Consider the following 72,089-nt stretch of genomic DNA (forward strand, 5'->3'; position numbering starts at 1 on the left):
TTCTTCCTAGGTTTTTGCCTTTCTAGGGAGTTTTTCCTAGGGAGTTTTTCCTAGCCACCGTGCTTCTTTCACCTGCATTGCTTGCTGTTTGGGGTTTTAGGCTGGGTTTCTGTATAGCACTTTGAGATATCAGCTGATGTACGAAGGGCTATATAAATAAATTTGATTTGATTTGATTTTGATTTGTGTGTGTGTGTGTGTGTGTGTGTGTGTGTGTGTGTGTGTGAGAGAGACAGACAGAGAGAGAGACAGAAAGAGAAAAAGAGAGAGAAACAAAGACAAAGACAGAGAGTGTGGATGGTTTGTCAGAAAAGGTAAAAAAAGGATATAATTTATCTAAAGTAGCATATAGTCATGCGTGCATACATTTTACATATGGGTGGTCCCGGGAATCGAACCCACTACCCTGGCATAACAAAGAAGAAAAAACATCCAAGCCGAAACTGACACCATAATGCAAAGGGTGAGAAACCAGCCAATCGAACGCAAACAAAAACAACACGCGCACGCATGCACACACAAATATATAACGAGAGGACACGGGCGTTTGTTGAAAGTTTCTCATGACCAGGTTGCCCCAAGCAACCCTGAATAAATACTGATTAATGATTGGATCAGAGACAGGAAGTACATTCCACACAGTTACCCACTGATCACAGCCGCCTCAACCTCAAAACACACACATACTGTCACGCCCTGACCATAGAGATCCTTATTATTCTCTATGTTTGGTTAGGTCAGGGTGTGACTCGGGTGGGGAAGTCTATGTTTTCTGTTTCTTTGTTGTTGGGCCAATGTGGTTCCCAATCAGAGGCAGCTGTCTATCGTTGTCTCTGATTGGGAATCATACTTACACAGCCTGTTTTCCACCTGTTTTTGTGGGAGGTTGTTTTCAGTTTAGCATCTGAGCCTGACAAAACTGTGCGCTTTCGTTTTGTTGCTTTTGGTTATTCTTGTTTGAGTGTTTCTTGAAATAAAGTATCATGAACACTTACCACACTGCACCTTGGTCCACTTCTCCTTCTAACAACGGGCGTTACACATACACACACTCTCTATACCTCCTTCTTCCCCCCATCTCTCTCTATCCTTCCCTCTCACTCCGTCGCTCTCTTTTCCTCTCCCTATCCGGAGGCTGGCTATCGCCTCTGGTTTTGGCTCCTGGTTCTGTGTTTGGTTAATGCTGAAGTGAAACCGTAAACACACACACCAACACAAATGAGATTAAGTGTCACAGTATCGATCTCAAAAAATCCCTCACTCAACCGGTTACTGGGTGTTCTAGGTACTGAAGCCTTTTACAACTTCATCATAACATTCTAGTACGTATGTGTGTGAAGTATTTAGGTCAAGAGGGTGACTGTACATTTCCTACCATCTCCAATGAATCAGTTTCTGGTGTAGCAGACGACTTTCATCACATTACACATAACCTTGCCCATGCGACCCTTGTTTAGTGGTGTAGTTTGAAGCATGTGCTAATTTATCCCCTGCATCCCTCTTTCTCTCCTTCTCTCTTACCATTTCTCTCCTCAGGTGTATTGTCCCTGTCAGACCAGGTGAGCTGGATGCCTCCACACAGATGTCAGTGAGTTTGTATATTATGCAAGTCATATTCATGAAAGCAGCTGTGTCCGGGACATACAGTACATGTATACAGCACGTCTGCCATGTATTTCTCCTCTCCTATGGCCCAGCTCTACTAGTAAACATCTTGTTCATCTATAATACAGGGAAGCAGTGAACAACCATCCAGTAACAGGATCGGAGGTCACTGAACTACAGCAACTGTCAGAGTCAAGACAGGATGAATAGAACACAGATGAACTGTATTCGTCCTCTCACACAGAGGTCAACAACAGGAGTATGTACAGCTTAGCTCACACAGAAACACACTCAGCCTATGAGAAAGAGGAAGCCCAGATACATGTAAAATCACTTCAACATGCGGTTGGCTCTAGTTTTCTCTGCATATCAACTGTCAGTTCTTCCATTAAAGTGTCACTCCAGATTCTCACGAGCAGTGTCTGTATATTCAGTATCTATCTCTGCAAACAGAGAAACAGAAACACACACTCGGCAACTCTACATTCATGTAATAGATAATGCAGTAGGGCAGGGGTAGAGAGTTCTCGCCCCTGGAGACCTACTGGGTGCAGGCTTTTGCTCCCTGCTCTAACACACCCATGTGTGTGTGTGAGTGTTTGTGTCCGTGTGTGTGTGTGTGTGTGTGCATGTTTTAAGACAGCATTACTGCCCTCAACACTATTTTCAAGTTCAGTTCACCAGGATACAAAGAATCCATTGTTTTAGAGAAAGGGAGAGAGAGAGGGAGGAGGGGAGAGAGAATGAAAGAGAGAGAGAAGAGTGACAGAAGAACTTTCCAAAACATTTAGTTCTGGAATGTTGGTGGAAGGTGCCACATAGCTCCAAATATTTGTTGTTTCCGCTGTCAAGGCAACGGAGCGGACAAGGGTTTTAATAAAGAAATGCTACAATGACATGAGAGAGATGGAAAGATAGAGAGGTAGAGAGGGTGGTGCAAGATGAAGAGAAAGAACCCGACAGGCAGATAGTGAGGGATAGAAAGATAAAGAGATGGAGAAGAGAAGGCGGCAACAAGAGGGAGAAAAATAAATCAAGATAGTGAAAGAGAGAGGTAGAGAGAGAGGGGGAGGGAAACAGATTTGCTTTTTCAGTTTCGTTGCATTGTGAAACACACTCTTCCACACACAGTGACAGCTCTCCTCAGGTAGACACAACTTAGAGAGGTGAACAGAACAAACTGCTGTCACTCAACTATGCTGCTTCCTCTGCCTCGCCTCTTCACACACACACACACACACACACACACACACACACACAAACACACGCACATACACACACACACACGCACAGAAAACAGCCTGTAATATCTGGTGTACTTCTGGCATGCTGTGTGTGGGGGGGTGAGCAGGTTGCTTTGGCTGGTCTCTCTGGGTCTACACACACACACACACACTCATATATATACACACACAGTCATATACATACAAACATTTACATTTACGTCATTTAGCAGACGCTCTTATCCAGAGCGACTTACAAACACACTCATATACATACATACAAACACACACACACACATATACATACAAACACACTCATATACACACACATTCAGGGCCAAGTGCTCTTCAAAGAGATGGTACTAAATCCCCCCCCCCCCTCAAGACCTCTCAGCATTGATCTGTGATCAGGTTTCATTGCTGCCATGCCGAATGGGGATGGGGGGGGGGGTTATCTCTATCTACAGTAGCTACACAGATGGAGCTACCCAGTCTTTATTACACAAGGCTCCAGATAACAGCCAATGCGAGCTTATGCTAACAGCTTCATGAATAATTGACAGTCTAAGTAAATGGAAGCCTCTCTCTCTCTCCGCTGAGGGCTAACGACTTGGACTAGCTCTGATCACTCAATAACTAACACAGGGAGGGGGGTCTCGCTGAGTGCTCAAAGAGATGTCCTGGTCACAAAGTATGATTCCTCTAAGATTGTATTGTAGTGTGTTACTCTGTCCCAAATCACTGAGACGTTCCAGTCCTTTACAGCTGTGGCAGTATGTCATATAGAAACCCTGTGACGGTCCACAAAAACACTCTCCCTCCGATCCAGACAAAACAGCCTCAGCTCTCTTTCTCTCCCCCTTCTTTTCTCCCTCTCCCCCTCCCCCTCTCTCTCTACAGACTCTTCTGCGCTCCTCTCAGACGACACAAAACTCCTGGTCAGCTTAAAACAAGAGCGGAGTCCTGCTGTCACGCTCTCACGCTCTCATTTTCTCTCCCTCCCTGCACCCTTACTTCTCCCCTGTTAATCCCAACCCCCTCCCTCCCTGCACCCTTACTTCTCCCCTGTTAATCCCAACCCCCTCCCTCCCTGCACCCTTACTTCTCCCCTGTTAATCCCAACCCCCTCCCTCCCTGCACCCTTACTTCTCCCCTGTTAATCCCAACCCCCTCCCTCCCTGCACCCTTACTTCTCCCCTGTTAATCCCAACCCCCTCCCTCCCTGCACCCTTACTTCTCCCCTGTTAATCTCAACCCCCTCCCTCACTGCACCCTTACTTCTCCCCTGTTAATCCCAACCCCCTCCCTCCCTGCACCCTTACTTCTCCCCTGTTAATCTCAACCCCCTCCCTCCCTGCACCCTTACTTCTCCCCTGTTAATCTCAACCCCCTCCCTCCCTGCACCCTTACTTCTCCCCTGTTAATCCCAACCCCCTCCCTCCCTGCACCCTTACTTCTCCCCTGTTAATCCCAACCCCCTCCCTCCCTGCACCCTTACTTCTCCCCTGTTAATCCCAACCCCCTCCCTCCCTGACCATTTTTTATTGCCTCTGAAGAGTCATTCTAGCATAACAACAGAATATAAACACAAGCAGACAACCCCCCACCCCACCCAACACACACACACACACACACTGGGGGGGTTAGAGCGTCGGCCATCTTGTTTCCCACCTGTACAAACACAGAGCTCCATCTGGGTCCAGGGACCAGTGGTTTAATAGCTATCGATCATTATGCCCAGCAACACACACACATGCTGGCTTGTTACAGGCTGACAGAAGCAGTGACACACACACACACACACACGCCTCTGTCTGTCACGTGTCATGATTAGCCATTGTGGCAGGTAGAGCGCTGAGGCTTTCCATACCTGCTTCAGAGCATCAAGAAGGCCTTTCACACCTCAGACAGGCTGCCAGTTCACCTGCCTTATGACTTTGGTGTGTGTGTGTATGTGTGTGCGCACGCGTGTGTGCGTTCTGTTGTGCCTCACTCAGCAGAATAGTGTAATTTAATTTACATAATGAGGCCCAGGCTCACTTTCATAGATTAAATTACCTAGAAAAACACACACAGCTATACATTATACACAGGTAGAACTTGTTCTCTCCAAGCTGCTATCGTATCGTACACTGCGTCTACACAAGCGCAGGCTGTTCCAGTGTCTTTCCATCCCGCCCTCCTTCCTGATCTGTCTGTGATGTCATACCTCAAGGTGAGTTAGTGTGCTGAGAGGGTCAGAAGAGGCGGGCCTGATCAATACCCCCCACGGTCTGGCCCATCAATTTGACCTGTGATCAGTCTGCATCGTTAACCACCATTAATTGACAGGGATAATAAAAGCCCTGTGTGTGTGTGTGTGTGTGTGTGTGTGTGTGTGTGTCTGTGTGTGTGTGTGTGTGTGTGTGTGTGTGTGTGTGTGTGTGTGTGTGTGTGTGTGTGTGTGTGTGTGTGTGTGTGTGTATATATATATATATATATATATATGTGTGGGTATTGCATTGGCGGTGCCAGAGAGACTGCTGGGAAGCGCAGACCTTTTTATGGTCAAATTAATTAAAACTGCTACTGAAGAAACTCATCAAAGCAGGAACACCAAACGCTTATTTTCTCCATCGACTGAAGGGCATTCCAGGGTTGATGAAGCATCGGCGGGCACGCGGTGTGTGTGCTTGCGCGTATATGTATGTGGGTAGATGGGTGTGTGTGTCCTGTGTGTAACTAGGCAGGGAATTGTTCATTTCTCTCTCACACAAACACCTGAGTGAGGACAACAATGGCTGTGAATCAGTTCCGGGTCATGGCAGGTCACAGTAAAGTTGAAGTGACACAGTCACAGCTACAACAGCAGCACGGTAGAGGTATTATCAGCCTTAACTTTCACTTAATATACCACCACAAAAAGTCTCCACACCATACACACCTGATTAAGAACATACATTCCCAGTACATACACACACACACACACACACACACACACACACACACACACACACACACACACACACACACACACACACACACACACATACACGAGTACACACACCAATGGCTGGGGCCTGTACAATGAGAAAGAGCTAGAGAACGAGCCAGGTGTGACAGAGGAGAACTCTTGTGTGGAGGTCATTAGGAAAGGAAAGAGAAAGGGGATACCTAGTCAGTTGAAACACTGCATGCATTCAACCAAAATGTGTCTTCTGCCTTTAACCCAACCCCTCTGATTTAGAGAGGTGCGGGTGGCTGCCTTAATTGACATCCACATCATCAGCACCCAGGAAGCAGTTGTTGTTGGAGTTAACTGCTTTGCTCAAGGGCAGAATAGCAGATTTTTTCACTTGGCCAGCTCGGGGATTCGAACCAAAAAACTTCTGTTATTGTCCAGACGCTCTAAACACTAGGCCACCGCCATGACAGGTAGAAAATATAGTTGATGACAGAAAGACAACTCACCATGTCATCTTTCCTCTTTCCTGTCCTCCAGGCTAAATATATTTCCTTCCCCCTATCTCCTTACCTCCTCTTACTTTCCCTTACATCTCCTTAGCCCTTTCTCCCTCTCCCTCTCCTTCTCCTTCTCCCTCTCTCTCTCTCTCTCTCTCTCTCTCTCTCTCTCTCTCTCTCTCTCTCTCTCTCTCTCTCTCTCTCTCTCTCTCTCTCTCTCTCTCTCTCTCTCTCCTCTCCTCTCTCTCTCTCTCTCTCTCTCTCTGTGTAGTTGGGAGTTCAAATCTCTTCAAAACTACATCAACATTACTGGGACTAGGCCTGCCCAAGTCAGTATTCGATGTCCATCCATGTCTGAGGATGTCAGGAGATGATGTGGAAACCAGCCACTAGGGGCAACAGTGAGTGCTGTTACTTTCAAGTAGGTTTCAGTAAGCATCTGCCTCTGGTTCCAAAGCTTGCATGTTCGAATCCAGCGATAGAAAGCTGTTTTTGATTACTTTTGATACCTATCCCAAACCTTAACCCGGTACTGACTCTCAACACGGGGCCCCACAAGGGTATGTCCTCAGTCCCCTCCTGTACACCCACGACTGCGTGGCCTTACACAGTTCCATCTTCATCATCAAGTTCGCTGATGAAACGACAGTAGTAGGCCTGATTACCAACAATGACGAGACAGCCTACAGGGACGAGGTAGGCACTCTGATGGTATGGTGCCAAGTAAACAACCTCTCCCTCAGCAAAACATAGGAGCTGATTGTGGACTTCAGGAGAAATCCGTCTGGGCACGCCCCCATCCTCATCAACGGGGCCGCTGTGGAGACGATCAAAAACTTCAAGTTCCTCTGCGTACACATCTCCGAGCAGCTGAAATGGTCAAACCACACGGACATCGTGGTCAAGAAGGCACGACAGTGATTCACTCTTCAACCTCAGGATGCTGATGAAATTCGGCCTGTCCCAGAGGGCCCTCGCAGTGTTCCACAGGAGCACCATTAAGAACATACTGTCGGGCTGCATCACAGCCTGGTAGAGCAACTCCACAGCCGCTGACCACAAGGCACTACAGAGGGTGGTACAGTGCATTCGGAAAGTATTCAGACCCCTTTGCTTTTTACACATGGTCTGAATATAATAATTATAATTTCCTTCTCCCGGCTGCGTGTTCCAATCCACATCTCACTCACAAGGCTCTCTCAATTAATTAGCCAATGCCTGTCACGTTGTCACGACTTCCGCCAAAGTTGGTGCCTCTCCTTGTTCGGGCGGCGTTCGGCGGTCGACGTCACCGACTTTCTAGCCTCCACCGATCTACATTTCTTTTTCCATTTGTTTTGTCTGAATTGTTCACACCTGGTTCCCATTACGTTTTAATTATTTCCCTATTTAACCCTCTGGAGCCATCATGGTTTTGTGCGTGTTTATTGTTGTCAGTTGTCTCGATTATGTGATTCTGGATTTTCGTTCTCCTTGTTGGAAGATTGATTTTGAGTAAAGTTACAATTAGTATTCATCTCTGTGTCCTGCACCTGACTCCGCCTTACCCACATCACCTAGACTTTGGCACACGTGATGAGGTGTGGGACTATGATTTGAAAAAGTCTACAAAAAGAGGCATGTGCTGTTTCTTGCCTTACTGCACACAAGCTGCGGATCATTCACATGTGATAATATATCATTCACAAGTGATAGGTGATAATATTAGCCTATCAGGCTATTCTTGATTTAATTTAGTCTTTACATATACTAAATAATATATGTGTGAAATTAGTTTTGATTTAGAATGGGCCATTATCACGCACCTGTCTCGGAACAGAGAAAGGGAAAAAAAAGACATGTCATCTATGCACTTAATTAGCAAATAGAGGACGCTTTTCCCATGTGTGAGTGAGAGCTGGTTAATTTTCATGCCTGCCAGGTGGGCTATACTCCTGTTGTAAAGCGAAGCAATGTGCTTAATATTAGGAAAGTTGATAAATAAATATAGTAGGCCTAGCCTATAGAAAGATGTTGGGATCCTCCTCTTTCTAATAGAGGCCATCAAAACTCTGTTCTCTCACGCAATTGCATAGCCAATAAGTGTTTGATTAGATTTTCGATTACATTTGCATTGATGTCAGAGTGATTACAGGGACAATAGAGTGCTAAGTCCCAGGCAGTTAGCAAGTTTGGTAGGCTACTAATGACCATCGGCCGCATCAGCGCTTGGAGAAGCCTAGTTACTGTGACTAAAGAGTCACGTTGAATTTGACTGCGTTCATGACTCGTGACTGCTGGTGTGGCGGTAATACGGTCACCGTAACAGCTCTAGGTGGACATTGACTGCCCTCCAGGAAACAAACAACATGAGGTGTGCAGGAAAGCCAAGAAGATAACCAGGGACCCTCGCCACCCGAGCCATGGCCTGTTCTCCCCGCTTCCATCGCCAAGACGTGTTCAGTACAGGAGCATCATGGCCAAGAGCTACCTGATGAGAAACATGGATGTTCGAATTCTGACGTGAGACTGTGAGAGCTTGTTGGCCCAGCAGGCACTTCCACACATGTGCACTTCCACACACACACAAACTCACACAAAGGCTTTCCCTGTGTGAAGCAGTTGTTGTTTCAGCTGTTGTAGAGTAAAAAGCGCATCTGTAGATTGTGTGTCGGACTGGCCTTGCAATGGATAAGTCTGTGTGTGTGCGTGTGTGCGTGTGTGGGTGCGTGCGTGCGTGCGTGTGTGTGTGTGTGTTTAACTATATTTGTGGGGAGCAGAAGACCCACAAATAATAGTAATCAAACAAATATTTTACCAACAGGGGACATTTTGTTAGTACCCACAAGGTCAAATGCTATTTCTAGGGGATTTAGGGTTAAGGTTAGAATTAGTGTTAGAATTAGGTATAGGGGTAGGAGCTAGGGTTAGTGTTAGGAGCTAGGGTTAGTTTAGGGTTAGGATCAGGGTTAAGATTTGGTTTTGGGGTTAAGGTTAGGTTTAGGGAAAATGGGATTTTGAATGGGACTGAATTTTGTGTCCCCACAAGGTTAGTTGTACAAGACTCTCTCTCGTGTGTGTGTGTGTGTGTGTGTGTGTGTGTGTGTGTGTGTGTGTGTGTGTGTGTGTGTGTGTGTGTGTGTGTGTGTGTGTGTGTGTGTGTGTGTGTGTGTGTGTGTGCATGTGTGTGTATAATTTTGACACTCAGCTAAAGAAAATAGTTCAGTGTGTCAGAAAGGCACAATCTCTCTCTCTCCCTCCCTCTCTCTCTCTCTCTCTCTCTCTCTCTCACTAAGAGCAGAGCTGGTGTCAAAGGTGAGTTAAAAGTGAGGGTAAAGTAGTAGTTCTGGGGCCTCCCGAGTGGCGCAGCGGTGTAAGGCACTGCATCGCAGTGCTAGAAGCGTCACTACAGATCCAGGATCGATCCCGGGCTGTGTCGCAGCCGGCCGCGACTGGGAGACCCATGAAGCAGCGCACAATTGGGAGAACGTGTTCCGGGTTAGGGGAGGGTTTGGCTGGCTGGGATGTCCTTGTCCCATCGCAATCTAGCGACTCCTTGTGGCGGCCGGGCGCATGCACGCTGGCTTCGGTTGCCAGCTGTACGGTGTTTCCTCCGACACATTGGTATGGCTGGCTTCCGGGTTAAGCAAGCAGTGTGTCAAGAAGCAGTACGGCTTGTCGGAGTCGTGTTTTGGAGGACGCATGGCTCTCGACCTTCGCCTCTCCCGAGTCCGTACGGGAGTTGCAGCGATGAGACAAGACTGTAACTACCAATTGGATATAACTAAAAAGGGGTGAAAAAAAATATGTATGTTAAAATAAAAAAGTAGTAGTTCTGTTTTCAGGTAAACAACCTCAGTGACTCCAATATAAAGTGTTTGCAGCTCCACTAACACAGAGAGATCAAACGTGAGCCACTTTAATACTTTCACACACACCGCATGTGAGCAAGAAAGTTCTTATATACTGTAGGTTATTCATCTCACAATCACATCCTTCTCCATATGTGTTATAGTGTGTATGATGTGCGAGTGAAAAAGTGTGTGAATATAAGTCAGGTTCATGTCCAGTCCATTCGGAAAGTATTTTTCACATTTTCTTACGTTACAGCCTTACTCTAAAATTAATTAAATTGGGGTTTTTCCTCATCAATCTACACACAATACCCCATAATGATGAAGAAAAAACTGTTTTTTAGAAATTGAACAAATGTATTAAAAAATAAAAACTGAAATATCACATTTACATTCAGACCCTTTAGTCAGAACTTTGTTGAAGCACCTTTGGCAGCGATTACAGCCTCGTGTCTTCTTGGGTATGACGCTACAAGCTTGGCACACCTCTATTTGGGGAGTGTCTCCCATTCTTCTCTGCAGATCCTCTCAAGCTCTATCAGGTTGGATGGGGAGCATTGCTGCACAGCTATTTTCATGTCTACCCAGAGATGTCCGACCGGGTTTAAGTCCGGGCTCTGGCTGGGCTACTTAAGGACATTCAGAGACTTGTCCCGAAGCCCCTCCTGCATTGTCTTGGCTGTGTGCATAGGGTAGTTGTTCTGTTGGAAGGTGAACCTTCACACGAGTCTGAGGTCCTGCGTGCTCTGGAGCAGGTTTTCATCAAGGATCTTTCTGTACTTTGCTCCGTTCATGTTTCCCTCGATCCTGACTAGTCTTCCAGTCTCTGCCGCTGAAGAACATCCCCACAGCATGATGCTGCAACCACCATGCTTCACCATAGGGATGGTGTCAGGTTTCCTCCGTGATGCTTGGAATTCAGGCCAAAGAGTTCAATCTTGGTTTCATCAGACCAGAGAATCTTGTTTCTCATGATCTGATGGTCCGTAAGGTGCCTTTTGGCAAACTCCAAGCGGGCAGTCTTTTACTGAGGAGTGGCTTCCGTCTGGTCACTTTACCATAAAGACCTGATTTGTGGAGTACTGCAGAGATGGTTGTCCTTCTGGAAGATTCTCCCATCTCCACAGAGGAACTCTGGAGCTCTGTCAAAGAGACCATCGAGGTCATCTCCCTGACCAAGGCCCTTTCCCCTGATTGCTCAGTTTGCCAGCTCTAGGAAGAGTCTTGGTGGTTCCAAGCTTCTTCTACTTAAGAATGATGGGACCTTCAATGCTGCAGAAATGTTTTGGTACCCTTCCCCAGGTCTGTGTCTCGACACAATCCTGTCTCGGAGCTCAAGGGACAATTCCTTCGACCTCATGTCTTGGTTATTACTCTGACATGAACTGTCAACTGTCTGACCCTATATAGACAGGTGTGTGCCTTTACAAACCATATCCGATCAATTGAATTTACCACATGTGGACTCCAATCAAGTTATAGAAACATCTCAAGGATGATCAATGGAAACAGGATGTACTTGAGAACAATTTTGAGTCTCATAGGAAAAAGTCTGAATACTTATGTAAACAAGGTATTTCTGTTTTCTATTTTTAATACATTTGCACCCAAAAAATAGATTGATGAGAAAAAAATATGTAATACATTTTAGAATAAGGCTGTAACGTAACAAAATGTGGAAAAAGTCAAGGGGTCTGAATATTTTCTGAATGCACTGTATATTCCTCTCTGTTCCTCATTACGTGTGTGTTCTGTGCTCCACGCAGCAAATGAGCACCGGAAGATAACAACTTTACTCACTTGTGTGAGTGTGGGGAACACAATAGAGTTGAACCAAACTAGACCTCTTTCCATCACAGAGGAAATCCTGCCTGCAGGGGCACTGATCAGAGGTGAAGCCACAGCAGGGCTGGGCAGAGGCCCTGCCAGATTGAACACTGGCCCACCCATTCAGGCTGGCTTAAAAGTCATGCTTATCTAACATCTCATTCCAAAATCATGGGCATTAAAATGGAGTTGGCCCCCCCTTTGCTGCTATAACAGCCTCCACACATCTGGGAAGGCGTTCCACTAGATATTGGAACATTGTTGCGAGGACTTGCTTCCATTCAGCCACAAGAGCATTAGTAAGGTCGGGAACTGATGTTGAGCAAATAGGCCTGGCTCTCAGTCATCATTCCAATTCATCCAAAAGGTGTTTGATGGGGTTGAAGTCAGGGCTCTGTGCAGGCCAGTCAAGATCTTCCACATCGATCTCGACAAACCATTTCTGTATGGACCTCAATTTGTGCACGGGGCATTGTCATGCTGAAACAGGAACGGGCCTTCCCCAAACTGTTGCCACAAAGTTGGAAGCACAGAATCGTCTAGAATGTCATTGTATGCTTTAGCGTTAAGCTTTCCCATCACTGGAACTAAGGGGCCTAGCCCGAACCATGAAAACCATCCCAGACCATTTTTCCTCTTCCACCAAACTTTACAGTTGGCACTATGCATTGGGCAAGGTAGCGTTCTCCTGACATCTGGCAAACCCAGATTTGTCCATCGGACTGCCAGATGGTGAAGCGTGATTCCTCACTCCAGAGAATAGGTTTCCACTGCTCCAGAGTCCAATGGCTGCAAGCATTACACCACTGCAGCCGACGCTTAGCATGGTGAATGGTGATCTTAGGCTTGCGTGCAGCAGCTCGGCCATGGAAATCCATTTCATGAAGCTCCCGACGAACAGTTCTTGTGCTGACGTTGCTTCCAGAGGCAGTTTGGAACGTGGTAGTGAGTGTTGCAACCGAGGACAGATTATTTTTACGCTCTACGCTTGGCGGTCCTGTTCTATGAGTTTCTATTGCCTACCACTTCGCAGCTGAGCCGTTGTTGCTCCTAGATGTTTCCACTTCATAATAAGAGTGGCAGAAATTGTACGAACTGACTTGTTAGGAAAGGTGGCACCCTATGACGGTGCCACGTTGAAAGTCACTGAGCACTTCAGTAAGGCCATTCTACAGCCAATGTTTGTCTATGGAGATTGCATGGCTGTGTGCTTGATTTTTTACACCTGTCAGCAACGGGTGTGACTGAAATAGCAGAATCCACTAATTTGAAGGGGTGTCCACATACTCTTGTATATATAGTTATTATGTATAATGTGTAGGAGCCATTTTGGCCTGTTTATGAGTTGTGTATATGTTGTCTGTCAAGAGTTATTTATACATATAATTTTGTACACTTGAGGGCACTATATGTTAGGGTCATGGGTCACTGTGTGAATATAGAGTTGAAGTCGGAAGTTTACATACACTTAGGTTGGAATCATTAAAACTCGTTTTTCAACCATTCCACAAATTTCTTGTTAATAAACTATAGTTTTGGCAAGTCGGTTAGGACATCTACTTTGTGCATGACACAAGTCATTTTTCCCAAAATTGTTTACAGACAGATTATTTCACTTATAATTCACTGTATCACTATTCCAGTGGGTCCGAAGTTTACATACACTAAGTTCACTGTGCCTTTAAACAGCTTTGAAAATTAGAGAAAATTATGTCATAGCTTCTGATAGGCTAATTGACATCCTTTGAGTCAATTGGAGGTGTACCTGTGGATGTATTTCAAGGCCTACCTTCAAACTCCGTGCCTCTTTGCTTGACATCATGGGAAAATCAAAAGAAATCAGCCAAGACCTCAGAAAAATTGTAGACCTCCACAAGTCTGGTTCATCCTTGGGAGCAATTTCCAAATGCCTGAAGGTGCCACGTTCATCTGTACAAACAATATTATGCAAGTATAAACACCATGGGACCACGCAGCCGTCATACTGCTCAGGAAGGAGACGCTTTCTGTCTCCTAGAGATGAACGTACTTTGGTGCGAAAAGTGCAAATCAATCCCAGAACAACAGCAAAGGACCTTGTGAAGATGCTGGAGGAAACAGGTACAAAAGTATCTATATCCACAGTAAAACGAGTCTTATTTCGACATAACTTGAAAGGCCACTCAGCAAGGAAGAAGCCACTGCTCCAAAACCGCCATAAAAAAAAACAGACTACGGTTTGCAACTGCACATGGGGACAAAGATCGTACTTTTTGGAGAAATGTCCTCTGGTCTGATGAAACAAATATAGAACTGTTTGGCCATAATGACCATTATTATGTTTGGAGGAAAAAGGGGAATGCTTGCAAGCCGAAGAACACCATCCTAACCATGAAGAACGGGGGTGTCAGCATCATGTTGTGGGTGTGCTTTGCTGCAGGAGGGACAGTGCACTTCACAAAATAGATGGCGTCATGAGGAAGGAAAATTATGTGGATATATTGAAGCAACATCTCAAGACCGTCAGGAAGTTAAAACTTGGTTGCAAATGGGTCTTCCAAATGGACAATGACCCCAAGCATACTTCCAAAGTTGTGGCAAAATGGCTTAAGGACAACAAAGTCAAGGTATTGGAGTGGGCATCACAAAGACCTGACCTCAATCCTATAGAAAATTTATGGGCAGAATTGAAAAAGTGTGTGCGAGCCAGGAGGCCTACAAACCGGACTCAGTTACACTAGCTCTGTCAGGAGGAATGGGCCAAAATTCACCCAACTTATTGTGGGAAGCTTGTGGAAGGCTACCAGAAATGTTTGACCCAAGTTAAACAATTTAAAGGCAATCCTACCAAATACAAATTGAGTGTATGTAAACTTCTGACCCACTGGGAATGTGATGAAAGAAATTAAAAATTAAAAAAATAATTATCTCTACAGTTTTTCTGACATTTCACATTCTTAAAATAAAGTGGTGATCCTAACTGACCTAAGTCAAGGAATTTTTACTTGGAGTAAATGTCAGGATTTGTGAAAAACTGAGTTTAGATGTATTTGGTTAAGCTGTACGTAAACTTCCGACTTCAACTGTAGGTAGCACAGGTGACCAGGAAGGGTTAGCACAGGTGAGAGGAAAGCACATACAGTTGTTACCGTATCACAGATATAGCTTATAGAATGCATCTCTCTGCACCTATTGTATAGGAATATGTGTTTTGGAGCTATATACATTTTATATGCGCAGTAAATGGGAACTTCACCCCAAAAGAGTAACGCTTGGAAAGCTGATTTTTGTGGACGTGTTACAGACAGCTCTCTCATGTCCCAGTGGCAGTTCATAGGGAATCGCCACTACATAATGATTTCATGTTTTCAAGCCTGAATGCCTATACAGTAGTGTTTGCATATTCAAAGTGAGATAATCATTTCATACCCGCCTTACATTTCAAAATATAGGCCTAAAGTCTTTCTATTGTATTGTGCGTCGCTGTTCTGGCACTGTCAGAAGAGGACTGGCCACTCCTCAGAGCCTGGTTTCTCTCTAGGTTTCTTCCTAGATTCCTGCCTTTCTAGGGAGTTTTTCTTTGCCACCGTGCTTCTACATCTGCATTGCTTGCTGGGGGTTTTAGGATGGGTTGCTGTATAGCACTTTGTGACATTAGCTGATGTAAAAAGTACTTTAGAAATACATTTCATTGATTGATTGATTTTCATTTGGCAAAAAGTATGCACTTTTGGGCTTCCTCATCATCATTGGTGATCACTCTTACTATCGTTGTGTTTCAGTCGTGCACGGCCACGCAGTCGTGGGGGCAAAGGGAGTACAGGAGGGGACTAAGCACACAACCCTGATGGGCCCCTGTGTTGATGGTCAGGGGCCCAGTTGCAGAGGGAGGTGTTCAGTCCCAGGGTCCTGAGCTTAGTGATGAGCTTAGAGGGGTCTTTGGTGTTGAATACTGAGCTGTAATCAATGAATAGCATTCTTACTAGGGGTGAAACGGTACGTGTATTTGTATTGAACTGTTTGGTACAGGGTCCACGGTGCACGGTTCGGTACGTACTGCGAACCGAACAATACATTAATTCTATATTATAGCTAGGGGAAATAATATATATATATATTTTTTTTTAAATGTATTGCATAAACCAATGGCGTATAAATTAACGTGGGAAAAATATCCATACAGTAATAAAGTTGTCTTTAAAAATAAAAATAAAGTTGTTTTGTCTCGTAGCTGTATGCAGCTAGGCTGGACAATAGAACGAGTCAAAATTCCCCCAAGACTGAAAAACAGCAAAAGAACGTTGTCTAAGCTGGAACACTAGCGTGAGCCCATAGCAAATTAATGGAATCTAACGTTCGCAGAGCCTGTTTTGACTGGAGTGATGCTTAGAAATCCATTTCGCCTAAATGGCATTAAAAATGTATCCCTTTTTATTTTACCAGTACAATCTGTTCATCGGACAAAACTGGAAAAAAACTACTTGTGTAGAAAGTAAACATCCGCACCTCGATGGTGTCAACTGTGCTTATGTCTGCGTAATGAGAAAGTAGGGAAAAAATGAAAACTTCTTACACAAGAGCACCGCTTTGGATCCCCGGTTCAAGTCCGTTCTGCACCTGGATGCTGCTGCTCGTCTGAGAGTCTACAATGAAGTCACAGCAGAGATTGTGACCAATATACAACAGGTATTGTATTTATTTTGTTAATGTGACATTTATTATTTCATTAATTAGTTATTTAACAATTAATTATAAAGTAATAATTGTAGTGTTTGATATATATTTCTAACAACAAATCATATTTTTACAGCCACTTCAGAGATAGTAATTTTCATCTAATTTAATTCTGCAGGGTCAAGCCACAGATACCACTGGAGCCAACTCCTCTCCAGAGACGGCAGACGACAGGGGTTCTCCTCCAGAAAAGAAGTTTGCCCTTGCTGAGGTTTTTGTTGAGTTGTTCACGACCCAGGAGTAGGGAACCAAGTCAAAGGTCATAGAGGAGGAGGTGACCTCATACAGGGAAGTGAACTGTATTCCCCTGGATGCTGATCCATTTACATGGTGGAAGACCAAAGAGTTAATATACCCTCATGTTGCCATGTTAGCAAGGCGCTACCTGGCTGTGCCTGGGACCTCTGTCCCTAGCAAGAGGGTTTTCTCCACAGCGGCTGGCAGTGTCACAGCAAGACGATCTGTGCTCACTTCAAATAATGTGGATAGACTAATCTTATTGAAGAAAAACTTGAAAATCTGATAATTTGTAAAAAGAAAAAAAAATTCAAGTAACCAGTCTCAAGTGGTCCTATTTTGTTTAAGGCACTGCTATGTGACTTAATTTTGATATATGCTGCTGGACTATGCACTCTTGTTGAAGTTCTGGTTTAAATGACTATTTTATTTCATGTTATAAGGTAGGCACTGCTGTTTTTTGTTGTCCCTTTGTTTCCATATGCTCCTGGGAATTCAAGCTACCCATGTTTACTATTATAATAAATGGAAAATCTAAATACAAATTACATATTTTTCAGGCATTTATTTTGTTGATGTATCGAAACCGTACCGAACCGTGACACCACTGTACCGTATCGAACCGTGAGTTTTGTGAACCGTTTCACCCCTTATTCTTACATAGGTATTTATTTTTTCCTGGTCAGTGAGGGCAGTGTAAAGTGCAATAGAGGTTGTGTCATCTGTGAATCTTTTGGAGTGGTGTGCGAATTAGTGTGGGTCCAGGGTGTCTGGGATGATGGTGTCTGGGATGATGGTGTTGATATGAGCCATGATCAGCCTTTCAAAGCATTTCATGGCTATAGATGTGAGTGCTACAGGGCGATAGTCATTTAGGCTACCTTGGCGTTCTTGGGCATGGGGACTATGGTGGTCTGCTTGAAACAAATTGGTATTACAGACCGGGTCAGGGATAGGTTGAAAATGTCAGTGAAGACACTTGCCAGCTGGTCAGTGCACGCTCTGAGTACACGTCCTGGTTAACCATCTGGCCCCGCGCCCATGCGAATGTTATCCTGTTTAAAGGTCTTACTCACATCAGCTATGGAGAGCGAGATCACACAGTCATCTGGAACAGCTGGTGCTCTCATTCATGGTTCATTGTTGTTTGCCTTGAAGTGAACATAGAAGGCATTTAGCTCTTCTGGTAGTATGCTGAGGCAAAAAATGAAAGCCCTGCATCTGTGGCCAGGGAGTTAATTGGGCCAGAGGTGCTCTACTGGGTTTGGCTAATGCCAGCTCAACTGTGGGTGTCCGTAAAACTATATAAATCCCACACTGTAAAGGTGCTATCTAGAACCTAAAAGGGTTCTTCGACTGTCCCCATAGGAGAACCCTTTGAAGAACCCTTTTTGGTTCCAGTTAGATTCCTTTTGAGTTCCATGTAGAACCCTTTACACAGAGGGTTCTACATGGATTCTACCTGGAACCAAAAGGGGTTCTACCTGGAACATAAAAAGGGTTCTCCTATGGGGACAGTCGAATAATCTTTTTGGAACCCTTTTTTCTAAGAGTGCACTCACTTTGTCCCCCAGTCTCTGTTGTTCACCTTGTCCCCAGTCTCTGTTATGAGGACGAGGGACTGACTGAGAATGCCTTGTTATTTATGAATGAGGATGTGTAGAGTGCCAAATCGGACAATGTTATAATTATTTCATGGAATTTAATTCACAAGCAGAGCAACTATGAATGGAATGGATTTGTTTTAAGGACATAGCAGATGGATGAATGAGGATGTTTTGTTACACATTAAATAAAATGGGAAGGTAGTCTGTACTTTGCCAATAGGACCTCCTTAAGGCCCACCTTATCATTAATTCATATGTTTTAATTCAGAAGACCACTCATGAATAGATGAAAGAAGGAAACAAGATACATTTTTCAGAGAACTTCAGTGAAGCATTGAAGCATTTCAAACACAAGCATCTAAGCAACACTGGGTTTGTCTCTAGACTCTTCCTGGAGCAAGGGTTAAATGAAAGAGAAAGACAGAGACAGAGAAAGAATGAGTAAATGAAAGAGAGAGACCAGCCCAGTCCCACTTTTCACGCATCTCAAAGACTTTCTCCATGGTTTACCATCATCCTCGTCATCAACAAAAACACTGCGACCGGGTGAAAAAAAATATGCACTTAAAAATATGCACTTAATTAGTTTAGTTCTATCTGCCCTAGCAGTCAGGGTTTAACCATTATTTACTGGTATATTAAATGGAATATTCAAACACAGACATGCACAGACACACAGTAACAGACACACACGACAGTCCCTTATCTCATTATTTACAGGCATATTAGATACGGAATCCACTTATTAAATTCTCCTAAATAATGTTAGGTCATTACCCGAGAGCTTTAAACCCATTCCCATTCTTGCTGTAACGCTATACAACATCCTAACCAGGTGTGTGTCTGTGTGTATATACAGTTAAAGTCAGAAGTTTACATACACTTAGGTTGAAGTCATTAAAACTTGTTTTTCAACCACTCCACAAATTTCTTGTTAACAAACTATAATTTTGTCAAGTCGGTTAGGACATCTACTTTGCGCATGACACAAGTAATTTTGAAAGCAGTGCACTGACTTCCAGTCAACTACTGCTGACATCAAACAGTTCCATCACAGTGATCAGACGGACCATTATCACAACCAACCACAACTGATGCCACAGAGAAATAAAATGACAACACAAATCACCACATCTGAGCTTTTATGGAGCCTTAAACTAGTTGAGATCTCACTAACCCTAAACCCTCGCCAGGACCACATGACTTGGAAGGAAGGTGTTGGGACATGAATCAAACAAACTCCATCAACAATAGCTCCTCTCCTCTTCTTTCTCTCCATAAAGAAAGACAAAAACAGTAAAAGATGATACTTTATCGATCCCTGCAGGGGATGTGATTTAAGCAGACAGTATATCAGACACACTCAGTACATAAAGACAACATTAGGAGTCGTAAAGAGTCAGTCTGTTAGTGTTTTACGTCCCGGGTCATTCTCTCCAGGTCTAGCGCTAGGGGACTGATTTAAATGTTGCGCCAGGGAACTAATTTAGGTGTGGCGCACTGGAGACGGAAGGTTGTAAAGATGGTGGGGCAGATAGTGACCCAGGCATCGAGAGAGGTGTGTGTGTGTGTGTGTGTGTGTGTGTGTGTGTGTGTGTGTGTGTGTGTGTGTGTGTGTGTGTGTGTGTGTGTGTGTGTGTGTGCCACGTCAGCGAGGTGGTTGACCCTCACTATTAAAGCAGCAGTGATTTCTGTCCAGAGGTTAGGGGACAACGGACTAAACTCCACTAATTACACACACACTGACACAGAGCTAATAGAAAGTGGGACTTTAGGAGAGATAGTAGTAACGTTACTGGATAGAATATACAGTCGTGGCCAAAAGTTTAGAGAATGAAACAAATATTAATTTTCAAAAAGTCTGCTGCCTCAGTTTGTATGATGGCAATTTGCATATACTCCAGAATATTATGAAGAGTGATCAGATGAATTGCAATTAATTGCAAAGTCCTTCTTTGCCTTGCAAATTAATTGAATCCCCCAAAAAACATTTCCACTGCATTTCAGCCCTGCCACAAAAGGACCAGCTGACATCATGTCAGTGAGTCTCTCGTTAACACAGGTGTGAGTGTTGACGAGGACAAGGCCGGAGATCACTCTGTCATACTGATTGAGTTCGAATAACAGACTGGAAGCTTCAAAAGGAGGGTGGTGCTTGGAATCATTGTTCTTCCTCTGTCAACTATGGTTACCTGCAACGAAACACGTGCCGTCATCATTGCTTTGCACAAAAAAGGGCTTCACTGGCAAGGATATTGCAGCCAGTAAGATTGCACCTAAATCAAGAACTTCAAGGAGAGTGGTTCAATTGTTGTGAAGAAGGCTTCAGGGCGCTCAAGAAAGTCCAGCAAGCGCCAGGACCGTCTCCTAAAGTTGATTCAGCTGCGGGATCGGGGCACCACCAGTACAGAGCTTGCTCACGAATGGCAGCAGGCAGGTGTGAGTGCACCTGCACGTACAGTGAGGCAAAGACTTTTGGAAGATGGCCTGGTGTCAAGAAGGGCAGCAAAGAAGCCACTTCTCTCCAGGAAAAACATCAGGGACAGACTGATATTCTGCAAAAGGTTCAGGGATTGGACTGCTGAGGACTGGGGTAAAGTCATTTTCTCTGATGAATCCCCTTTCCGATTGTTTGGGGCATCCGGAAAAAAGCTTGTCCGGAGAAGACAAGGTGAGCGCTACCATCAGTCCTGTGTCATGCCAACAGTAAAGCATCCTGAGACCATTCATGTGTGGGGTTGCTTCTCAGCCAAGGGAGTGGGCTCACTCACAATTTTGCCTAAGAACACAGACATGAATAAAGAATGGTACCAACACATCCTCCGAGAGCAACTTCTCCCAACCATCCAGGAACAGTTTGGTGACAAACAATGCCTTTTCCAGCATGATGGAGCACCTTGCCATAAGGCAAAAGTGATAACTAAATGGTTTGGGGAACAAAACATCGATATTTTGTGTCCATGGCCAGGAAACTCCCCACACCTTAATCCCATTGAGCACTTGTGGTCAATCCTCAAGAGGCGGGTGGACAAACAAAAACCCACAAATCCTGACAAACTCCAAGCATTGATTATGCAAGAATGGGCTGCCATCAGTCAGGATGTGGCCCAGAAGTTAATTGACAGCATGCCAGGGTCAACACTGCAAAGGGTCAACACTGCAAATATTGACTCTTTGCATCAACTTCATGTAATTGTCAATAAAAGCCTTTGACACTTATGAAATGCTTGTAATTATACTTCAGTATTCCATAGTAACATCAAACAAAAATATCTAAATACACTGAAGCAGCAAACTTTTTGGAAATTAATATTTGTGTCATTCTCAAAACTTTTGGCCACAACTGTAGTTATTATTGGGCCTCCCGAGTGGCGCAGCGGTCGAAGGCACTGCATCGCAGTGCTAGAGGTGTCACTACAGACCCAGGTTTTATCCCAGGCTGTGTCACAACCGGCTGTGATCGGGAGTCCAATAGGGCGGCACACAATTGGCTGGGGGGGGGGTCTTTACTAGGCTCATCGCGCTCTAGCTACTCCTTGTGCCTTCAGACTGACTTCGGTCATCAGTTGAACGGCGTTTCCTCCGACAGAGTGGTGCACCTGACTTTCGGATTAAGCGGGCAAGTGTTAAGAAGCGTGGTTTGGAGGGTCATGTTTCGGAGGATCTTGAGCTCGTTGGGGATTTACAGCGATGAGATCGAAATTCTGGGTCACGTCTAATGCATTGACACTGGGCATACTTAAGGATTTTATTATTATGGATAGACTAGTTTTATTGCTATATTTGAGTGTATTATATTCATAGGATGAGTTACAGTTATCATAAAATACACTTTAAACATTTGGTCTGAAAGGGTGGTGCTGTTGGTTGTGAATGGGTAAAAAGAAAAATTAAAATGAAATCAAAAGTTGTTCATAATTTATCAGTTCATACTAAATATAGACAGAGACAAATGTCCCAGTGCCCCAGACATACAGTAACTTTAATACTGTCTATAATACTGTCCTCTGCATGTGGCACCATTGAAGAGAAGACCACCCAGACCACACGTGTGGTGTTAGAGCTGTTCTACCATGGTCATCTATGACTAACTCCTTTGGGCTGGCTACTTTATTCTGGCTAAAGAAACTGGTCTTGTTCACTTGGTGGGTCCCGAGAAAACTCCTAAAGCTTTAGGTGGGCCATACTGTTTAGCTAAAATTGTTTGAAAACCACAGGCAAATATAATCATAGTGTTTTACTGGGAGTCTAGGTAAATAGGTGTCTATGTCTGTGTTTGTGTAGACTACCCTGCCCAGGTATCCTGTTTTGACCATCTCAGCATATAACGTGGGGGATGGGGACCACCAAGAGGACCACCGTCAAGAGGCCACCACCGCACCCTACAACAGGCTACATGACAAACCAAACACACCGCCCATGCACACACACCACCCACTGTGTACCGGTGTGTGATCACGAGTGTGTCCTTGTTAAAAGTTATTTTATGTTATACCTCAAACGGGAGGTGAATTTTCCACAGGTGAATGAATGTGTGCTGTGTGCTTCTATTCTCCTTATTGGCCAAGTGTCTGTACAATGAATCAACAAAACAATGTATTTCTGTTGTCTCTTTGTAGATGACATTTAATTGCAGGGGAATTCTAACACTGAAGATTCTGTTTGGCCCTGGGCATGACATCGTACATCAGAAGGAACAGAGGCATGACAACTGACATTCAAATCCTGCCAAACCTGATGGGTATCTTTAGTATCTCGACTGAATTATGACACCTAAGACAAATGAAAAACTGAATCTCCACTTCAGGCCTCTCCTATAGAAAGCAATATGGGTGTTTTTGTATGTTGTGTTGTACAGTATGTTATGTTTGTTATATAGTATTTAAACATGTAATAAAATGTATGCACTCTACTGTAAGTCGCTCTGGATATTAGCGTCTGCTAAATGACGTAAATGTAAATGTTATACATACCATGTCATCTGCAGGTTTCCATCTTTTCATGGATCCCAGGACTTCTGGAATAAGAGTGGTGATTATTGCTGAGTATACTATCCTGATTAAAAAAGGCCTGCCCTGGGCCAATACATAAACACCCAATAGTGAATTCACTATTCTTCTCACGCTCCTAGGACAGACACACCTACACATACAGATACAGATAAAACATCTAATTTGTGATGTGGTGAATAACAAGATGTCGGTGTAGATAAATGTTTCCTTTTTTAAGGCAATTTCCTGCAATTCTACAATTTTCTCTATGGAGCTGAGAGCAATGTTGCAGTTTTAAAGCTAATTTCCTGCAATAATATACATTTTACCATGGATAACGCTGTGTTCTTACGTTCAAAAATTATAACAAAATCAATACTGCAAAATTCATTGTTTTGGGAATTTTCAAATCTCCCTGAATGTCTAGCTTTTTTGGGGGGGTTAATTTATTTTAGTTCTCAAAGATTATTAAAAGAAAATATAGGTCTATTTTCTTTTCTACATACTTTATATCTGTTTTTAGTCATTAAAGTTTACACAGAAAGCATTTTTCCATATATATATATATATATATATATATATATATATATATATATATATATATATATATATATATATATATTAAAATACATTTACGGGATGGAAAAATGCTTTCTGTGTAAACTTTATATACAATACCAGTCAAATGTTTGGACACACCTACTCATTCAAGTAGTTTTCTTTATTTTTACTATTTTCTACATTGTAGAATAATAGTGAAGTCATCAAAACTATTATATAACACATATGGAATCATGTAGTAACAAAAAAAGTGTTAAACATATAAAAATACATTTTATTTTTGAGATTCTTCAAAGTAGCCACTCTTTTCACTGATAAAAGCTTGCACTCTTGGCATTCTCTCAACCTGCTTCATGAGGTAGTCACCTGGAATGCATTTCAATTAACAGGTTTTCCTTGTTAAAAGTGAATTTGTGGAATTTCTTTCCTTCTTAATGCGTTTGAGCAAATCAGTTGTGTTGTGACAAGGTAGGGGTGGTATACAGAAGATCAGGCCTTCATGGTCGAATTGCTGCAAATAAACCACTACTAAAGGACACCAATAACAAGAAGAGACTTGCTTGGTCCAAGAAACAAGAGCAATGGACATTAGACCGGTGGAAATCTGTCCTTTGGTCTGATGAGTCCAAATTTGAGATTTTTGGTTCCAACAGCTGTGTCTTTGTGAGACGTAGAGTAAGAGTAGGTGAACCAATGATCTCCTCATGTGTGGTTCCCACCGTGAAGCATGGAAGAGGAGGTGTGATGTTGTGGGGGTGCTTGCTGGTGACACTGTCAGTGATTTATTTGGAATTCAAGGCACACTTAACCAGCATGGCTACCACAGCATTCTGCAGCGATACGCCATCCCATCTGGTTTGCACTTAGTGGGACTATCATTTGTTCTTCAACAGGACAATGACCCAACACACCTCCAGGCTGTGTAAGGGATATTTTACCAAGAATGAGAGTGATGGAGTGCTACATCAGATGACCTGGCCTCCACAATCACCCGACCTCAACCCAATTGAGATTGTTTGGGATGAGTTGGACCGCAGAGTGAAGGAAAAGCAGCCAACAAGTGCTCAGCATATGTGGGAACACCTTCAAGACTGTTGGAAAAGCATTCCAGGTTAAGCTGGTTGAGAGAATGCCAAGAGTGTGCAAAACTGTCATCTAGGCAAAGGGTGGCTACTTTGAAGAATCTAAAATCTAAAATATATTTTGATTTGTTTAACACTTTTTTGGTTACTACACGATTCCATATGTTATTTCAGTTTTGATGTCTTCACTATTATTCTTCAATGTAGAACATAGTACAAATAAAGAAAAACCCTTGAATGAGTTGGTGTCCAAACTTCTGACTGGTACGGTATATATTTATTTATTTATTTTACACCGTTCAGGTTAAGGTGGGCTGAAAAAAAAAACCCAAGGATTACAATGGCAGAAAATTCCTTGAAACCCTAACTGTAGTCATAACTCTAATCCTAGCTTCATATCCACAACAGGATTGATCCAGGATGTGGACAAGAAGTTAGGGTTGGTGTAATGGCTAGGGTTAGGGTTGAGCCAAGATGTTGAGATGAAGCGAGAGTTAGGGTTAAGGTCAGGTCTAGGAAGGGTTCAGTTTATGTAAAGGTAGGGGTTAGGGTTGTCTAAGGTGAGGTTGAGCTGGAATGTGTATTTTAAGCTATAATTAGGTTTAGGGAAATCATCCCCCCATTGTAATGGAATATATTAAATGAATCATCATGTCTGTGACGCCTATATCTAGGTACAGTATCAATATTGTGACAGTAATGTTGAAATATGTATCATTTATTTGACCGAGACGTGTGCCGATAGAAAGACGCATCAATCTCAGCTAAATCATCTGAGCGAGCGAAACAGAGCCCCTCTGTCTCAAAAGGAGTAGGGCATGTCATACTTTTTCTGGTCAGACAGAATCAGATACATGGGCTACATATAGCAAGACAGAGGGGCGCTGTTTCACTCATACATTTCAGCAGAGAGGAAGAGGCGAAGCGAGAAGGCTCACTCTGTGAGAATCTGTCCTGAATAAGGCCACTGGGTTTCCATGGTCATAATATGCAGACCTAAATTTGTCGCCAGCATTCCCGCCTTTAGGACAATGACTCGCATTGTTAGGGCGGAGACACGAGCATCTCGTCATTATATAGAGATCTCTGGTTTCAGCCACTTGCGAATTACAAAATAAAGTTGGCGTGAACAGTGCACTGCTCAGATGCTGGCATCCCCTAAAGTAAATGTATGTTTTGCCAAAATTATATAATCACTCCTGTATAAATAAATTCATTCAAAATACTTTAACAGAGAGCTTGACTTTGCCACAGATGATCATTAGCTTCTTTTTTAAAAAAAGCTGTGGATTGTTTCAAATCACAAGTGCATAGGCCTATGCGTATTTGGGAAGCAAGTAATTTGGGCAGCGCGCGTGGCAATGGGCCTAACTGATTATTGAGATGTGGCTGTCAGTGAAAAGAGTCTAAAATGAGTGAAGATAATGTGTCTTGAGTATACTTTATGTTGAGACAAGAAGGGGAGGGGTGTGTGGCGAAGATATGGCCGTCTCTCTCCAGAATGCTTGCACTCAGCTCTCCAGAATGTGCTCAGCTGTCTCCCGCCAACTCTTGCACATGCACATTGTTTTGAATAACCATCATTTAGTAGTTTTGTCAATATTGTTGAGGGGACAGGTGAACCTGACTTGATACAATGTTGGTCTTTATTATAACACCCATTAACAAAATGATTGCACACAGGAGGTCCCGTGAATTAAAACGTCCAGCCTATAGAAATCAAATGCCCGTCCAACTGATGAGTTCTGGTGCCGGCGCGGGGCTATTCATTCAATCAAACAAACAATGAAATTCATCTAGACAATTATTCAAACACATTATTTGTATGGATCATTAAACAGTAGCCAATTACCTCTGGGCTGATCATGCAAAGTTTCTGGAAGCAGAGGAAGTCTATCTAGCAGAAATTAATTTGAATCTCAATTCAAAACATAGCCTATGGGCAGTTTATTTTCTGTGGAATAATATGCTACATAATGCAGCATAGAGCTATACATTTAAATTGGATAACATGCATCTAAGAATTGAGAATACACAGTCGTCTATCCCGCCACTACCGTCTTGAAGCGGAGTGCTAAGCGGGTAACCAGATATTCAAAAACAATACGTCATCCCACAATGCACTGCGCTTCATCTCCTCACTCTATTACCTCATCCCATCAGCCACCGCGAGACTGAGAATCTTCTGGGTGGTCGTCTAGGCAACACGCCTAATCTGAAACATTAGAGAACGCCCCGCATATCGCCAGCAGCCAATGGGAGACTGCAGAGGTGACATCATGTGTATTTTTAGAGGCCGTGGCTGCAGATAAGCTTTGCCTCCACGCTGGAAGAGTCAGTATACACACAGAGAGCCAGAGAGGTGTACTGTGAGCAGGGGCGCTGTAGCAAGTTACAGCACCTAGAGCGTCTCATTCTGAGACTGTTTACAACCGTGAACAGAAGCGAAAGAAGGACTTTGAAGAATGTATACATCGTTCTGAAAATCTCGCTGCAGCTGAATATTGTATTTGTTTGCGCGGTAGGCTACAAGCAGGAGTGCAAGTTGTTACATTGGTGTAGCGGAACGCTTCTATTCCAGAGACTATTGTTTCGGCTTCGGAGGTTGTAAGGATTTCCCGACCTAGTAAGAAACTTTCTCCGAGTTTTACAACTGAAAGAAGGAGAGGGGTCAGAAACATACTTCTCTGTCAGTGTGAGTAGCCCACGAGAGAACTTTCTAACAGTTTTTGGTTTATATTCTATGTCTAGAAAGATGGAAACTACCTTCTATGATGACTCGCTCAACTCTTTCTCCCAGCATGAGAAACCGGACTACGGATACAACCCCAAAGCACTGAAACACAGCATGACACTGAACCTGGCCGACCCAACCAGCACACTCAAACCTCACCTCCGGGCTAAAGCCAGCGACATCCTCACCTCTCCTGACGTGCAGCTCCTCAAACTGGCCTCCCCAGAGTTGGAGCGGCTCATCATCCAGTCTAGCAACGGCCTGATCACCACCACACCTACCCCGACGCAGTTCCTCTGCCCGAGGAACGTAACCGATGAGCAGGAGGGCTTTGCCGAGGGATTTGTTAGAGCACTGGCGGAGCTCCATCATCAACACGTCTTGCCCAATGCACCCGGGGGCCCAGTCACATCCGCTGGGCAGACAAGCATCAACAACCCGACAATACCCCCACCTGTTTCCGCCTTGACAGTGAGCAGTGTTTATAACAACAACATAACCATGCGCTCTGAGTCGCCTGTCTACGAAGACCTGAACACGTTCACCCCGGCTATCACCACCAACTCAGCCCTGGGTTACACCACCTCAGCCCCAGCTATGAGCTTTCCGTCTGCGCCGCCACAGCTCCCCGTCTATGGGCAGCAGTCTCACCCCCACCCCAGGCTCACTGCCCTGAAAGAGGAGCCCCAGACGGTGCCTGAGATGCCTGGGGAGACCCCCCCTCTCTCTCCCATCGATATGGAGAATCAGGAGAGGATCAAAGCCGAGAGGAAGCGCATGAGGAACCGCGTCGCCGCCTCCAAGTGCAGGAAGCGGAAGCTGGAGCGCATCTCCCGGCTGGAGGACAAGGTGAAGAACCTGAAGACTCAGAACTCCGACCTGGCTTCCACAGCCAACATGCTGAGGGAACAGGTCGCCCAGCTCAAACAGAAGGTGATGAACCATGTCAACAGCGGCTGTCAACTCATGCTGACGCAGCAGCTCCAGACCTTCTGAGGAAAGGACACTTGGAGAAGAATAGAGAGAAAGATTTTGAACGAAAAAGGACAAATCGTTTATAATTAACTGTCTGGCTGTGTCTTCGTGGCATTGTGACAGGGTGAACGGGACAGTAACAGCACGAGACTGGCGGGAGGGGACCGGGGCTGGTTGCCTCTTACTAGGTGCCTCGCAGGACACTGTTGCACGGAGGAGTTGGGGCTCGGGACAGAGCAGAGCGCGCGATAAAAATCGCTGCTGAACTAGAGAGAAAGAAACAGCAACAAATTGGACAAATGGATGTTTTGGTTCGTGTTTTTAATTGACTTGAAATTTGTTGGCTTTGACTAAGATGTGCTTTTACACATTGACCTTCGGTGTAATTCTGTATTAGAAGAAAGACAAAGTGCAGTAGAGAATTTAAAACTGCCTGGCGCCAAAGGAGAGGGTGTGTACTCTAAACAGATTACAAAAAGCTGCCCAACTTCTGACTTACAATGTACTTTTTATTCTTAGTTATATTGAGTTAGAACAAACATTTCAAGAGTTGTTTTTTTCAAACGTTTTTTTAATGGAGTTCATTGTTATTATCTGTATATAAGATCAACCTGGAGTACTTACATTTACTATTTGTAATTAAAAAAATACAGTATCAGTTTGTTCGTTTTATGAGCACTTCAGAAACAAATAGATATTTAAGAAATGTAATAAACCATCTGTGAACTGAATACAGTGCTTCTTGTGTTCTCTGTGCATGCATGTGTGAGTGGGTGTGTGTGTGTGCACTAAAACACTTTCCAACATCTTGAGAGCAGCCAGTTCTCTACCTGAAGGGAGTGCCTTATTGATCCTGAGGTTATTGATTGAGTTTCATTAGTGATTGAGTCAATGGCCCTTCTAGCTCACTACAGCGCACTATTTAGAAACTGCTGTTCCGGGGTCAGATGTGTAGTCATCCCCTAATGGTTAAAATGGCACTCCAGTCTCCTTTTCACCTCATTCAACACCTAATTATACTTAACCAAAGGCACATCTCAGTAGGTGGTCAAGAAGGTAAGACATGACATTGCACAAGTAGGGGGAGGGCTTTCTTCTTTTGTTCCCTATTGCTCCTCTATTATTCCTCAAGCAAGGGGGGAGGCCGATGACATCACAGATTCCCATCAGACCAACTCATAGAATGCCCAACTTGAAGTTTGCAGTTGTGTCTAAAAAAAAAACATGATTTTGCTCAAACCATATATATTTTTTACTCTTAAGTGTGTGTACTAAACTGTATACTTGGAATATTGCTTTTCAACAGTAAAGCAAACAAAAAATTGCTGAAGGAAGTCTTTTAAGGTAAGGATTTGCGCTTCAGTATTCTGAACCTATACCTGTGGTTATAGGGTCAACCTCTACAGCAGGGATGTAGGCTAGTAGTGTATAGAATGCAAAATTAGATGCTCCACCTTACGCCTCGTGTCCACTTGAGTTTCACCATCTAACACAGATACTCTGTATGTTGTAAAGTGGCCTACATTCACAGGCCTCAAGGGCATGCTTGACACACTGCTATGGCTCAGGAAACTATAAGTAAATTATTATTGAATTACTCAATCATGATAACTTAAATTATTTATAAAGTACTTTTTAATGAATTTCAGCCAAAGTGTTCAGTAAGTTCATAGCACAGCTGAACTGTGTATTGTGTCTACTTGACTTCCTGTTGCCCCCGTCAACATGACAATTAGGTTGCTCACACAGCATCACAAACATGATCACTGTAAACAACAACACGAGAGCAATAAACAACAACAGGAAGAAACATGGTAACTAATGTAATCAAACTTGAGTAAAAGCCTATGGCTACATTGTATCCAGACATGTTATATTGAGGTGTGGGCACTGGGCAGAGTCATCACATCGTAATAACTAAGAGCATAATCATAACATTTGATGAACTATTCAGCTAGTCAAAATGAGGATTTATATGGTCAAGGACGGCCAATGAGCACCTGCTAATACATAAACTATAAAGAAAACGTGCACCTACAGCAGAATGTCTGTGATTCCCTGTAGGACTCTGAAATATTCTCTAGAGGGCGACATTATCCATGAGATGAGCAGAGTTGAAACCTCAAGCTCTCCAGGGGCCAGGCTCTAGTTTATTACTGGTGGTCAAAAAGACCATGTTCAGGAGGACAATACAGAACAAAGAAAATGATGTTTATATTACAAAAGTACTCATAGAGGAACATAATCTGATGCCCAAGAAATAAGTAGTGGTTCGCTACATAAAGATATGTTCCCTGTAATTAGAACGATATAGAAGACACAATATTGGCACAATGTACGACAAATATATTGCAAAGTAGGTCCAACTCAGATCTTAAAACCCATGTAAGAAATACAGTCACTGTTCAGAGTTTATTATGTAGTCTACTTATAAGATCAAATTGAGAAAGAACCACTGAGAACAGTCTTATGGAAGAACATTGATCCTGTATTTTAATTACATAAACAGACATAATAATTGACACAATATTCAAGTGGGTCAGAGTGTCAAACAGATTTTTATCAGTGTGCAAATCTGCTTTGATCTGAATGCCTTAACTTTGCAAAACATGACATCATACCGGAACTTATCTGACCATATAAGGACAGAGAAAGGTCGGAAGACCTACGTCATCTCACCTGAGAGTAGGCGGTTTTACCGGAAGTGGAGCTCGCTCACTAATCTTTGACAAGTGACAGACCAAAGGATTGGGCTCAGAAGCGTGCGCTATACTTGAATTAGCGTTCACTGCCCGTTGTCCTCCCAAGGTTGTTTGTTTGTTCAAAGGAAAATAAGTTAAGATGTTGCCAAAACAGTAGCTCTAATCATTGTAACACATGGTGCCATGATAGAATGCAATGTTCAGCGGAATAAAATATAGTCTGTATAGCCACTGTATAGACTCAAAGCATGTTTAAAACGATGGGCTTTATTTTTAACAAACCTAACACAATGGTAAACCTCAGCGCAGGTGGTAGCGTTATAGGTTCAGGGGTGTGTCAGAAATATTTTGCCTATCGTCACTATCACAATTATTGGTGCACTTGCTGGCGTTGGCGCGAAAGGGCTGAGTTTCGATGACTAACAAGTTGTAGGTGTCTCGAGGCTCATCCCTGGCCAATCAGAACGTGCTCCATGGCGAAATATGTGGTTGCTTCAATTTGTGTATTTTATGTATTGCCTTGGTATCAACTCCAATTCCAATGTTAGTCCTTTATAGTTTGTTAAATAGCATACAGAAACGAAATAACTTGAACCCATTTGCAGTCCACATTGGCATGTTCATGCTCAGCCATAATGCAATTTACAGTAGGCCTAGCTCCTATATCAGTGTGAATGCTATTGAAGCCATACATTACTTAGAACAAACATTGTTAATAAGCAAGATTTATTAACGATAAGTCCTAAAAAGAGAACGAAAAATTCGAATCAAATTCTAAACAAAACAACAACTTGTTTCACTTACATGTACCATCATTTCTCCTCGTGGGCATATAACATTAAAACAACGCAGACTATGGAGTGTTTGATGCACATCCAAACTTTTTTTTTCGCAGTAGCAGGATAAAGATCCATTATAAATAGAAAGGGAGAGTGTTCGCTCACCATTATACTGCTCCCAAATAGGCCTATGTTTTAAAAACCTAATCAGAACCATTTTAGAGATCAGATCGCATTCCCACAACTCCAGAAGTTGCATTGTACTGGCGCTATGGAAGTGGTAACCATAAAGCCAGGAAGGTGAATCATTCTAATAAGATTGGCTGTAAAAAAAAAAAGGAAACATAAAACAAGCAATACGTTTTTTAACAACAGCAACAACAATAAATACATGTAAAATGTAATAATATCATAACATCGACAGAATAAAAAGGCACGCATTGCTGTTGAACCAGTCTTCGTTATAGTAGGCCCAACGGGAAGGTTTGGGTTTTGAACACATGAAACTGAAAACAAGCAATTGTTACAGGTTACAGATAACTTCTAAATACGCGTTTCACCGGTATTCACCGAAGTTCTCACCTCTCGTTTCATGATGGGCATGGACACGTAGCCTACTGTACATCATGGAGGGGGTTTTACAAACGTCCAAAACCGGACCTAGCTAAAATAATGTGGGCCTGCCCACAACGCACAAACAAAAAGGGAATCACTGTTTCCTCTCAAACTTCATATTTGAACAAAGCTTGGTGATTAAGATTTATTTCCAAGCGGTCTCAGGGGCCAAACCCTTTATCGACAGTCTTGACTACTTCACGAGGAGAGGAGGAGGCTATGCATGTTTTTTTAACCAAATAAAACTAAAAATGGGGAAAAAACATTGTTTTTTTTGTTTCTAAATACAAAGTATACAGGCACCAAAAGCACATTAGTCTACTCTTGTTCCATGCGCATATGGCCAGTGTGCGTCACAGCTGGATGTCAAAACACATGCCACAACCAACTGCTTTACCGCTAAAATCAGCATTTGGTTGATCTTAAATATCCCTATTAGCGCTGAAAATTAGCCCTATTAGCCCTGAAATTAACACTTCGGATCATGTTTTTAAGGACACACATAAAATATTTCCACCGTCCCATCTGAGCGCAAGTGAGCTGATATAAGACAGGTAAATGTCCGAAACTGGCATAAGGGCTGGAAAATGCCAGTGCGCCAGTTTTAACAAGCTGAAATTGCAAACTAACATGCGTTTTACACTAGCGCCATCTTATCGCTAGCCAAAAATAGAGCCCTATATGTTTTAGGCTATATATTGGATGGTCCATCCTTGCATCCATAGCTCTGTCTATGAATTGGAAAGTGGTTACATTTCTCCAGGCCCATCCAAAACAGTGGCGGGAACCGCTTTATTATTGTTTATCTTCTTCCACCCATGTTTGATGCTAACCGAACCAGTACTGTACCAGCGAATGAAAGACTATATGGGGGGCATGAAAGAGAGGGTACGGGACACATGGAGACCGCTGATTGGCTAACTATTGGACAGAAACAAGCAATGATTGGATAAGAGTATGCAAGACACTGTCACTCAAAGTATTCCTCAAGCGGTGAGTACTAAAGACAGCAAAAGACTGAAGATTAGAAAGGAGAAAAAACGCACTCCCTCAGATGGTAAAACAGTGTCACGCCCTGACCTGAGAGAGCCTTTTTTATGTCTCTATTTAGGTTGGTCAGGGTGTGATTTGGGTGGGCATTCTATGTCCTTTTTTCTATGCTATGTATTTCTTTGTTTTGGCCTGGTATGGCTCTCAATCAGGGACAGCTGTACATCGTTGTCGCTGATTGGGAGTCATACTTAGGCAGCCTGTTTTCCTTTGGGTTTTGTGGGTAGATGTTTTCTGTTTAGTGTGTTAGGATACCTGACAGGACTGTTTGGCTGTCGTTTGTGGTTTCTTTGTGAAGTGCCTTTTTCATCCTAAATAAAAGATGAACAAATTCCACGCTGCACCTTGGTCTACTTCTTCAGACAGCTGTTACAAACAGGAGCCTAGAACTACACAACTCAAACCAGGAATCATATTCGAAGCCACAGCGACAGCAAAGCTCTTGCTATTGGAGGACCGTTTAAAACGCCACCAACGTCAATGCCAAACATTTTTTATTTTTTTATTTCACCTTTATTTAACCAGGTAGGCTAGTTGAGAACAAGTTCTCATTTGCAACTGTGACCTGGCGTAGCAATTCGACACATACAACAACACAGAGTAACACATGGAATAAACAAAACATAGTCAATAATACAGTAGAACAAAAGAAAACAAAAAGTCTATATACAGTGAGTGCAAATGAGGTAAGTTAAGGCAATAAATAGGCCATGATGGCGAAGTAATTACAATATAGCAATTAAACACTGGAATGGTAGATGTGCAGAAGATGAATGTGCAAGTAGAGATACTGGGGTGCAAAGGAGCAAGATAAATAAATAAATAAATACAGTATGGGGATGAGGTAGGTAGATAGATGCTTCACCGTAGGGAGCTTTCCCCCAGACGTGACGCTTGGAATTCAGGCCAAAGAGTTCAATCTTGTTACGTCAGATCAGAGAATTTTGTTTCTCATGGTCTGAGTTCTTTAGGTGCCTTTTGGCAAACTCCAAGAGGGCTGTCATGTGGCTTTTACTGAGGAGTGGCTTCCGTCTGGCCACTCTACCATAAAGGCCTGATTGGTAGAGTGCTGCAGAAATGGTTGTCCATCTGGAAGTTTCTCCCATTTCCACAGAGGAAATCTGGAGCTCTGTCAGAGTGACCACCGGGTTCTTGGTCACCTTCCTGACCAAGGCCTTTCTCCGCCGATTTCTCAGTTTGGCCTGGCGGCCAGCTCTAGGAAGAGTCTTGGTGGTTCCAAACTTCTTCCTTTTAAGAAAGATGGAGACCACTGTGTTCTTGGGGACCTTGAATGCTGCAGAAATGTTTTGGTACCCTTCCCCAGATCTGTGACTAGACACAATCCTGTCTTGGAACTCTACGGACAATTCCTTCGACCTCATAACTTGGTTTTTGCTTTGACATGAACTGTCAACTGTGGGACCTTAAATAAACAGGCGTGTGTGCCCTTCTCAATTATGTCCAATCATTTGAATTTGCCACAGGTGGACTCCAATCAAGTTGTAGAAACATCAAGATGTAAAAACAGGATGCACCTGAGATCAATTTCCCCAAGGTTTTGCAAAGTCTGGGAGTTTTTCAACCGACCTTGCAAGACCTCATCCGAAACCCTAACTACATCCTCTTCTCCCCCCTCCACAAAGTTAAAGCCACAAGATGTAGTGACTGGAGCAGCAGTCAACGCTGACCTTCCACTTTGCTTAGATCACGGGAGTGATAACATTTTAACAGGTTCACATGGCATAATTTAGAGGATTTGGATAGAAAACACTCTGAAGTTTCTAAAACTGTTTGAATGGTGTCTGAGTATAACAGAACTCATATGGCAGACAAAAACCTGAGAAAATTCCAAGCAGGAAGTGGCCTGTCTGAGAATTTGTAGTTCTTCTTTTGATTCTCTATCGAAACTACAGTATCTCTGGGGTTACATAGCACTTTCTAAGGCTTCCATTGGCTCTCTAAAGCCTTCAGAAAGCGGATTGAGGCATCTCCTGTCCCTGGGCAGAGTATAGTAGCTCAGTTTCTCAGTGGTCTGCCTGGTGACAAAGAGATCGGATACGCTCGTTCACGAGACCACGCTGTTTTTTATTTTCCTCTTTGAATGAATACACTATTGTCCAGTTGGAATATTATCGCTATTTTACGAGAAAAATACCATAAAAATAGATTTTAAACAGCGTTTGACATGCTTCTAAGGGAACATTTTGATTTTTTTTGTCTCAAAATGCGCTCGTGCGTTACCCTTTGGATAGTGACCTGAACGCACTAACAAAAAAAAGGTATTTGGAGCATAACTATGGATTATTTGGTACAAAAACATTTCTTGTGGAAGTAGCAGTCCTGGGAGTGCATTCTGACGAAGATCAGCAAAGGTAATACATTTTTTCTAATACTAATTCTGAGTTTAGTGTGCCCCGAAGTTGGCGGGTGTCAAAATAGCTAGCCGTGATGGCTGATCTATGTACTCAGAATATTGCAAAATGTGCTTTCGCCGAAAAGCTATTTTAAAATCTGACATAGCGATTGCATAAAGGAGTTCTGTATCTATAATTCTTAAAATAATTGTTATGTATTTTGTCAACGTTTATGATGAGAAATTTTGTAAATTCACCGGAAGTTTTCGGTGGGGATACATTTTCTGAACATCACACACCAATGTAAAAAGCAGTTTTTTGATATAAATATGAACTTGATTGAACAAAACATGCATGTATTGTATAACATAATGTCCTAGGAGTGTCATCTGATGAAGATCATCAAAGGTTAGTGCTTCATTTAGCTGTGTTTTGGGTTTCTGTGACATATATGCTTTCTTGGAAAATGGCTGTGTGATTATTTTGGGCTATGTACTCCCCTAACATAATCTAATGTGTTGCTTTCGCTGTAAAGCCTTTTTGAAATCGGACAATGTGGTTAGATTAATGAGAGTCTTATCTTTAAAATGGTGTAAAATAGTCGTATGTTTGAAAAATTGAAATTATTGCATTTTTTAGGTTTTTGTATTTCGCGCCACGCTGTTGCACTGGCTGTTGAATAGAGTGGGAGGGTCACGTCCCACTAGCCCAGAGAGGTTAAAGGGATATTGGCAAGTACCCCTTACCAAAAGAGCTTGTGAGATTGCTGCCTTTATAACTCCATCTGGTTTGCTCTCTTATACAGTGATGCCTTTCGGGTTGCGGAATGCTCCAGCCACCTTCCAGAGGCTGATGAATCGGGTGGTCTCAGGTCTGGAAGGGTGTGCCGTGTATTTGGACGACGTGGTTGTCTACTCAGACTCTTGGGAGGAGCATGTCTGTAGAGTGCATGCCCTGTTCGAAAGACTGGTGTGGGCCAGGTTGACTATCAATTTGGAAAAGTGTGAGTTTGCCAAAGCTACAGTCACATACCTAGGCAAGGTTGTTGGTCAGGGTGTTGTCTGTCCCGTGGAAGCCAAGGTTCAGGCTGTGAAGCAGTTCCCACAGCCCTCCACAAAGAAAGAACTGATGCGCTTCCTGGGAATGGCGGGGTACTACCGTGTTTCCTGTAAAAACTTTTCGGTAGTAGTGTCCCCCCTGACCAATCTATTGAAGGCCAAGGCTGAATTTATCTCATCCACCCAGTGTCAAGAGGCATTTGATGCAGTGAAGGCTCTTTTGTGTTTGGCACCCGTGTTGGTAGCACCAAATTTTGGGAAACCATTCAAATTGCAGGTAGACGCCAGTCAAATCGGTGCTGGGGCTGTGCTTCTCCAGGAAAATGATGACAATGTTGAGTGTCCAGTCAGTTTCTTTTCCCGGAAATGTAATAAGTATCAGCAAAACTATTCTGTAATTGAAAAGGAGGCTTTTAGGTCTCATTTGGGTTTTACAGTACTTCGAGGTCTATGTTGGTTCTGGGTTAACCCTGTCATGACGTTGGCCTGTGGGTAAGGTTTATGACCCCCCCCATAAATACCTTTCTCCCTTCCCCTCTCTTACTGACCCTACTGAAGGACTGCTGTCCTGTTAAATATAGAGAGTCTGGGAACATCAAACAAATGGGGAAAGGAATCATATTTTGTTAATAAAACCAGTTGGAAATATGCTTGATAACGTAATGAGTATGGAGGTCAGTTCATTGTTATCTGGGACATTATGATTGATGACAGGACGACATAAACTGTACCTGAGAAAGTATACACCCTCTAGTTATCAGAGTCACATGGAATTGTTATGCAATTGAAATGTTTGATATTGAAATTGTTTGTTAGGAGATTAAATGTAATTTTAGCTTCCAAATGAGAGAATTGGGTTTTCATAAGGAAAGTGCCCTGCTCGATCAGTGGCCCAACCCTGTGAAGAGACAGGGGTTATAAACGATGAAACACCTCATTCCCCCCTCTCCACTATATAAGCCTTTGACGAAAAGATAACCAGTAGTTCCAGTACGGGAGGTCTGCAGCCTCTACGTTAGAAGGACACATGTCAAGAACAGAACTAAGCCAACCTCGGCGAGAGCTATGGTATGAACTGGTATGAACTTTGAGCTTATTCACTACAGAAGTGATACTTCCTAGCCGTTGAGTTAGCCGCTGCTAACGTGGGCTAGGAAAGGACGGACGACGGATCCAGTCTAACAACCAGACGAAGATACCACCACGTATCCAATTTACCACCATTGACATTCTTCCACTACAGGAAGATCTGTTGGCCAACCCGGCCAGCATCTACGACCAATCTACCGAAGCGCAGCTCAGAGTAAATATTTATTGCATTTTCCTTTTCCAAATGGGCGGTAATTTAGAATGCATAGGATAATGTATTTACGATAGCATAGCTGCTGTTTCTTTGTTCCTAAATCTTCCCGCCCTTTCATTCAAGCCCAACCCCCTTTCCTTTGTGTAACCAGGTTCCGTCCACCGGGACGTTTTCTGTATGACATCATTGGTGTTCTGTGTATTTGTAATTCTGTGTGATTAGTTAGGTATTTAGTAAATAAATAATTAAACCAAATTTTGTATTGCTGATTCAACTTGTTAGCCAGGGTTCGTGAAGATAACCAAGAATTTACAACTTTCATTATGAAACTGAAAATAAGATAAGGGTTAATATTGACTGCTATCGATGTAAAATATTACTAAGTATTTTAAGAGTTTATTCGGAAGATAACAGCTCTATAAACGTTCTTCCGTGGTGCCCCGACTTTCTAGTTAATTACATTTACATGATTAGCTTAATCAGGTAATATTAATTACAGAGAAATCATTTTATAAGTTAGCATGTCATATCACTTAATCCGGCATATCCAAAGACACGACAACCCCTTTAACTGTGTTCACTGACCACAACCCACTTGTTTTTCTGAAGTCCCTGCAAAATCCCAACCAGCGCCTGATGCGTTGGGCTTTGTTCTTGCAACCATTCAACCTCGATATTAGACACATTAGTGGTAAGGATAATATCATTGCTGATGCTCTGCCCCGTGCTTCTTTAACCTAGTTTGTATTTTCTCTCTGCTGACCTCTGCGGGCTGTCTGCGCCTCTTTTCTCTTAAATTGCTCCTCAGGTACCAGGGCTGCTGAGTTTGAGGACGGACAGTCAGCTAGGGGACACGGAGCTACTGCTAGGAGCCGGGACTGGTATCCATTTTTTTTGGGGGGGGGAATTTGGATTGTTTTGAATATGTTGGGTCGTAATTTGGGTTGAGGGTGGGACCCTCATTTAAAGGAGGGGGTGTCACTGCCGTGCAGGGGCGGTTCCTCCTGCAGGCAGAGGAGGGTTGTTAGTGATTGGAGCTGCCATGATTGGAGCCACCTGGGCTCAGGGTATTTAAACTGCTCCACTAATCTCTCTCTCTCTCTCTCTCTCTCTCTCTCTCTCTCTCTCTCTCTCTCTCTCTCTCTCTCTCTCTCTCTCTCTCTCTCTCTCTCTCTCTCTCTCTCTCTCTCTCTCTCTCTCTCTCTCTCTCTCTCTCTCTCTCTCTCTCTCTCTCTCTCTCTCTCTCTCTCTCCCTCCCTCCCTCCCTCCCTCCCTCCCTCCCTCCCTCCCTCCCTCCCTCCCTGCTCCTCCAGGTATGATCCTGTTTTGTTTGTTCCCCTTGTAGGTTTACTTAGTTTCCACTCAGTCATGTTCACACACACAGATTCATGCATACATACACCCTACATTATAACATTTCCACACCTCATTCCTTTTCTTTGTTTAAAGTTAATAGTTTTTGGTTGACAATAAAGAACCTTTTGATTGGCCTATACCTGTTGTTCATGTCCCCTCATTTTTGCCACAGGCTATGAGCTGGCCTGTGACAATATTTACAGATGGCATACACATTTGTTATTAAGGCACATGAAAGTTCACATGTTCCAGAAGGCATTGCTGCTGCAAAAAAAAGCATTTTTATAAAAAAAATAAGTTTACGTTCAAATGGCTCTCCTGTGAAGTAGTGACACGCGACATACGCCTAGTTTCCTGAAACGAGTCACATATTGTAAGAGCTTTCATTGTCTGCTTACATAGGGGCGGCAGGTAGCCTAGTGGTTAGAGTGTTGCAAGATCGAATCCCCGAGCTGACAAGGTAAAGATCTGTCGTTCTGCCCCTGAACAAGACAGTTAACCCACTGTTCCTAGGCCGTCATTGAAAATAAGAATTTGTTCTTAACTGACTTGCCTAGTTAAATAAAGAAATTACAGAGTGCCTCTTATCCAAATTACAGAGTGCCTCTTATCCACCCCTCGTCCCCTTATGTACATCTCAAATGTCAGTAGAATCGCAATCTGTTTAAGCAAGTCAGCCATATCAGCTATGTTTTTTAAAAAGGAAGTTAAAAAGGCTGAATGAACTGTTTTTCTGCCAGACAAGGCTCCGCTGAATGCCAGGAGTAGCAGTGGTAAGGATTCATTCCATGGTGCTGAAAAGAAAGCTCTGCTGTTGCGACAGCTTTATGTAGGCCCTAACAGTTTGTGGGCATTGTTTGTCACCGTTATAGTGCAATTAATGTATTGTTTAGTGTTGTGTAGTGACTTTTCTGGCATGCATCATAAACTTTTTGGGGGAGTTTTCCCCACAAAGATTTACATGCTAAAATCACCACTGCTGTGAGATCTGGAACTAGCACACATTCCTCTCATTACTTTTATCAAGCTCCAGTTTAACATAAGAATATCCCTCCCCTTCTCTCTCCTCTCAGGTGAATGCAGCCTCCCAGGCTGGCCTAACCCCCCTCCACATAGCCAGCCACAATGGCCACCCAGACAATGAGCCAGCTCCTGAAGGACCAGGCAGACCCAGGGGCCAGAGATAGGCAGGGCAGGACCTCCCTACAATTGGCAGCTACCACCCAAAGAGAGGGGGCTGTGGTAGGACTACTTATTTTAGCTGGGGCAGACCCTAACGCCACCAACAAGGAGAAGAAGACACAATTACACTTGCAGCCATGGAGGGGAGAGTGGATGCTGTGTCGACGCTATTGGTGGGGAAGTCAAGGGGAGGGGCCAAAGATATGGACGGCTCCAACCCTCTCCACTACGCTGCGGCTAACATGCTGACCACACCGCCCGTGTTGCATGTGCGAGCATTGGAAAATAAATCTACACATACATGTTATTCAATAATTTCATCCAAACTGCTCGTCCGCGTCAACGAGCGTCTGCATAGCCAGGCGCTAAAATCGAACTTGGTTCTATTTTTTACATTTGAGCCGCTGCCTCTCCAATCTCCTCATTGGTTTTTATCAGCATATACCCATGTGGGTGATTGAAACCTGAACTGAGGTCCATACTCCTGTCCATTTTGTGGTGTTAATGCACCTTAAAGTTGGATGCCAACCCAAATATAAAGTCCACAGAAGAAGAACACAAAGAAGAAGAAGAAGAAGAGTGGAGGAGAGATTACTAGAAACTATAGTGAACAAAAATATAAACGCAACATGTAACAATTTAAAAGATTTTACAAAGTAATAGTTCATATAAGGAAATCAGTCAATTGAAATAACTTCATTGGGCCATAATCTATGGATTTCACAGGACTGGGAATACAGATACGCATCTGTTGATCGCAGATACCTTAAAGATCTTGTGGCAACAGGTCACAAAACCTGCTGCTGTGATGGCAGACTGTGGTATTTCACCCAGTAGATGTGGAAGTTTATCAAAATTGGGTTTGTTTTCGAATTCTTTGTGGATCTGTGTAATCTGAGGGAAATATGTATCTCTAATATGGTCATACATTTGGCAGGAGGTTAGGAAGTGCAGCTCAGTTTCCACCTCATTTTGTGGGCAGTGTGCACATAGCCTGTCTTCTCTTGAGAGCCAGGTCTGCCTACGGCAGCCTTTCTCAATAGCAAGGCTATGCTCACTGAGTCTGTACATAGTCAAAGCTTTCCTTAAATGTGGGTCAGTCACAGTGGTCAGGTATTCTGCCACTGTGTACTCTCTGTTTAGGGCCAAATAGCATTCTAGTTTGCTGTTTTTTTTTGTCAATTCTTTCCAATGTGTCAAGTAATTATCTTTTTGTTTTCTCATGATTTGGTTGGGTCTAATTGTGTTGCTGTCCTGGGGCTCTGTGCGGTCTGTTTGTGTTTGTGAACAGAGCCCCAGGACCAGCTTGCTTAGGGGACTCTTCTCCAGATTCATCACTCTGTAGGTGATGGCTTTGTTATGGAAGGTTTGGGAATCGCTTCCTTTTATGTGGTTGTAGAATTTAACAGCTCTTTTCTGGATTTTGATAATTAGCGGGTAGCGGCCTAATTCTGCTCTGCATGCATTATTTGGTGTTTTACATTGTACACGGAGGATATTTTTCCAGAATTCTGCATGCAGAGTTTCAATTTGGTGTTTGTCCCATTTTGTAAATTCTTGGTTGGTGAGCAGACCCCAGACCTCACAACCATAAAGGGCAATGAGTTCTATAACTGATTCAAGTATTTTTAGCCAGATCCTAATTGGTATGTTGAATTTTATGTTCCTTTTGATGGCATAGAATGCCCTTCTTGCCTTGTCTCTCAGCTCGTTCACAGCTTTGTGGAAGTTACCTGTGGTGCTGATGTTTAGGCCGAAGTATGTATAGTTTTTTGTGTCCTCTAGGGCAACAGTGTCTAGATTGAATTTGTATTTGTGGCCTTGGCGACTGGACCTTCTTTGGAACACCATTATTTCTGTCTTACTTAGATTTAGAATAATCTGGATGTGTGTGTGTGACCTTCCTGGTCCTGTCCCTCAAGTCAGTGAGTCAACACAGGAAGGAGCAATGGATGGATAATTCATTTATTTCCAAAGCTGCAATGATGGGACACACACAGTATGGAGGAATGGTCAGTAGTCGACGAGATATAAATATCACTCCCACAGCAATTCTCCATAAATCTGCTCTATAATATACTAATAAAAAAACAATTGAAATGTCTATCAAAGTAATTTTGATCATATAGTGGATTTAACCATTTCTAATAATTCATAATTTACTATAATAAAAATAAATACATTGTTTCCATGTGTAATCTCAACTATCAATTATTTTAGTATTCAAAATATATAAAATTAACCTAAAATATTACTCAATGTCACACTCATGTGGTGAAGAAATGTAATACACCTAGAATGTACCACATAGGTTCCTAAACTAACAAAACCAGGCTAATACGCTGGCTGGTGCTCATGAGATTAGAAAACGTATACTTTATACATTTGTTATAAATTACTTGCAATGATGGGACACAGACAGGATGGATGAATTGTCAGTAGTCGACGAGATATAAATAGCACTCCTAAAAAGGATGTTAGCTACCATCTTAGACCACTGCTCCCGTGTGGCGCAGTGGTCTAAGGCACTGCATCTCAGTGCAAGAGGCGTCACTACAGTCCCTGGTTTGAATCCAGGCTGTATCACATCCGACCGTGATTGGGAGTCCCATAGGGCAGCGCACTATTAGCCCAGCGTCGTCCGGGTTGGGCCGAGATAGGCCGTCATTGTAAATAACAATTTGTTGTTAATTAAATAAATTAAAATAGGGAACTTTAGCTAGCATAAAACCCACATGGAAAACTGAGATGTGGCAAATAACATATAAAAAGAGTGTATTATTTCACGCCAATCCAACAACAGTAGTTACTAATAACATAAATTGCTAATGTAAAAGGGGGATTTTATGATGTAATGTGAACTTCATACATTTCTATCCCGGGACCTCTCAATTTTCCATAAATCTGCTGTGGATTACCCAGATTCCCATACCTTTATCACTGAGTGTATTAGACAATGTAAACACACCAATCTACCAGGTGGCATAATACCCATTTTATGCAGGAATTTAACCTCTACGGGATCGACAACAAAAACTTTTATCACGGCAACTGGTTTGATACATTCACCTCTGAAGGTTAATAATGTACTTGCATTCAGTAATCTTGCTCTGATTTGTCATCCCGAGGGTCCCAGAGATAAAATGTAGCATAGTTTTGTTTGATAAAATCAATTTTTATATTCAAATGTAGAAACTGGGTTCTAGTTTGAACCCCTGCTGTCTCTGGCTCCACACCCAACCCGCCCTGCCATCTCGATGTGTTTAAGTTAGTGTTTAAGCTAATGATCCATCAAGTACTACGTTCCTTGGAGTGTGTAAACTTACATTTTGTATCATTTTCTGTATGTTCTCTATAGTTATGTACTTGAAAACGTATCAATTCGGCACATTTGGGCAGACTTGATACAAAATATTGTGCAGTATTGCTTCACTTGATCAATCTGAAACTTTACACACACTCAGTCTTGTATTTCTAACCAATTTAGGACTCCTCATAAATACATACCTTTTGAGGACCATGCTTTCCAGACATCATAGAAGCACAGAAATAACTCACGAGTTCGAAAAAAAATCTATTATGATCCCCTAAAGTTGCTGACTTCTTGAAAAAAGTTCACTTGTAATTTTACCAACTACTTGCAAATCAAATCAAATCGTATTGGTCCCATACACATGGTTAGCAGATGTTATTGGTCCCATACACATGGTTAGCAGATGTTATTGGTCACATACACATGGTTAGCAGATGTTATTGGTCACATACACATGGTTAGCAGATGTTATTGGTCACATACACATGGTTAGCAGATGTTAATTCAGGTGTAGCGAAATACTTATTTCCCTCATTAAAATGCAAATAATTTTATAACATTTTTGACATGCGTTTTTCTGGAATTTTTGTTGTTATTCTGTCTCTCACTGTTCAAATAAACCTACCATTAAAATTATAGACTGATCATTTCTTTGTCAGTGGGCAAACGTACAAAATCAGCAGGGGATCAAATACTTTTTCCCCCCACTGTAAGTCCCATTAAATCCTCAGAGGTACACCAAGATAGCCAGAAGCATCTCATACACTTATTTTCTCTGATCTGCAACTATTCTGTTGTGTACATAGAACTTTACTGCTCTCCAGTCCCTGTTTACTAGCGCTTGGGGAGAAGCAGCAATGCATTTCTCACAGTCTTGTTTTCCAGGCGTTTTTCCCATTCGGATAAAATTCATCAAGGAATCTTCAACTGCATCCACCTCTATTGTCGACCAATACCTTTTTGTTCCTTTGGCACCTTTGGAAAGAGATGACATTATGAATGACTACATTATATAAAGGTTGAGTACAATACAGAACTTGAACATCTCTGTATTAACTCTACAAGGTTGCAGCTGTATCTGCAGAGAGTGTGTTGAGATTAAACTAACAATCCCAACTAAATAACTACATAGATAAGGATGTGAGAGAAGAATGTGCAATGCTGACATCAAGGCAGACTCAATCTGTATGGAATCTAAGCCCATCAAATTGTTTGCAATGTAAACCTTCTAATAAAAGCAATACTTATTAAATGAAGTTCCCTCCCCCAGGTAAAACAATGTAAAGCGTGGTTATCCTTCTGTGTTAACATCTATCCTGACACACTAGTTCCAGATCTAACGTCTTAGATTCTGTACAATCCAAACTGAACCGTTCTGTGCTGGCATGGTTGGAAATACACTAACTGATGAAGACAGGATTGATCTGGACCAGCACAGTACCATAAGTTGACACTACAGAGTGAAAATGCACTGACTGAAGACAGCAGGAAACATGCTAACCGTGTGAGCCTCTCTCTTGTCCCAGCTTTCTCTTGGTCATTGGCTGTTTTGCACGAATCGCTGACATCTCTCCTGGAAAACATTAGTGGAAAACGTGTCATTTTCGAAAAGGACATTGTAATTATGAATACGTCCATGTGTATGTAAGGTATAGGCATACCGGTCAGATTTTCTTCATAGGATTCTTCAGACGACTCCTCTCTCTCAGAGTCATTCTCTGATACACAATCAGTGGCTGCAGCATCATTTTCTCCAGATATAACAGTTTGTAAAAGACAATAAAAACAAAAGCAAATTGCAGTAAGTTAAATCAATGCACAACAAATTAGAGTCAGAATTTTTTGCCAGAGTGAAAATGCACTGACTGAAGACAGCAGGAAACAGTCTAACCATGTGAGCCTCTCTCTTGTCCCAGCTTTCCCTTGGTCATTGGCTGTTTTGCACGAATCGCTGACATGTCTCCTGGAAAACATCAGTGGAAAACATGTATTTTTCGAAAAGGACATTGTAATTAAAGAATACGTCCATGTGTATGTAAGGTATAGGCATACCGGTCAGATTTTCTTCATAGGATTTTTCAGACGACTCCTCTCTATCACAGTCATTCTCTGATGAACAAGAGTCTGCAGCCTCATTGTTTTCAGCCATGCTTATTTCTAAAAGATAGCCAAATGAAGAATGCTAAATAGAGGCAAGCTAAATCTGCGCAAAACAAAACCTTTGTTTTTATTGTCAGTGTAAACTTTTTGCCATTAAACTAAACACTGGGGGTAAACTTACCACTGGGACTGATGGTTATTTGATCCAGAGTTTTCCCCTTGAACTCTGCCAATCTGCCCTGTTCACACGCCATAAGTATTTTACTTATTTTTGCCAACTGAAGCATTCCTTCTGGAAGACGGTAGAATTTTCGATGAATCCGAATGTCGTGACCCAAGAAGTCAGCAAACTGGTCCTGTTCTGTATCATTGAGATTTAACACTCTGGAGAGGGTGGCAACCTGTTTTCGTAGTTTAGTTGATGACAATGCTTCAGGTAACTTGGCACCACATTGTTTGGCATAGACGTGGATGCAGTCATTCCCCCGAAAATGTGTATCATATCCTGGCCTGGCAAATAAGTAGATATTTCCTTCGCTCACTCCACATGAGCACCGCTCTTTGATAAGCAACTCTAAAGATTCCACCATCACTGGAGTGAGGATTACAGGCACCTTCCTGCCACGCTTCCCACAAGTTTCAATGCGTTCAAAATGTGCACAGAGAAGTCTCTCAACCTCTGTTAGCGCCACTGCAACATCTTTGTTAAGTGGGGATTTGTCCCTGGAGTGAAATGTTGCCACAGACATCATTGACACCTCTCCCTCTCTTTTCCTGTTGAAGATAATCATCTGAGCCAGTATCACTTTTGCTAGATTGCTCCATTTTCTTGAGGTTTTCTCATCGCACAGTTGGTTGTAGTATTGTTTCTGCTTTTCATCCAAGTACATGTGTATTTTTTTAACGCCATCTGCTAATGGAATAAGCTGCGGTGCGTTCCATTTCTTCTGTTCAAGTGTACGATATGCAGCAGAAGAGAATTTCATTCCAGCGAAGACGGTAGATGCCTTGGAAGTCTCGGACAAGCTTCAACTTTTCTTCAGTCTGGGTAATAAGAGCTTCACCCTCCATGACGTCTGCAATTTTCTGGATGCTTTGCCCAAGCATTGTCGCCAGGGTTGCTTTTTCGAATTTGTTTGTCTTTTCATCATTGCCAGTCACTTCTTTGACAGCTTTTATGATGTGTTGGAAGTGTTTTGGGTTGATATAATCCTTCATCTTTTTCAGGGGTGTCACCTTTCTACCTTTAATCACAAGTCTCCCTAGTTCTCGCAAAGTTTGACGAATGTGCTGGTGTTGTGAGGGGTTCTCCCCTTTTTTGTTGTACATTTTTTCACCCAATGCCAAGATGTATCTGTCTTGTTTTACTGCATGGGCTACATCATCTTGAGCCATGTTACTCACAAGTTTCCATACCTTTTCGCTCACTCCTTTAGCAACCGGTTGAGCATTAGCACAGAGTGCCTGTATTCTGGTTTTGCCAGGCATCTCCTTTCGAACGTTTTGTGCTAGTGTGCACCTTGCCACATGCTTCCACATAGATTTGCGTTTAAAGAGCCCATGGCAGGCAAAACAATGCTGATAGTCCTGGTGATTGGTCTTGTTTGTTTACATGGTACCAAAACCCCCTTTCCTTCTTTAAGTGCCTGAATGTTGTGTGCCCGATTCCCCTTCTTGTGAAGGAGATCCAGCTGAAGTCTCCTAGCTTTTGATCTCTTCGCAAACCGAAGTGCAGTAGCTACTGCTATTTCATCCCCATGTTTATGTTGTAAATGACGGGCAATTTTGGATTGCGGTTGCTCGCAAAACAGACAGAAGTGCTTTTTTTGGTGATACTTTTTGGATCCATCTACTTCGGAGACATTCATTACAAGCAATGATTCACTGCTAGTGTTTGACATTGGGGAACTAGTACATCTCTTATAAGTATTTGCATATTGTTTCTTTCTATTGAGTTTCGATTCTCCATTTGAGCTGTTTTCTTCTGAGGAACTTCTGCATCTCTTGTTAGTCTTCTTGTAGTGATTTTTTCTCTTGACTCCTGCTATTTTATCTGAACTGTCCCTCTGAGACTAAATCAACGTGTTTACTACTGTCCACCCTTGTCTTTGGTTCTGAAAAATCATCGGAATTGTCTTCCTCTGATGATCCTGGGGACATAATCATCTTCACTGTTGTCAATGCTGGTTATTGAGTCATCAGTCTTGTATCTAAGCATAGCTTTGGTCAACTGTATTGAAGAAGAAAAATTCTATTGTATAACTAGACAGATGACACAGAAAGTATTTGGACACCGGCACATTTTGATTAGTTATGACTCTGTGCTTCTCTACTTGATTTTGTTATAATACAATGAATATGGGATGAAAGTGCAGACTTGTCCATCTTTGATTCACAAAGCTGATTCACAAGAACTTACAGTATGTGCTGGTGTTGTATGACACTTTAACTTACGTATACACTGTCTGTTCTGATCAACGGCGGTGCATCATCCAACACATGGACTATCGACCCAGAAGTACTGGCAGCCTTGTTGTCTGACATCTAAGGATACAATAAAATGATATTAGTCATGCAAATTAGGCAATAGGACATGATAATGATTCAACCATCCCCAGTATCCTCATTCTAAACAACTGACAAACCTGAGCTTCGGGATTTATAATTTCCTTTTCAAATCTGGCCTCACAAGTTGAATGATGCTTCTTTATAGTTTCCATGCGCCTTCTTAGCCTCTGCAATGCCTTTGTAAAGGAAGACAAAAACAATAGTTGAGAAACGACAAGATTGCTCGGCACACAACAAGGGATGGGCTGGGGGACACCAATGACTGTTATTATTGACTAATAGAGGTTCAACAAACATCTATTACAATTTCTGTTTTTAAAAACTACTTTCAAGGTAAAAAGCAAGTATAAGCATAACATAAGCACATTATGCAAGTTCCTGGATGCAACTAAAGCTGAATCTGCTTTTATGGATGGACTAAAATAAAATCAGTGTGAGTGGTTTGGCTAAAGCAAGGCAAGCATACTCTAAATACTAGGCGAAGCAGAAAATACTAGGCTACGCCTTAAAACATACCGCATTGGTTACTTTGTAGGTTCCTGGACTCTTATCTTCCATTTTGTTTTCGATCTGAAAAAATGTGTGTAAGAAATAGGGATTTGGTTAACCTGTTTAGGATAGGGGGCAGTATTTTCACGGCCGGATAAAAAACATACCCGATTTAATCTAGTTATTACTCCTGCCCAGAAACTAGAATATGCATATAATTTTTTGATTTGGATAGAAAACACCCTAAAGTTTCTAAAACTGTTTGAATGGTGTCTGTGAGTATAACAGAACTCATATGGCAGGCCAAAACCTGAGAAGATTCTATACAGGAAGTGCCCTCTCTGACCATTTCTTGGCCTTCTATAGCCTCTTTATCAAAAACAGAGGATCTCTGCTGTAACGTGACATTTTCTAAGGCTCCCATAGGCTCTCAGAAGGCGCCAGAATGGGGAATGATGACTCTGCAGTCCCTGGGCGAAAAACAGTAGCACATTTGGATAGTGGTCGATCTGAGAACAATGACACGGGCGTGCGCATGCACGTGAAGAGTCCATTTTACATTTTCAGTCTTTGAACGAAAACAACGTATCCCGGTCGGAATATTATCGCTATTTTATGAGAAAAATCGCATGAAAATGGATTTTAAACAGCGTTTGACATGCTTCGAAGTACGGTAATGGAATATTTTGAATTTTTTGGTCACGATACGCGCCGGCGCGTCACCCTTCGGATAGTGTCTTGAACGCAAGAACAAAACGCCGCTATTTGGATATAACTATGGATTATTTGGAACCAAAACAACATTGGGTGTAAAGTAGAAGTCCTGGGAGTGCATTCTGACGAAGAACAGCAAAGGTAATCCAATTTTTCTTATAGTAAATCTGAGTTTGGTGAGTGCCAAACTTGGTGGGTGTCAAAATAGCTAGCCATGATGGCCGGGCTATCTACTCAGAATTTTGCAAAATGTGCTTTCACCGAAAAGCTATTTTAAAATCGGACATAGCGATTGCATTAAGGAGTTCTGTATCTATAATTCTTAAAATAATTGTTATGTTTTTTGTGAACGTTTATCGTGAGTAATTTAGTAAATTCACCGGAAGTTTCGGTGGGTATGCTAGTTCTGAACGTCACATGCTAATGTAAAAAGCTGGTTTTTGATATAAATATGACCTTGATTGAACAAAACATGCATGTATTGTATAACATAATGTCCTAGGAGTGTCATCTGATGAAGATCATCAAAAGTTAGTGCTGCATTTAGCTGTGGTTTGGTTTTTGTGACATTATATGCTAGCTTGAAAAATGGGTGTCTGATTATTTCTGGCTGGGTACTCTCCTGACATAATCTAATGTTTTGCTTTCGTTGTAAAGCCTTTTTGAAATCGGACAATGTGGTTAGATAAAGGAGAGTCTTGTCTTTAAAATGGTGTAAAATAGTCATATGTTTGAAAAATTGAAGTTTTGGGATTTTTGAGGAGTTTGTAATTCATGCCACGCCCTATCATTGGATATTGGAGCGGTGTTCTGCTAGCGGAACATCTAGATGTAAGAGGTTAAAAAATCCGCCAATATATGTATATATTTTTTCAAGACAGTGAATTGTCACAGTCCTACAAAATTTGACACTTTCCACAACCCTTATTCCTGTTGTGGTGTTTCACTCTATGTGCAAAAAAAAGACCTGGAAACCGCACCACACCCCTCCCCCACCCCAAAACAAATGTCCATGGTTTTCAATAAAAAAATCAGGTCACTTATTTCTTAATTAGTTTAACATATTTCTTATTTTCATCTGAATTATTTAAATGTAAAAAACGGTATTTGGGTAAGAAAGGGCTATAAAAAACTGCCGCAACTTAAATACATTAATTTAATGGGGATTTAAATATTTTAACACACATGCAGGCTTATGACTTGACAAAACAGATAAAAAGGAACTGGCTTTTCTAGCTAGCTTGTTACACTATAGCAATATTATTTTCCAATGCATGTAACATTGTGTTAACCACAATCATGTTTTCTGAATCAAAGACACGTTTACCAATTATGCTAAACTTATTAGCTAGCTTGCCACCATAGCTAGCATCATTTTTTATTGTTTTACAACTAGCATCCATTAGCTTGCACACTAACCGTTAGCTAGCAAGCTAACCGTTAGCTAGCACGCTAACCGTTAGCTAGCACGCTAACCGTTAGCAAGCCGCAAATAACTATAAGGTAGAAACATGCAAAGTAACAATTGCCCATTAATGAATTGTTAGGATAAGCCTACCAATTTCAATCTCATGACGCAGTATATCTGACACAATGCGGTTTTCGGATATTGTCAATGCATGTTGGATTCCACCAAGACATACTTGAGCTAACATTATTTACAAATAAAGACAACAGGAACATGCATTGCTCGCCAATACAGCAAATACAATTTTTGCTAAAATATTGGTTAACATTTGAGTTAATAGCTTACCTTCTTGCATGAATGCGAACGTCTGCAACCTTCCTCCTCTTCCTTAAAACACATGTTGCACAGCTACTTTAGTTGTGATCATGCTCAAGGCAGAGACAGGCTTGCCAGATCAATTTCAAATTTCTAGGAGGTCCACTCAAAACCCACCTTCAAAGCCTGAAAACTAGCACCATTTCAGCATATTACAGGGAAATTAATGTTTTTTTTAAATACCATGTTGGTAACGTTGCAATATAGAAGTAGTATAAAAACTTCCACCCAGCAACCAAAACTTTTTACCTGCAGCAAAGTTTTAAAAGTACCCCAGTAAAAGACAAAATAGCATACATGGCAACCCTGGCAGAGATTTGTCACTGCAGCATGGGGGAGGGGAACTGTGTTGACCTGTGAAACTTTTGGTAGTTTGGTACTTTTGTGCACTCTGCGGTGGGGGAGGGGCAGGTTCTTGAGCGGAAATTATGGAGAGTAGACATGCATAACAATGATTCCATCAACCCAGATTTCTGAATATGTGTGCAATGTTATTACTGTTAGCTACATTTCCTTAGATATTTTGGGTTTGTAGCTTACACAATCAGTATCAGTGAGGTGTTAAGCGCAGCTACTTGAATGGTCTGTACATGAGAGATGGAGTGGTGGATATGGACATTTGTCACTGGGGAGACTTGCTGACACAAAAGTAGCTTATGGCAGGTTAAGATTCTAACTAGCAACCTAACCCCTCAGCAATCAGGTTCACTACCTACCCACAGACCAAACAGCCTAGCAATATAACCTCTACGGGCCACGGGGGCAGTATTGAGAATTTTGAAAAAAATATGTGCCCATTTTTAACTGCCTCCTACACCAACTCAGAAGCTAGGATATGCATATTATTAACACATTCGGATAGAAAACACTCTGAATTTTCTAAAACAGTTTGAATGGTGTCTGTAAGTATAACAAAACTCATATTGCAGGCAGAAACCTGAGAAAAATAGATTAAAAAAAAATGAGAATTTTGTGGCTGTACTATTTAGTGTCATTGTTTTAAAGATACCACAGTGAGAAAGGATTCAGTTCGCAACTCCTACTGCTTCCACTAGATGTCAACGATCTTTAGAAAGTTGTTTGAAGCATCTGTGATAAATACACACCGAATTAGAAAGCTTACAAGTTGACACGTCATCACTTCATTTTTTGCGCCTGCGCATGAATCTGAGAAGAGTGCCTTTGTCATTATCGTTTATTCTAGACACTTGATAGGTTGTGTGAAAATATTACTGATGTTTACTGATGTTTCACGTTAAAAATGGAACAAAAGATTAGTGCTAAACAACGTTTGACATGTTTAAACAAACGTAAATAGATTATTTACTAGGTTTTCTTTAGTTTTTCGACGTGACTTTACACTGCCCACCTCATTTTGTGGGAGCCTACTGAACGCTAACTATTTGGACATAAATTATGAACTTTGTCAAAAGAAACCACATTTGTTCTGGACCTGGGATCTCTGGCAGCGCCTTCTGATGGAGATAATCAAAGGTAAGGGGATATTTAGAATGTTATTATCGATATTAGATGATGCTAATGCTAACGGTATAGCTTAGCTTAGCTTAGCATATAGCTTATTGTTGTTAGCATAGTACCCAGTTTATACAAAATGTGATTTCCCAGTAAAGTTATTTTGAGATCTGGCCCTTCGGTAGCAATTACGAGATGATAATATATTATTCTTTGAATGACAATATTATAATTTACCAATGTTTTCGAATAGTAATTCCGTGATTTGTAATGCTGGATTCACTGGGTGCATTCGAGCCGAAAAAAATTCTGAATTTCACCGCGACTGTAAATGCTGTTTTTGGATATAAATATGAACTTGATGGAACTAAAAATGCATGTATTGTATAACATAATGTCCTATGAGTGTCATCTGATGCAGATTGTCAAAGGTAAGTGCATAATTCTAGCTAGTTTTCTGTCTGTTGATGCCCTTCTTTGAATTGGCTAAACATTACACGCAGCTATTGTCAATGTACTCTCCTCACATAACCTAACTTTATGCATTCTCCGTAATGCCTCTGAAAATCGGACAGCGTGGTTAGATTTAGGAGATATATCTTTCAAATGGAGGAAAATAGTTGATTATTTGATTTTTTGAAATGATTACTCTTGCAGTTTTGAATTCCCCGCCATGGTCACATGACAATGAATCCCAATACCGGGATAAGATCGGGATAAGATCCTCAACAGGTTTTAACAGCCATCTCTCACTATTGGCACTCAGTTACTCTCACAATCTCTCTTTCTCTCTCATAACAGGCCTTTTTAAATCATATTTGCATTTACCCACCACTAGACCCCTGGTTTAACTATGTGGAATAAAATGTAATGATAATAAGTGATTTCAGGTTTGTACTGCTGTGAAGACGTAGGCCTTTACATCAGCAGTGATGTCTTCTCAAAAAGCCTCAAGAAAACTCATAATAAACTTAGGTAGCTGATGGGTAGCTGATGTTCATATCGTAAAGGACAAGTCCCTATAAGCTTTTGTCAGGAATCAAGACTAGGTTAAAAAACCAACGCAACTGCATGATTTACAAATGGTAGGCTACCTTATGGTAGGCATAGTTATAAAATGACATTATAGGCCGACACTGTACACTATAGGCCTATTTCTCTTCCGAATAGGAGAAGGTCTATTGCAGACTTGCCTAGTGCGGCACAATGGCCGAAACATGGCCTGGCCATGGATGAAAAGCACCTTTTCAAAACGGGGTAGAACTGAGGGAACATAAGGCGGACCCCAGGATTTCAGCTTCCTGTGTTAGCTGTTGTAATCCTCTTGCTGCGTTTATTTGTAGATAGACTCACCCCAACAGGGAGTTGTGGGGAGGGAGGTATAATCAAAACGTCTGCTTAATGCTTTTGAGGGAGCAGCAGAAAAGTGTATCCAAGTTGGGGTACCCCTTGCTAGAATTGTTAGTTGTAGCAGTAGTAGTAGCCATGTAATTGCAGCAGTGTTGTAGTCGAGTCACTAAAGCATACGTCCGAGTCAATTCACAAGACCCTATCGCTAACTCTGAGTTGAGTCAAAGTCACCAATGTTTGAGTCAAGAGTCGAAATCAGAGCTGAAATCAGAGTCCCAGTGTTCGGTCCAAGAGTTCAAGTCTAAGACAATGGGTCCATATTAACTTAATATTAAGTTATTAACCCAGTCAGATAATGGCAGGAGGAATTTGATCAATAATTTTTTATATCCCCTTTCTTTCTGTGCCAACAAATGTTTATATGCTACAGGTAAACCAGATTGTCAGCTAGCTAGCTAATTAGGTAACATGACTGAACATGGTGTGGCTGCACAGCTTCTCTATATTTGATGTAGTCTAAACAGAAACTGAAAGACAGACAGACAGATACACCTCTATAAACTATACTCATGTCAGATATTAGAGGCTAATGTTCACATAACAGGCCTATCTGAATTTAACTTAATCAATTGAAATCACGTTTTAATGTTAAGCTTTGATTTGTAACATTAAATGTTTTTCAGTGCATAGCAGTCTACAAGAGTCTGTGGAACATGTTCATATTAGTGGTACAGTTGAGTGAGAATTTGAGCTACATTTGATACATTGTATGACACACCCTACACTACAGCCAATCATTGAGCAGCCTCCCATCCCCTTCTCTGCTCCCATCCCCCTCTCTCTCCCCCCACCACCACCAAGTCATATATATTAAGGCCAAATTATAAGTCTTAATGAAGAAACTGCTATAGACAATACTGAAGTAAGATATTAGTGGCTGATGTTAACATTATGTGGAGGTCAACTGATCCTAGATCTGTAACTTTATAAGTGCCTAAAGCCAACTCTAATATACAGTACCAGTCAAAAGTTTGGACACACCTACTCATTCAAGGGTTTTTCTTTATTTTTATTATTTTCTACATTGTAGAATAATAGTGAAAACATCAAAACAGAATAATACATATGGAATCATGTTGTAACCAAAAAAGTGTTAAACAACTCAAAATATGTTTTATATTTGAGATTCTTCAACCTTTTGCATTGATGATAGCTTTGCACACTCTTGACATTCTCTCACCCAGCTTCATCTGGAATGCTTTTCCAACAGTCTTGAAGGAGTTCCAACAAATGCTGAACACTTGTTGGTTGCTTTTCCTTCACTCTGCGGTCCAACTCATCCCAAACCATCTCAATTGGGTTGAGGTTGGGAGATTGTGGAGGCCAGGTCATCTGATGCAGCACTCCATCACTCTCCTTCTTGGTCAAATAGCCCTTTCACAACCTGGAGGTGTGTTGGGTCATTGTCCTGTTGAAAAACAAATGATAGCCCCACTAAGCGCAGACAAGATGGGATGGTGTATCGCTGCAGAATGCTGTGGTAGCCATGCTGGTTAAGTGTGCCTTCAATTCTAAATAAATCTCTGACAGTGTCACCAGCAAAGCACCACCACACCTCCTCCTCCATGCTTCACGGTGAGAACACACATGCATAGATAATCCATTCACCTACTCTGCGTCTCACAAAGACACAGTTGGAACTAAACATTTCAAATTTGGACTCATTTCCACCGGTCTAATGTCCATTGCTAGTATTTCTTGGGCCAAACAAGTCTCTTCTTATTTTTTTATTTATTATTTTATTATTTTTGGTGTCCTTTAGTAGTGGTTTCTTTGCAGCAATTCGACCATGAAGGCCTGATTCACGCAGTCTCCTCTGAACAGTTGATGTTGAGATGTGTCTGTTACTTGAACTCTGTGAAGCATTTATTTGGACTGCAATCTGAAGAGCAGTTAACTCTAATGAACTTACCCTCTGCAGCAGAGGTATCTCTGGTTCTTCCATTCCTGTGGCGGTCCTCATGAGAGCCAGTTTAATCATAGCGCTTGATGGTTTTTGCGACTGCACTTGAAGAAACTTTAAAAAAGTTATTGACATTTTCCTCATTGACTGACCTTCATGTCTTAAAGTAATGATGGACTGTTGCCTCTGTTTGCTTACTTGCGCTGTTCTTGCCATAATATGGACTTGTTCTTTTACCAAATAGGGCTATCTTCTGTATAGCCCCCCTACCTTGTCACAACACAACTGATTGGCTCAAACGCATTAAGAAAGAAAGAAATTCCACAAATTTACTTTTAACAAGGCACACCTGTTAATTGAAATGCATTTCAGGTGACTACCTCGTAAAGCTGGTTGAGAGAGTGCTAAGAGTGTGCAAAGCTGTCATCAAGGCAAAGGGTGTTTACTTAAAAGAATCTCAAATATAAATATATTTTTATTTGTTTAACACTTTTTTGGTTACTACGTGATTCCATATGTGTTATTTCATAGTTTTGATGTCTACAATATTATTCTACAATGTAGAAAATAGTAAAAATAAAGAAACCCTTGAATGAGTATGGGTGTCCAAACATTTGACTGGTACTGTATATATATTTTGCGGTTGGCTAAAGACTCAAGTATGAAGGTAGGGTGGCCACGCCCATCTCGTTTATGAACTTTATGGGGCCTAAGGCCATTTCTAATATATAGATGCTGCTATTGTCTCAGTACTCAAGTATGATATCGGGAGTGCCACATTGTGCCACCCAGTGAAGTTACAAGTGTCCAGGGGCAAGCCTTCTTATATCAATAGTCCGATTAGCTCGAGACTCACATATGCATCTCCCCTCATCACCATAGACATGTTTAAGCTGTGACCCTCCAAAGAAATCCCCTCAATAGCTTGAAAGACTAGAAATGTACAAATACCCTTAGTTAGATAGAATTTGTAAGCGTTCCAAAAAGGGCCAAAAAACCCGGATAAAAACCTGGTTTTCTTATATGTACCGGTTCATGAGGGTTGCCTAATCACACATATGACATTTTAGAAAGATGTGACCTTTTTAACCCTTTGAAACAGCCCCTATGACCCCAATTTAAGGCACTTCCGGTTGTCACAGGAAGCTTAAAGTAAACACATATCCTCATTGGGGTAGGCTTTTACAGAATCCTGTGTTTCAAGTCTTTGCGTTAAGAACTGACTGATTTACAGAGGGTTGAATTCAGTATTTTCAAAAACTGCAGGTTGGGTCAATCAAAACCACTTTTAGGGTAATTTAACCCCTTCCGGTTGCTCTAGGAAGCTTAAACTCAACACAGGTAATCCTCATAGTCGCCTGATGGATTGTCATTGAAGACAGCTTGATATGGCAATCATAACCCACATAGGCATCAGGTTGAATTTAGGGCAGCAGGCAATGCATTCCTATGGGGAGAGATGTCAATATAAACTCTTAGAAGAAAAAACCCTGTTTTCACTGTTAAGGGTTAATTCCACATGGTCAAGGTTAGGCTTGCACAGATCGGGAGGACCTTAGGAATGTTCTGGTGATTGAATTATGCTTCTAGCCTCAACGGTTCTGCCGCTGTCACCCAAAAGCACCTCAAATTTAGGTCAGGCTTCATTTTGGGCCTTGTGCTAAAACCTTTCAGGATGTCAATATCTTTCCCCAAAAACGTCAGAGACAGCTGCTCTTCACATATGTGGCTCTTTATATGGCTCCCAACCATAATCTGGAAATATATTAAATTCAAACTTTACATGGATACATAGCACTACCTAGGTGGAACTTGTAAGTCCTCCAAAAAGGGCAAAAAAAACTGGATAAAAACCTGGTTTTCTAATATGTACCGGTTCATGAGGGTTGCCTAATCACACATATGACATTTTAGAAAGATGTGACCTTTATAACCCTTTGAAACAGCCCCTATGACCCCAATTTAAGGCACTTCCGGTTGTCACAGGAAGCTGAAAGTAAACACATATCCTCATTGTGGTAGGCTTTTACAGAATCTTGTGTTTCAAGTCTTTGCGTTAAGAACTGACTGATTTACAGAGGGTTGAATTCAGTATTTTCACAAACTGCAGGTTGGGTCAATCAAAACCCCTATTAGGGTAATTTAACCACTTCCGGTTGCTCTAGGAAGTTTAAACTCAACACAGGTAATCCTCATAGTGGCCTGATGGATTGTCATTGAAGACAGCTTGATATGGCAATCATAACCCACATAGGCATCAGGTTGAATTTAGGGCAGCAGGCAATGTATTCCTATGGGGAATCGCAATAACATCTGCTAACCATGTGTATTTATATACGGTATGTTATACCATATATGGCATCTTGCCTATGCCTCTCGGTCATTACTCATCCATATATTTATATGTATATATTCTATTCCATCCCTTTACTTGATTTGTGTGTATTGGGTAGTTGTTGTGGATAGTTGTTGTGGAATTGTTAGATTACTTGTTAGATATTAGTGTACTGGGCCCTAAATTGGTTACAAATACAAGACTGTGTGTGTGTGTGTGTGTGTGTGAGAGACAAGAACATTTGATTTGATTTGATTTGATATGTTGCAGTACTGTATGTTACCACCAGGTGGCTTACAAAAATACCTTCTTCTTAGGACCATGCCAGTTTTATGAGATTTTCAAACCAGGCATATTAGCATGCTATTTGCAGGCTATTCCAGTGGTTTTCCTAGTGAGGACCATGGTAACTTGTCCAAAGGTCCTAATATGGAAGGTGTTTTTATAAGTTGAGGTCCTAATACAGTCTCAAGAACAAGAACACACACACACACACACACACACACACACACACACACACACACACACACACTGCTGCCATCTAGTGGCCAACATCTAAATTGCGCCTACACTCCAATGTTATTTTATGGCCTTTCTCTTGTATTTCAAAGATGATTAAAAAAAAAAATATATATATATATATATATATATATGCATATTTTTTTGTTTGTATTATCTTTTACCAGATCTAATGTGTTATATTCTCCTACATTAATTTCACATTTCCACAAACGCTAGTGTTTCCTTTCAAATGGTATCAAGAATATGCATATCCTTGCTTCAGGTCTTGAGCTACAGGCTGTTAGATTTGGGTATGTCATTTTAGGCGAACATTTAAAAAAAGGGTCCGATCCTTAATTAACAACTTAATTACACCGTTACATGTGCAATACAATTTTGACATTCACCTTCTGCTACCATTTCTGTCAAGCCGTCTACGCAAACATATGCGTCAAACTGTTCGATAAATCCAACGTATACACCACACAGAACGCACTGCAACTGCCTCTGCAACGCAATGCTGCAGATGGTGAAGCATGATTCATCACTCCAGAGAATGCGTTTCCACTGCTCCAGAGTCCAATGGCAGCGAGCTTTACATCAATACAGCCGACACTTGGCATTGCGCATGGTGATCTTAGGCTTGTATGCGGCTGCTCGGCGATGTAAACCCATTTCATGAAGCTCCCGACAAACAGTTATTGTGCTGATGTTGCTTCAAGAGGCAGTTTGGAACTCGGTAGTGAGTGTTGCAACTGAGGACAGACGATCTTAACACACTACGCGCTTCAGCACTTGACGGTCCCGTCTGTGAGCTTGTGTGGCCTACCACTTCGCAGCTGAGCCATTGTTGCTCTTAGACGTTTCCACTTCACAATAACAGCACTTACAGTTGACCGGGGCAGCTTTAGCAGGGCAGAAATTTGACGAACTGACTTGTTGGAAAGGTGGCATCCAATGACGGTGCCACATTGAAAGTCACTGAGCTCTTAAGTATTCTATTGCCAATGCTTGTCTATGGAGATTGCATGGCTTTGAGCTCGATTTTATACACCTGTCAGCAACAGGTGTGGCTGAAATAGCCGAATCCACTAATTTGAAGGGGTGTCCACATACTTTGGTATATATAGTTTATTATATAAGCCAGTGGTCATCTATAGGGAATTCAGTGATTTTCTTCTTTGCCCAATAAATGTATTTATTCTTTCACAACCCAGATGGGTAACAATTTATTTTAAAGGCCTGTGAATAAACCATTTATAAGGCAATCATAAATTGTGTGTTCACTATTTATTAACCACAAATCCCACATTAATAAACCATTTACTAATCATTAGTAAAGTATTTTTACAGTCCCTAATCTAAAGTGAGCGCTATTTATACTTTAATACTTTATAAATGTTTTGAGTGACCAATGTAATAAAAAAAAAGATGGGCATGCCATTGGTAGATATTCCTGCAATATCCGGTAAAAGAACAAGCACACAATACAGGATGTTTAAGGAAATATATAACTAGCTTACTAACATTTACACATTTCGGAGTAATGATTCATAAATGTTGAGAAAACAGCTTGTAAATGCCTTATAAATGGTTTATTATGGACCCTTAAAATAAAGTGTTACCCTAAGGCAGGGATCATCAACTATTTTCAGCCGTGGTCCGATTGTTTTATCTTGAGCGGATGGTCGGGGGGCCGGAACACAATTACAAGTAATTTGTAGACTGCAAATTGACTGCAACAAGCACAAACAGATATATTTGACTAAAACATAATCATATCAAACCTAGCTTACATTTGCATATTATCACGTATCTCTCTATTATGCGTGGAAATACTTGGGAGCTGATTTCCTGGTGTTTTTAAAGTTTATGTCCATCAATGAAAATTCGGAATACTTGGAGGGCCAAATACAACCACCGCCTGTTGGGGAACCCTGCCCTAGGGGGGTAGCTGGGCCTAGCACAGGCAGTGTGGTCCCCTGGTCTTCTGGGCCCAGTGATGCTAGGCTTAGCAGCACAGACAACTTAGCTGCTGCTGCAACAGTCAAGTGTAGTGGATGTAGGGAGAAAACAGAGACGCACTGACACATGTACTGCCAGTTTATTGATATTTTGGCTTTACATTATATACGTACAATTAACCCTTAGGATGGGGTGGGGTGAATCCAGGTGAAAGCTATGATCCCTTATTGATGTCACTTGTTAAATCCACTTCAATCAGTGTCTATGAAGGGGAGGAGACAGGTTAAAGGACTTTTTAAGCCTCGAGACAATTGAGACATGGATTGTGTATGTGTGCCATTCAGAGGGTGAATATGTAAGTGCTTTTGAACGGGGTATGGTAGTAGGTGCCAGGCGTAGCAGTTTGTGTCAAGAACTACAATGCTGCTGGGTTTTTCATGCTCAACAGTTTCCCATGTATATCAAGAATTGTCCACCACCCAAAGGACATCCAGCCAACTTGACTCAACTGTAGGAATCATTGGAGTCAATAAAGGCCAGCATCCCTGTGGAACGCTTTTGTCACAACTTCCACAGGTGGCGCCTCTCCCCGTTCGGGCGGCGCTCGGCGGTCGTCGTCGCCGGCCTACTAGCTGCCACCGATTTCCTTTTCTGTTTCGTTTGGTAATGTCTGTTTAGGGTAGCACCTGTTTTGTGTTTAGTAATTAGTGGGGTATTTAGTCTGCCTGTTTTGTGTTTGGGGTTGTGCGGGATTGTTTCGTGTCTGTTATCGTAGGTTGGGGGGGGATTTATTTTCTGGTCCTTTTATATTTAGTGTTTTGGCTTTAGGGTTGCTGGGCTGAGTCCCGTTATATTCCCAAGACTGTGTTAGTCTTCCTTTGCTGGAATATTTTTTCCCTTGCCTTGTAGGCTTGATATTTTGGACTTGTTTTTCTTCATTAAAGTAACTACGTGTTTCACGTACCTGAGTCTCCTGCGCCTGACTTCACCCCTCCTGCAGAACTATTATTTGACAGCTTTCAACACCTTGTAGAGTCCATTCCCTGACAGATTAAGTCTTCTGACGGAAAAAGGGGGTGCATCTCATTATTAGGAAGGTGTTCCTATTGTTTGGTATACTCAGTGTATGTTTGCCATATAAGTAGTTAGGCTTTCATACAGTATTATGCGCCAATGGTCCTATTAGACATTTATTCAGTAATCTTTCTTCTTTATCTAATGTGTTTATTCATTCAGAACTAGAAAACTAGGTTTTATTTACTGCAGTGTCTATTAATTGTCCAAACGGATGGCCGCTTTCCCATTCTATATTGCTATAGAAATTTCACAAATGCCTTACTATACATCATTCCCAAACATTCTGTGCATTTATGAAAATGACCATATATAAGTGCTCGCTTGTAAAAAATAAAAAGCTTTCATATTCTTCCTGGGGGTGTATATGAACAGATTTGAATAAAATTCCATGCTGCTAAAACGCTGTCAGTTCCACTTTAAGGAACTGGCTGTACATCTGTGTTTTCTTCTTACCTCCACTCACCTCTGAGCTATCTCTGCTAAGCCTAGCATTATTTCCCACAGTACTGGTACCAGGGGACCACACTGCCTGTGCTGGGCCTAGCAATGGTCCTATTAGACATTTATTCAGTAATCTTACTTCTTTATCTAATGTGTTTATTCATTCAGAACTAGGATGTTGCTAGGCCCAGCACAGGCAGTGTGCCATAGCCAATGAGAGCTACAGTAGGTCTATATACAAATAAGTCATTTGCCACATGGGCCTGCCATCATTCACTTTGAACTAGACTGTGTTTACAGGCAGTAGCAACAGCACAACTTTAGATCATTAGAATGCATTCGCTAAAAGCCACAAAATACACCTGAATGGATTTCTGCAAATATGTAAATACCACAGGAGTCCTCTTACATTTGGGAATTTCACAATCCTATTGATCAAACAACCATAAAACGGTATGCCCTCTCCCTCAGTTGCCAATACACATCAACAACAAGATCAACAACTAATGCTAGCTAGTGGGAGATGAGATAAAACCTAAAAAGGTAACATTAGATAAACCCTCTCAAACCTTTTCAGTTAGTTGGCTGTCAAAATGTAACTGAAAAACGCTGGGGAATAATTGCCTGCTCGCTCTTCTGCAGTTTGCAGGCTAATGCATGCTTGTCCCAACCCACATTTAATCGATGCCAAATACATTTGATTGACAACTAAGTGAAATGCTAACTGATGATAACAGTCAAGTTCAGCATAGCTAGTTAGCTAGCAAAGCAATTCACATTTCTTGCTAGCTAACCAAATGACACCTGCATCTCTAGCAGTAGCCACCGAAAAACGATATGAGGGGAAAAGTCGGTCACTCATCCACTCCTCCAATGACATGATATCCAACCAGCAGCTAGATAGCTAATGTTAAGCTCTGTGTTTTTAGCTTTCTAATTAAATAGCTATCTACATAAATAGATACGCTAGCCCAGGAGTGTCAAACTCAATCAGCGCACGACCATTTTCCAAAAAACTGTGACCCAAATTGGCCATTGTTTTATTAGAACAAATATGGCCCTTTATAATGTCCACCTATGTGCATAGGATGCTGTATATAACATTGTAAGATATTAAAACAAAAGAGATAAATAATATTTGTCCAGCCTTTGCTATGTTTGCATAATATGCTGCGACCCTAATCAAACGTATTTAAAAACTCCAAATAACAAAAATGTAGCTATAGGTTGTTGTAACATTTAAACTTAAAGCGTGTTAAATTGCTTTGCACTGCATGGATCACCGGTGTGGTTGAATGCAGCATTGCTGTATGGTGCAATCAAAATGTATTGTAATGACCCGGCTGGGTCATAAAAGGAAAAGAGACGGACTCCAGGTGTGCAGGTCAGAACACAGGTTTATTCCTAAACTGGGCTATTGTTGTGGCCACAGCCCACGCCGCTAAATACCGAACGTACACAATTACACCATGTCGAGTTAAGGGTCACCCCCATGGGAACAGATCAAGGCCCCGAACAGAAAGAGAGAGAGAGATGAGACAGTAATCCCTATTTATGCATTTCCAAATCCCACGGGATTACCCATCATACCCCCCCACCCTTTCCCTCTGTCCTGACACATTTAACCCCTGCTAGTAGCCATGAGAACCATAACACACCCACAAACACAGAACACAATACCGGGTCGTTTCTAAACCCTAGCCCCTAGGGTTACACAACAAAATCCTTAAAACGACCCGGGGGTTGCATCAGTCTCTTGGGCCTCCCCGTGGCTCTCACCGGTGAACCCCCAGAACACTCATCTGCCCCAATGTCATTTCCAGCGCCCTCTGAAGAAGCAGCCCCCATCCCAGGCTCAGGTTGCGCTAGAGTCTCCTCGTTAGACTGTTCCCGTGGGCTCACATCAGAGACCTCACTCCCATTTCCTACCGTTTTCCTCCCTCTGTAGGGTGCCAATCGGTCCCGGTGGACCACCACCTTCCTGCTCCGTGGGGGGACCTCCACCCGGTACGTCACCTCCCCCACTCTCTCTATCACCAGACACGGCCCCACCCATGCACTGTCCAGCTTTGGGCACCGCCCCTTATTGCGCGTGGGGTTGTGAAGCCACACACATTCTCCCGCTCCAAAGTGCCTCCCCCTAGCGCGCGAGTCGTAGTGGCGCTTTTGGCGGACCCCTGCGTTCTCGAGTTGCTCTCTTGCGAAGGTGTGACCCGCTTCTAACCGGTTCTGCAGACGACACACATAGTTCGGGCCAGGCAAAACCCCGTCGTCATTATCAGGAGGGTGACCAAACGTCAGTTCGGCTGGGGTGCACAACTCACGACCTAACATTAGTAGCGCTGGGGAGCACGCAGTCGATTCTTGAACAGCCGACCTACATGCCATAAGAATAAACGGTAAGTGGGTGTCCCAATCTCTCTGGTGTTTTGAGGTAACGATGGCCAGCTGCTGTGCTAACGTTCTGTTAAATCTTTCCACCAGCCCATCACTCTGGGGGGGAAGTGGAGTAGTGCGCGTCTTCTCCGCGCCTAACCGTCTACACAACTCTGAGAACACCCGTGACTCGAAGTTTCTCCCCTGGTCGCTGTGAATAGACTGTGGCACCCCAAACCGACTGATTATTCCCCCCACCAACGCATCAGCTACTGTCGCTGCCTCCTGGTCTGGGAGAGCGTAAGCCTCCGGCCACTTGGTGAAGTAGTCCATAGCGGTTAGAATCCACCTGTTACCGCTGTCTGTGGTTGGAAACGGCCCCAATATGTCTACCCCCAGTCTCTCCATGGGCTCCCGTACTGGGAATTGTTGTAGGAGGGCGTGTGACTGACCTGGAGGTCCTTTTTTAGCAGCACACTCGTCACACTGCCTACAAAAGTCCTCAACATCCCTCCTGTGCCTGGCCCAATAGAAGCCTTTACGCACACGCTTTAACGTTTTGGAGACCCCAAAATGCCCTGCGCCAACTCCCCCATGAAGCTGCTGTAACACGCTCCCCTGCAGCCTTTTGGGCACCACTACCTGCCACGTAATTTCTCCAGTCGCTGGCTTTTTCCACCCCCTCTGGAGCACTCCCTCAGCCACTCTAAGGACTGTGAATTTAGCCCACAGTCCCTTGGTGACTGGTGATAGAGGGGCTACTTCCCCCCACGGCGGTCGTCTTCTCTCTTCCACCCACCGCAGCACAGAACGCAGCTCTGCGTCCTCCTCCTGGCGACGCCTCCACTCCCCAACATCCACAGCCTCAAGCTCCCGGCACTCTGTCACCCTCAGCTGACTCACCGTGGCGGTGACTCCCTCCTCCCTGCACAGTTCTCTCTCTCGCTCCACCCGTTTGGCGCAGTACCCACAGCCATCCTCAGCACACGGGCGGCGGGACAAGGCGTCTGCATTGCTGTGGCGAAGGCCGGCTCTGTGCTCCACCTGGAAGTCGTAGGGTTGCAGCTCCTCCAGCCAGCGGGCAATCTGACCCTCTGGCTCCTTGAAGGAGAGAAGCCACTGCAGGGCGGAGTGATCCGTCCGGACCACAAACGGCAGGCCCCCCAGGTAGTACTTGAAATGGCGTACTGCTGCCACGACAGCCAAAAGCTCTCTCCTTGTCACGCAGTAGCGTTTCTCAGCCTTATCAAAAGTTCTGCTGTAATAAGCTACTACGTGTTCCCCATCAGGACCACGCTGAGCCAGCACAGCCCCCAAACCCTCATTGCTTGCGTCGGTGTCCAGGATGAACGGACGGTTCGGGTCTGGTGAGGCCAGGACAGGGGCCTCCATCAGGGCACGTTTGAGGGCCTCAAACGCCCGCTGGTGCTCTTCGGTCCACTGAAAAACAGTGTCCTCCTTGAGAAGGTGGTTCAAAGGAGCCGCTACCCCCGCAAACCCCTTCACAAACCTACGATAGTAGGATGCCAGCCCCAGGAAGCTCTTAACCTCTTTTTTCCCCCCTGGAACTGGCCACCCCCTCACAGCCTCTACTTTGTCTGGCATCGTGCTGATGCCCTCACCACCCAGCTGATGCCCCAGGAACGCCACCTCCCTTTGCATGAAATGGCACTTTCCCGGATGTAATTTTAGCCCCGCCCCCGAGATCCTCTCCAACACTCGCCTAATTGCCCCCAGTGCCCCCTCAAACGATGTGCCGTGCACCAATATGTCGTCTAGGTACACAACACACTCGTCTCTCGGAACCCCCGCCAGCACTCTGTCCATGAGCCTCTCAAAGGTGGCAGGAGCATTACAGAGCCCGAAGCACAGCACCTTGAACTGCCAATGGCCCCTATCTGTGGAGAAGGCCATTTTTTCACGTGCCCCTGGCGAGAGGGGCACCTGCCAGTAGCCACTGCGCAGATCAAGGGAGGAGAACCACGAGGACCCTCTCACGTGGTCTAGCGACTCATCAATCCTCAGTAGGGGATAAGAGTCTTTAGTGGTGACAGAATTTAGTCCCCTGTAGTCAACAGACGACCGGCGCGGACCACGGGCTATCTGATGGCTCAATGAAATCAGCCCGCAACATGTCAACAATAGCTGTGTTTGCTGCTTCCCTCCTGGCAAGGGGAATACGACGGGGCCGAATTTTAATGGGTCGGGCGTCCCCAGTGTCTATTTCGTGCTGAACTAGGTGCGTTTGTCCTACCTCATCTTCCCCCCAAGCGAAGCTATCTTTAAAGTCCAACAGCAGCTGCTTTAACTGTCTCTGTTGTCTCTCATCCAGACCCTGACAGTTCTTCAGCCACACAGCCTCGACGGCGTCGATAGCTTCCTCCTTCCCCCCGTCGGGCTGATGGGGTGAAGGAGCCAGTGTGTTTTGGGCTACTGAGCTGCCTGTGCTTGCACCATGATGGGGAGTGAAGGCCGTCGCCGCCGGAGACAGCTGCTGGAATGGCACAACGACCAAGGGAGCAGCCGGGATGACCGGTGGGGTTTCTGCAAGCTTGGAGGAAGACGGAGGGACAGCCCTGCCCCCTGCTGGCCCTCCCGAAGTCGACATTCCCACTGTGGGCCCCCCCGACAGCCTCAAAGTGCCCGACGCTAAGTCCAACTGAGCCCCACAGTTTTTCAAAAAGTCCATTCCCAGTATACAGGGGTCCTGCACCGCTCCTACCCATGCCGGACACCCCACAGTTCTCCCCCCCACAGTCACAGATAGCTGACACTTCCCTAACATGGGGGCTAGCTCCCCCGTGACAGTCCGTAGCTGGACAAGGGTCGGCTCCACCCGCACCCCAACAGGTAGTATGTCTGGTCTCACCAGGGTTACTGTAGAGCCCGTGTCGACCAGGGCCAAACATTCCACCCCCTCTACCTTGACGATGACATTACAGAAGTCCCCAACGGTGGTACGTCCCACCACAACTACCGGACTAGGAAACACGGCGGCAGCTACACCCTGGGGGAGCAGGTCCCCACCCTCTTGTCTGCGCTGCTGGGTACCTCTTTTGCTTACAGTGGGTTTGGGGGTGGGGGGGTGGGTCCGCGCTGCCCCCTGCGCGAGAACCCGCCGTTGTTTCCCTGGTGACGGGGGAATCTGCCACACTCCCGCTGAATGTGGCCAGGCTGGCCACAACCCCAGCAGACAATAGGAGTTGAGCTGACACTGCGACGCTGCCTGGAGCCCCTCTCCATGACAAGCGAAGCAGTCTTGACTAGCCCGCACAACTCATCGACCCACTCTGGTTTCGTGACCCCTGGCACCCCAGCCACCGCTGCTCTCACCTCTGGTTGACTGGCGACTTCCACTCTCACTCCCTCACCCCAGATCAGCTCCCTCTTCCTGGCTATCTCCACTGCAGCCCGCAGAGATGGTGGGTCCGCCATCTGAACATGCTTACCCAGTTCGGTGGAAGAGAGCGCTCTAATAAAACTGTCCCGTGCCAGCTCGTCTTGCACCCCAATCGGCATAGTTGCATAAGCCCGCCTGGTCAGGCTCAGAATACCACTTGCCAACGCCTTAAATGATTCCCCCTGAAGTCTCTTTTTGTTACTCAGTTCAATCCGCAGCATGTTGGGCATGTTGGGCGTCGCTGCCGAAACGGCCCCCCAATGCCTCCACTAGCGCACCGTAGTCGCCCCTCTCGTCCGGGGCTAGCGTTAACAGGCATTCCGACGCCTCCTCTGCCAGGCTCAGGGCAAGCTGTAACGCTTTCGTCTCGTCAGACCACCTCCCGGCTCTAGCCAACAACTCGAATTGAGTGAAAAAAACTTCCCATTTACCTTGTCCATTGAACTTTGGTAGTTTAGCCGCTACCGTGGCTAATGGCAATAGGCCGCTGCCATCTCTGTTTACATACGCAGGCCCCGCCATTTCCGCACCTGGTGACGTCGATATCCCCGTCGCCATGACGTCTGCTCTCGAGCGGTGTGAAGGAAAACCCGCCAGTTCTGCCATCTTGCTGACTGACAATTTAACTCCCGCCATGTGGCCCTCCAGCTCATCTACGGCAGTCGCCGCCCGACCCTCCCGACCGGGTACCCCCGAGCCCACAACGGACACTTTGTCCGACTCTTCCTTAATTTTCTGCCTCGCCCCAAGCATCATGACCGTAGATGCGAGTTACGCTAAAGCCAACCCGGCCTATACTGAACAGCTAACTCGCCTAGTCTCAATCCCGTAGTTCGAAAGCACTTCTGACGCCAATGTAATGACCCGGCTGGGTCATAAAAGGAAAAGAGACGGACTCCAGGTGTGCTGGTCAGAACACAGGTTTATTCCTAAACTGGGCTATTGTTGTGGCCACAGCCCACGCCGCTAAATACCGAACGTACACAATTACACCATGTCGAGTTAAGGGTCACCCCCATAGGAACAGATCAAGGCCCCGAACAGAAAGAGAGAGAGAGATGAGACAGTAATCCCTATTTATGCATTTCCAAATCCCGCGGGATTACCCATCATACCCCCCCACCCTTTCCCTCTGTCCTGACACATTTAGCCCCTGCTAGTAGCCATGAGAACCATAACACACCCACAAACACAGAATACAATACCGGGTCGTTACAGTATTGTAGTTGAGTAGCCAGCCTAGGCCACTGCTCAAATGTTGCTTTAATTGGCCTACATGTTTCTCCTTTGCATGGTGTTTTGTTTCTGGTTTTGTTTTTTGGTTATTCATTGTTAAACTTTAAAACCCGAAGCCAGACGGCAACATTTTAGAAGCCTAGCTAGGATTGTGGCATGTCTGTACACTTTCCCTCTGCTGCGCGCTGTAAACTGGACAGATGAAAGCAGTGCAATTGAAGATGAAATCACAGATGGATCGCATCAGGCTGTAATTTCATAAAGTAGATGACTCAATTGTTGACTCATTTATACTCGCTTGTTTGTCCTATTCGGCACACAGGCCTTGTGTTGGACACGTGCTGTTATAGAGTGATAAATGATGCTGGCTCATCTAACCAATAGGTGGCGCTATCACCGGTCCTAGGTTGGTAACTGTTCTGTGAGCAATAGAGAGAGTTGAGTTTTGGTCTCCATGATAGATAGTGGTCGTGCTCAACCTATTGAATCATTGAAACTGAAACGGTGCATCCCAAATGGGTCGAAGCAGCAAACAATGTAGCAGGCCAGCTGTGATTTACAACCTGACAGCAAAAAAATATGACCTACCAATAAATGTATTGGTTAATAATATTAATCATGCATTGACCTGCATCCATCTGTTCTGCCAACAATGCCTTGCTGTACAGTACGTCATGGAATTTTGAGTCAAATATAACCTCTTTTTAAAACCTCTTATAAAGTTGGTTTTGAAGCATAACTGGGAATTTGATATTTTTGACTGATATTATGATTGTCTGCTTCATATCTGCAAAGGAGTTTAAACGCTGTCAGTTCCACTTTAAGATAGATGCAGTGCATTCAGAAAGTATTCAGACCCCTTGACTTTTTCCACATTTTGTTACATTACAACCTTATTCTAAAATGGAATAAAGAGATTTTTTTTCTTCATCAATCTACACACAATGACAAAGCAAACACATAGTGACAAAGCAAAAACAGGTGTTTAGAAATCTTCTCTGGTCGTTTGATTATGACACAAACAATAAGTGGAACAGATGATCTGCAGAGAAGATTCTGAGAATCTGATGGTCTATATTTGGGGAAACATATTAGCGATAACTCTCAGGTTATGGCTTCTGTATCACTTGTTGCGTAATCAGTCTTTACCACATCCAGCAGCTTTATGCAACCGACACCTCGCTGTGGAGAAAATACATGCTGACTCTGTTAGCCATACTGCTTATTCATATACAGAACTCACAGCCTTGACGATGCACAGCCCACTGGCATACCCTCGCCCCACCCCCACCCGTGACACTTCTGGGAAGCAGAGGCGTGTTCTAGCCCAGAGAGGGTAGGAACTAGGAACCCAGAACAGGGTCTCTGGTTAGGCTGACATGGTAGTGGCAAGGTGCCCTTTTAGTCAGAGCACAGTCACTGCAGATCCTGTAACCTGTATGCTGGGTTACCCTCTATACAGCAGCCCTGAGCACTGGGGGGATGCTATATTGCATGTAGTCTATAGATTTGTGTCAGTCAACAAAAATGTGGTTTGGTTACTGGCCATCCAGGTTAGGGGGAGGGTTTGGTCAGGGTGCTTTCCTTGGCTCATCACGCTCTAGCAACTCCTTGTGGCAAGCTGGGTGCCTGCAAGCTGACTTTGGTCATCAGTTGAATAGTGTTTCCTCCGACACATTGATGTGCCTCACTTCTGGGTTAAGCGAGCAGTGTGTTAATAAGTAGGCGGCCAGGTGGGTCATGTTTCGGAGGACGCATGTTTTGACCTTTGCCTCTC

General features: G+C 43.2%; 2 protein-coding genes across 7 annotated transcripts; one reads left to right on the forward strand and one right to left on the reverse strand.

Annotated features, from left to right (window-relative positions):
- The first annotated feature begins 27,435 nt into the window (after positions 1 to 27,435).
- On the forward strand, positions 27,436 to 29,560 carry LOC115192441 (transcription factor AP-1). Its single transcript, XM_029750937.1, has 2 exons — positions 27,436 to 27,746; positions 27,872 to 29,560. The coding sequence occupies exon 2, from the start codon at positions 27,876 to 27,878 to the stop codon at positions 28,848 to 28,850; it is 975 nt and encodes a 324-aa protein (XP_029606797.1). The 5' UTR covers positions 27,436 to 27,746; positions 27,872 to 27,875; the 3' UTR covers positions 28,851 to 29,560.
- Positions 29,561 to 45,195: 15,635 nt separating this feature from the next.
- Positions 45,196 to 52,563, reverse strand: LOC115192442 (uncharacterized). Of its 6 annotated transcripts, XM_029750938.1 has the most exons (10): positions 52,166 to 52,563; positions 49,726 to 49,779; positions 49,287 to 49,385; positions 49,096 to 49,185; positions 46,823 to 48,871; positions 46,594 to 46,698; positions 46,433 to 46,504; positions 46,203 to 46,292; positions 46,043 to 46,114; positions 45,196 to 45,516 (listed from the first exon to the last, which is right to left on the reverse strand). In XM_029750938.1, exons 5-10 carry the CDS (start codon positions 47,625 to 47,627, stop codon positions 45,308 to 45,310), a joined length of 1,353 nt encoding a protein of 450 aa, XP_029606798.1. In that variant the 5' UTR covers positions 47,628 to 48,871; positions 49,096 to 49,185; positions 49,287 to 49,385; positions 49,726 to 49,779; positions 52,166 to 52,563; the 3' UTR covers positions 45,196 to 45,307. The 6 variants fall into 6 exon arrangements, 5 of the variants coding, with proteins under 5 accessions (XP_029606798.1, XP_029606800.1, XP_029606799.1 ...); XR_003877930.1 differs by lacking the exon at positions 46,823 to 48,871; XM_029750940.1 differs by lacking the exon at positions 49,726 to 49,779.
- Between the last annotated feature and the right edge of the window lie 19,526 nt (positions 52,564 to 72,089).

The sequence above is a fragment of the Salmo trutta genome, chromosome 4, assembly GCF_901001165.1.
Source record: "Salmo trutta chromosome 4, fSalTru1.1, whole genome shotgun sequence".
Classification (NCBI taxonomy): Eukaryota; Metazoa; Chordata; class Actinopteri; order Salmoniformes; family Salmonidae; genus Salmo; species Salmo trutta.

Coding starts and splice junctions, on each gene's coding strand:
- LOC115192441 (XM_029750937.1), top strand. CDS start 27,876: ATGGAAACTACCTTCTATGATGACTCGCTCAACTCTTTCTCCCAGCAT.
- LOC115192442 (XM_029750940.1), bottom strand. CDS start 47,627: ATGAAATTCTCTTCTGCTGCATATCGTACACTTGAACAGAAGAAATGG. Junction 46,699..46,822: donor AATAACCATCAGTCCCAGTG/GTAAGTTTACCC, acceptor GCTATCTTTTAG/AAATAAGCATGGCTGAAAAC. Junction 46,115..46,202: donor CTATGAAGAAAATCTGACCG/GTATGCCTATAC, acceptor AATGTTTTCCAG/GAGAGATGTCAGCGATTCGT.